The 72089-nt window shown below is 38.0% G+C and overlaps 1 protein-coding gene and 1 long non-coding RNA gene across 2 annotated transcripts; both read right to left on the bottom strand.

Annotated features, from left to right (window-relative positions):
* Positions 1-23146: 23146 nt before the first annotated feature.
* On the bottom strand, positions 23147-25582 carry LOC149169324 (uncharacterized). The gene is made up of 2 exons (XR_016259379.1): positions 25223-25582; positions 23147-23499 (listed from the first exon to the last, which is right to left on the bottom strand). It is a non-coding gene; the product is annotated as an uncharacterized LOC149169324 (long non-coding RNA).
* Positions 25583-25754: 172 nt separating this feature from the next.
* Positions 25755-28467, bottom strand: LOC149169323 (cell division cycle 20.2, cofactor of APC complex-like). The gene is made up of 5 exons (XM_089427064.1): positions 27889-28467; positions 27425-27721; positions 26700-26969; positions 26037-26615; positions 25755-25937 (listed from the first exon to the last, which is right to left on the bottom strand). The coding sequence occupies exons 1-5, from the start codon at positions 27988-27990 to the stop codon at positions 25791-25793; spliced, it is 1395 nt and encodes a 464-aa protein (XP_089283190.1). The 5' UTR covers positions 27991-28467; the 3' UTR covers positions 25755-25790.
* Positions 28468-72089: the final 43622 nt, after the last annotated feature.

Raw genomic sequence — 72089 nt, 5'->3', positions numbered from 1 at the left:
GTATAAACCTCTAGAGTCCATGAAGTAAGGTACATTTCTAAATATCAGATCTTTGTCCTCCTTTGTTTCAAAGTGAAAGGTGTAGTATCCCCTTCCACAAAATCGAATTGCTATCTTCCCCTGTGTGGTTGCTTTCCAATTTCTTTCCACCCATTTTTGCACTAATTTGGGTGAAGGCCATAGCCCTGTGAACTGTCCAACAAGTCTGCGTTCTACTAGAGAGATGGCTACTCTTCTTGGAAGCACCGGAGGGAGAGAAATATCTATGATACTTTTGAGTTTCTTTACAAATTTATTGATTGATGGCCTGTTTCTTGGATCTCCATTCTCTGCGATCAGAGAAGCGAAGGCTTCTGTGTTTTCTTCAATCCTTGGTTGCATGGAAAAGTGGGGATTCCCTCCTCAGAGGGTTGCATGGTCTGGTTGGCCTCAACAACAGGAGGTTGCCGAGGGAAGGATCTGCAGGGGCAACGGTGGCTAGGTCAGCAGAGGCTGCGGGCAGCTAAGGCAGCGCCAACGTTTTTCCCAATGTCACAACATTTGATTCAATGGTTGAATTGTTTTTGTTTGAGTTTCAGTGGTTTTAATTGTTGGTTCATTTACAATGAGATTTTTAGAAGGTCTACCAAGCCCTAGTCTTGTTCTTAAATCATATCTTCTATTTAATTCTACAATTAAGAATTCAGAAAAGGCATGATATTTTGAAACTTGTGAATTTTCTTTATTTTGTTCTGGGAATTGATTTTGAGGAAGAGGGACAATGGTATTTTGAATTGATGAATGATAAAAATTATTGATGTCATCTGTAATCAGAGGGCCAATGTCTTCATCTTCTTGATCATCAATCATTAGTGGAGGTTGAATTTGTTGTTCAGTATTAGGTCTTTACAAAATTTGGGGTTGGGGATGTCTCTTATATTGAGATTGAGGTCTATTTGTTGTTTTCTGAACTGTCATAGGTTGTGCATCCATTTTTGAAATCATATTTGAAATATTTCTAAGAGGTGAAGTGATTTCATCTATCTTTTGATCTTCCTTTTTATTATTTGATGAAGAACCTTCTTCCCTAGATTTCATCTTTCTTTCAGCGTTTTCTGCTTTAGCATTAAGTTTAGCTTATGCTAATCTATTGGCTTCAACTTCTATGGAATTTGTGTGCATGTCTTCAAGGGTGATAGATGTTCTTTCTCTAAGCATGACTATGAAATCATCTTCAAAATCTTTGGAAAATCTAACTTTAGCTGTTGTTACTGGAGGTTTACAGTGAGGTGGCATCTTACAATAAAATTTGTTAAACCTTTTTATAAAATCATCCACGGGTTCACCATGATTTTTCTTCATTATTTCAAACTCTGTAACTAAATAAACCAGATCCTTTTTAACCCCCGATTGATTTTTAAAGATGTTGGTTAACTCATTCCAAGACTAAATGGAATTTTCTCTTAGTTGTCTAAACCAAATTCTAACATTTCCTTCAAATGATTGAACAAACAATATCATGTACACATCTTCATGTTCAATATTCATGTTATCAACAAAGTCCAAGAAGGAAACTAAGTGATCTTCAGTAGACAAACAAGTTTCTCCATTAAATCTAGGTAGATGTTTTAAATACCCATCAAGAAAATTATTAAGTTGACCAGGGAGTTGTAAAGTAGCATACCTATCTTGAATGATATGATGAAAACCAACCATACTTGAAGATGAGGAGGAGTCTGTAGAAGATGTTGTAGATAAATATGATTTTGTGGGAGAAGATGGAGGTGGGGATGAAGGTGAAGGACCTCTTGAAATTTTTCTTAATGGTGATTGAATAACTAACTTCGGCACTTTTGGGTCAAATTTTCCTTCAGTTTCAAATAAAGGATTTGTATAGATAGAAAAAGTGTCCTTTGGTTTGGGAGAAGTAGATGCAAAATTATGAACAGTTGGTGAGATCAAATCACTAGGTTTTAACTCAAGTAGTTGTACATCTAACTCTTCTTCTGACTTAGGTGATTCTGAAAGGGTTTCATGGATTTGATATGATTCTAATTGATGGACTAGAAGGGTTGACTGTAGATCAACCCCTCTATAGAGAAGTTCTAATACCTTTGGTGGTAAGTCAGACAATTCAGAGGGAATTGGAACAGACCTAAAAGGATAAGTAGCTAAAACAGTTTCAGGTTGTATTGGTACAAAAGAATAGGTAGAAGCTTCTAATATTCTTCTTAAAGAATCTTCTCTTACCAATCTCTCTGGATCTGATAATGGATAATAAAGTTCAGGGTCAGAATGAGATCTGGTAAGTCTGGAAGAAGCCAGTTTGGCTTGTCACAAGTCGCCAAGTGAAAGATTTTAACATGCTAATAATTTATTCACCTTAAAGGGAAAGCTTAATCGTTGTCGTAGGGAAAATGATTCAAATTTCGTTCCCCGGAAAAGGTGCCAATCTAATGTTATCCTCTAAGATAATTCTAGGTTAGGAACCAATGGACGATTTTGGAACCAGACCAAGCTCGGTAAGAACATGACGTAACAAATGACTTCTTTATTTTCTTCTTTGTCTTCTCTATACTTTGCTTCACATAAAGATAAAGAAAGAGTCTTTATCTTCTTGTTGGACCAAGAGATCAGACCTGAACCAAGTTGACATATGTTACTAGCAGTTGATCATCGATCAAAATTGTCACCTACCCAATCATAATCTATATAATCAGAGAGTAAAATTGTAGCACTACTAAAATAAAATACACCATAATGCAATGTCCCTTATAAATATCACAAAATTCTCTTGGTTGCCTACCAATGACTTTCATGAGCTTGTTGCATGAATCGAGAAACCATACTGACCGCAAAAGAGAGATCTGGTCTGATATGAGTTAAATATATCAAACTTCCAATGAGCTAATGATAAAGAGTAGCATCAACCAAATGAGTGGTACACTCAATTGTTAACTTTACACCGGATTGAAATGGCCTAAGCGCAGGTTTACAATCACTCATATGGAAATGAGCCAATAAATCGGTCACATACTTAAGTTGAGAGAGAAAAATACCATCGGCCATATGCCAGATCTGAAGACCCAAGAAATAGTGCAATGTGACGAGATCTGTCATCTCAAATTGCTTCTGAAGGGAAATTTTCATATCTTGAATAAATACAAGTTGGATGTCAGTGATAATTAGATCATCCACATATAAAACAACAATGAGGACATTATCACCAAAGTTCTTAACATATAGATTTGGATCAGATATACAACGCTTTAATCCATTATTCAAGAAATATGCATCAATTTTATCATACCAAGCCCTAGATGCTTGTTTAAGACCATATAAAGATTTTGTGTAATTTGTATACTAAAATTTAGGATTCAGCAGAAATAAAACTAGGAGGCTATTGCATATAAATTTCTTCAATAATATCACCATTTAAAAAGGACCTTTTAACATCCATTTGATGAATTTCCCACTTATAAGATGCAACAAGTGATAAAATGGTTCTTATTGTGTACATTTTAGCAACATGAGGAAAAGTTTCATTATAATCAATACCTTCAAGTTCATTAAAACCTTTTGCAACTAATCTAGCTTTATGCTTTTCAATATGTCCTTCTACAATGAAATTAGTTTTATAAACCCATTTACATCCAACTAAATTATTTCCTAAAGGAAGAGGAACAAGAGACCAAGTCTTTTTTCTCAAAAGAGATTCATATTCACTAGACATAGATTGTTCCCAATGAGGCTTGCCCTTAGCTTGAGCATCAATAGTAGGATCATCTTTGGCCAAAACTTTGGTCATACGAGAAAAGTTAGATCTAGTTCGACCATTGTTGAAAAGCTTTCCAACCTCACTACCTACAGATTCAAGAGTTTTCTGAGCCCAAACAAGAAGAGTAGAAGGAACAGGAGTCACTTCATGAGTTTCAGGTGGAATACTTGAGGGAGAAGAAGAATCAAGATCAATAAGAGGCATAAAACTAGAAGAAGGAGTAACAGGTAGGATTGGTAAATTTAGGGTAACATGAGATTCTACAGAATCAGGTGGGGAAGAGACTTCATGAAATTGAAATCCCTTCTGATTATGACACTTTGATTAGAAGGATCAAAAAACTTGTAAGCCTTTGAATTCTCGTCATAACCAATGAAGATACACTTGTGAGATTTGGGTTCTAATTTTTTATGTTTTTCATGAAGAATATGAGCCCAACATTCACAACCAAACACCTTAAAATTACTAATATTCGGTTTGCGTCCATTCCATTTTTCCTCAGGGGTAACATGCTTAACAACTTTAGTAGGAACTTTATTTAAAATAAAATTAGCATAACATATGGCTTCAACGCAAAATTTCTTTTGCAATCCTTTATAATAAAGCATACATCTAGCCATTTCAACTAAAGTTTTGTTTTTCCTTTCAGCAACACCATTTTGTTGAGGTGTGTAAGGAACAGTCTTTTGATGTTGAATACCATGTTTAGATAAATATGCATCAAATTATTTCTTAACAAATTCCCCCCATTATCAGATCACAAGATTTTAATACTCTTACCAGATGCATTTTCAACCACGCATTTAAATTCTTGAAATTTTACAGATGTTTCACTGTTATTTTTCAAAACATAAACCCAAGATTTTCTATTAAAGTCATGAATAAAGGTAAGAAAATAAACTACATGAGATATTGAAGGAACTTCAAGAGGACCACAGATATCAGTATGAATTAATTTCAAAGGTGCTTTAGCACGCCAAGATTTACCTTTATCATACATTTCTCTATGATGTTTACCAAGAACACATCCTTCAAAAACACCAGTAGTAGAAGAAATATTAGGCAAACCATGAACCATTTTAGTTAGCATTTGCATTTTACCATAATTCAAGTGACCCAATCTTTTAGGCCATAATTGACTTAGTTTATCATCATGAGCAACATAGGAATAAAAGGGTTGTCTCTTAGTTGAATTAAAACTAGAAAATTTATATAAACCAGTTGTATGATCAACAAGACCAAAAGATACTACTTTGTAATTTCAGTTGATATCTTTAAGAATATATTTATCACACCAAGCTTCAAATTCAAAACCTTTCTGACATGCACAATAAATAAAAAGTAAGTTGATGGGCATGTTTTGAACATGAAAAAACATCTTCCAGTTGACCATTAGCAACATTAATACTACCAAAACCAATTATGGAAAGTTGTTTACCATCACCAATAGAAAGTTTCATAAGATGTAAATAAAGAAGCATTACGAGTCATATCTTTAGAAGCACCAGAATCCATTATCCATTCCACATTAGAAAATGAATTGCTAGACAAAACAATAGATGCACATAAAGCTACTTGAGATTCATTATAATTTTTCTTGTTAGCTTTAGCCATTAAACGTTTCACTTTAAATCAATTCTTTTTGGGATGGTTAGTTTTACCACAATGCTTACAAGGATCATACACTTTCTTCCTCTTACTAGTTTCATGATGTGCATGAGAAGCATGACCATTATTATTAGTGCGATTAGAAGTGTGTGAATAAGAACCTTTAGCATTATTAAAACTTTTCTTACGATTCTTATTGTGTGCCATAAGAGCTTTATTAGGTGAGACTTGTCCTGAAGCAATCAACCTTTGTTTCTCATTTATCAACCCTTTATAGAAATCATCAAAAGGAAGTTTCATGGTACTTTGAGACAATTCAAGAGCCATATTCCTAGTTTGGATGAACATGTCAAAACAAGATGGTAATTTTTGTTCTACAAGAATGATAAGAGCAGTGTCTGTCTTCTTGTAATCTTTACCACAATTATTTAACTTTTCATTTAAGGTTTTCAATTCAAAAATATATAATTCTACTTTATCAAAATTAGTAGGATCTAACTCATGAATCTTTTTTTCAAGGTAATAAACAGAAACATCATAAAATTTATCAAATAAAGAAGAAAGAATTATCCATACATCAACCAGGTTGTCTTCTACCTCAATACTCACCTAAAGACTATTTGAAATTGTTTGACCAATGAGCCCTCTTGCTTGATCATACTTTTCTTCCCATTTAATTAAGGCTTGAGCATCTGTAGGTTTCTTGTGTTCACCATTAACCAACCTCCATAAGCTCTTACTCCTAAGAACATCAATCATTTTCCTTTTCCATGCAAGATAGTTAGAACCAACCAGTTCAAGAATGAAAGCTACCTCTGAAGTCATAATGATAGAAATTTTGACAAGAAATATAAACCCAAATGCAAGAAATGACAAGAGAAAGAGTGGATAGAAAACTGTAAATTTTTGCAGTTCCTTTTGCCGTCACCAGAAAACTTTAAAAAAACTATCAATCTTATATCAACGATAATTTTTCTTCTAGCACTCCATTTGAGCTGATTTTTTTTTTAATTGGGTAGATTGGTGAGAGGAATCCAAATATCTACCATGTTCTGGGAAGTTCTACATATAAGGTAGCATAAATGACAAAAAATTTCGGTTTTCAAAATAAAAATAAAAACACTCAATAATGCTCATTATAACCAGTTTTCAGAAATGGCGCAGCCACTCTACATCCACTTATGCAGCCAAAATTCTGAATTGAACCCTCGGTCCACCAATCTTCTGCCCTACAAAAAAAGGACCAAAAGACTGGATGAAAACATAGATCTTACAACCGAAAGATAGGTCTCCTTGAGGAGAATCCAAAAACCATATAGATCTTACAGAAAAATAACCAAGAGCCCCTTGAAAAAAAAAATATGCAAAAAACTATATAAAAAATCAGGGTTATGAGAAAAAAACTCAAATATGTAGAATCGTGCCTAGATCTGAAGAGAAGGCTAATGGCGACCAGATAGAAATCAAATATAAAAAAAAATAAAAAAAATAATGAGTGCCCAAGTAACAAAAAATGAAGATACACGTTGATGGTTAAATTCAAAGAAGATGCTAGATCATAGTAGCCATGGCTCTGATACCATGTTAGAATATTAGATCTATTAAACTAGCTATCTATCTAAGAAACCAACAATATATCAACATATAAATAAGAACAGAAAGAGAACAAGGAAAAAGAATACAATAGATATACATGCTTCACCCAATTGGGCTATGTCCATGTGAAGGTTGTCTTCTATTATCTCCAGAGATCTCCTACAATTTTACAAAAAGAGCAACTACAAATGGCAGTATGTTGTGAGCACATGATAAGATGTGATGGTATCACAAAATGGTATATGTATTAAGAGGCTCCCTCGGCCCTATTATATACCCAAAGATGTGGAGGAATTTCTCTTACATATTAAATGTGGGATACTATAATTCTCCAAAATAACACCTATTTATATAATAAATGGATACAAGAGTATATTGTGCCATAATAAGTATGGGATATAATGTATTACTCTTTTACATAAGATTGTGGACAACATCCGACATTATACAAAAACATTATTATCTTCCAAAAAATATAATATATTCCAACATTATTATTATTATTATTATTATTATTATTATTATTATGTAAAATTGATAATATTTTATAGTTCTAACTTAAAAGCATAAATCTAAATTCACTCTAAAGATGACTTGTATATTCTTTACTATAAAGATGACTTGGATTTTTTAATTTTTCTAAATGGAGTATCTTTTTATTTTATTTTTAATATATAGTTATCTAACACTAACATGACAACATCCCCCCCATACTAGGTTGTAAAGTGCCTCTCAACATAATGATGCATCTTATTAATTGAAGTAATAGATAGATGTATGGATGGGAAAGTTTACCACTAAAGTTGTGTGTGCACATATAAGACCATAGAGTGTTGTGTAAGAAATTTCAAATAATAGAGTTATATATATGGATTTTGCATGGTTAAGTAGGAGTGTTATGTAGATGTAATTAAAGCATAGAATTTCAATTGAGAGTTTGGATCAGAGTAATTTTTCCCTCTACTATTGCATTAGATGTGTCATAAGTAGAAGATAAACTCAACTTCAAAACAAATATGGAGTGCTTATGTTAAATAGAGATATTTCTACTTAATTGGCATTACAAAAAAGCAGTTGAGCAATGAACCAAGTATGCAATAGAGACATCCTCTCATGCATGTTGGTGATTAGTAGTTGAGAAACTTTGCACTCATATTATATCAACAACAAAGAACAAATCATTCTTGATGATGGACATTAGTAATTGGTTCAAAATGACGATATAATATAAATGGATGTAGTAGCTCTAGAAATCTCCCCACCCAATGACATTTCATGCATAAGTCTCAAATATGAAATAAAGAACCAATTATCTTATCTACATAGAGATCCTTGTTGGTGGAAATGGGCAGGCATAGTGGATTATCTCTAAATGGGCACTCATTTGAACTTGCACATACCATTAGAAGTTTTTGGAACTAGCCTTCATTGAGAATGGAGACATTGTATCCATTCCAAGAACAAAGATCTTTGTACATGACAAAAAAATAAAAATCAGAAGTTAATTTCCATAGAGAATCCATGTTGGCAAAGCGGGTGGGCTATAAGACTCTCATTTATAAATTAGTTGAAAGAAAAAAAATCTACTTTTGAATTAATGAGACCCCTAAATCAAGAACAAAACAAGCATGATGAGCACTTTCCCATTGATGAAATTACCAAGGCAAGCAACCCTATTGTATATATCTAGTGAAAGAGTAGAAGGCAAATAGATGGGGAAAACAGGATCCAAATTTGTGCTTTTTAAGGATTTTGGTAACTATAATAAGTTGTATAATGAATTTAATGGTGGATTGACATAGATGCTCTTTTTATGTTTGAGAGAGGGTTATTTTCCTTTCTTTAAGGTTTTTCCCTCTATAAATATGCATGTTTCTTATTTAAGGCTAAATTTTTAGTTTACAATTATTTGATATGCATTTATTTAGATTAATTTATACTATTAGTAGAATATAACTACTTCTTTACAATCAATCTTTATTGTTGGCTACATGGGGCCTAACCCAGGTTCAGCAGTGAGTTTAGCCAAGCAAATCCCAGTACTACCGGCCCTTTCAACAACAGTCTGCGGTGCGCGGACTAAGGTCTCACCCGAGGTAGTATGGGAGGGTGCTAGAACCAGGTTTCCGCACCCTAGGGATGTCTTAATGAAGTCTGGGAAGTTCACGAACTGATCATGTGCGCTTATGCTGCTCCATGCAGCTGTCTGTCTTTCGCAGCTTGTGCGACTGCTTCCGCGCAGCTCTATAAAGAGCGTGAAGAGGTGTTGTCTAGATCATTTATCCTTACTGTGCTATTATTTTAGATCTTAACTTAATTGCATATACCCAATATTCTCATTTATCATTCAACATTCATAGAAAGTGCGCGCAATCATAAAACCGTAAAAAAATGCATAAACATACCAAGAGTATAGACACATAGTATTTTAGAATCAACTTATCTTTTATTAATCCTCTTTTCAGATACAATCCCAACTCCGCCCTGCACACTCGGCTACAGGGGTCCGCGCACAACTATGAACTCTACTAGGCCTTTGTGCACTCAGCTGCAGAGCCTCTTACTACTACTACGACCCAAGACTCGGACTTACAGACTCAGAGCAAATTCTTCATTCCAAACCCATATTATTTCTCAAAGCTGAGACTCCCTTTTACACTTAGAGCCTCGCTCTATTTATACAATCCCATGGTCCACGGACCATGGGTAGGCTGACACATTATATATTAGATTACATTATTTTAGGGTGGACAACCCTAAACTCTCACACTCCGCGCCCGCATTTTGTGGGGTCTTTACATCACATTGACCAAAACTCGGGCTTTAAGCCCCAGAACTTGCTATGGTGGGATCTGCTACCCAACATATATATATATATATATATATATATGAAAAGCAATATATATTTAATAATTTAATGTTTATAATTGTCTGTAAAACATTATATTTTAGAGAATTGATTACAAGATCCTATCATTATGCCTTTGGCTAAATATTTAATAAGTTTCAAATAAAGAAGTTTCATATTGAATTAACTATAAGGATTTCATCCAATATCTATTATGAAAGAAAATGCCAATGTAAATTGTGTATAAAATGCATGTGCAGGGAATTCAATGTATTAACAATTAAAAGGAAGGAGCATAAGTGTCTCATACCAAAAACCATATCTAACAAATCTTACATTACTAACATAATGTATAAAGAGAAGTGAAAAAATTACCAAGTAATTTTCAAGTTTGCAATTACTAGACATTCCATGAAACATGGATGAATTTGGCAATCCTAACTTGAAAGTCACCATATGTATTTATGTTAAGATAGATACCCATATTAGTGACTTGAATTTTTAGTGTTGTGTTATCATTATAATTTACTTGCAAATATTGAATTAATCTAAAACACTAAATGTTGCTACATTAAGTTAAGACACTTGCCAATATTTCCTTTGAATTACCTTAGAATTAAGAACAAAACAATAAGAGTTTCATCCAAGTATTTCTTATTCATCATTTGCAAAATTTATTACCAAAATTTAATGGGAAGTGAAAATAAAAGGATTAAACCATAATTCAAATTTGAGTGAATCTAATTTATCTCCTAATGAAAATCTCCACTATTTGACGTACCTAAAGGTATGACCCACTACTTTGGAAAACAAAAAATGTATAACATCCATGAAATAATGATGGGTATGTTAGATTTTAGAGGTATTAGCAAAAATTTCTAATCTATTGAACATAAAGTATGATAGAAAATATTTTAGGTTAGGTATGCCAAAATCCAACTCTACTTCATATAATGTGTAGCTAGTACCCATGAGAATGATGGAAGCAGGAAGGATGGCTCTACAACTACATGCCTCTACCCCTCGACTTCTCTCGGCTAGGGCTTCTTCCTCTTGTGAATTCGTTTAAGGGCCTCTCTCTCTGCCTTTGGTGACTGAAGTTACCTGTTGGTCACATGCTAGTCACCTCCCCAATTAATATCACCTCAGGAGCTCATCGACAGACACTTTTCTAAGCAACGGAATCTGTCGATTGGCCTGAATATCCTGAGGATCTCCCATTGTTATTTGTCAACTGCGATGGAGGAATATTTGGTGGACTACTCAGAAGATCCCTATGATTTCGTGTCCATGTGGACAGTCTCTCCACCTCATCTACCTGCCTTGACTTCTTCGATCTCTCTATAGCTCCCTACTACTCTAGCATGTGATCCTAGGATTTTCTCGGTGCCCGATTTTCATAACCCTAGCTTTCTAGCATAGAACATTTCGTCATTTGTCGGTCCTTCTACATCCTCCCTGTTGGGTTATAGCTCCATTGATGCCTCTTTCTTCTTGCTACTTTCTCACTACTCCCCTCCTTCTTCGGCATCCCTACAATTTCTTGTCTCCTATTAGAACCTGACTGTTTCCTCTAATCTATCGGATCATCCATGTATCCCTTCCTCTAAGGCTTCATTTCCTTCTAACCCTCTAGATCTGGGCCCTCACTGTACTCATCCTTTGGCACCGATTGATCCCTCTTTTCCTCATCATATGTCTATCCCCCTTTCATCTAGTTTCTTTGAGGGCTCCACCTTGTTGCCTCCTTGTTTGGGCGAAGAGACTAGGGTTTGTGATGATCAAAGGTTCATCAATAAGTAAATTATATGGGCCTTAATGCCACTCTCCAACTTATTCAAATCAACTTTTCTCACATTTATTTACATATTTTATTATATTTTGCTTAGTGAGAAGGGTAAAGCTGATATGTTATGTCATGTGGCCTAATGTGCATTAATTGCAGGATTTGGAGTAGTTTTGGGCTAATTTAAGTGTAGGAACTTGAAGTAAACAAGCAAGAGGTATTTAAGGAGACTGGATCTCCCTCTTTAACTCCTCAATCACTCAAAGGTTCCTCCACTAGATCTCATCAACTCAACATTAAAGGCAGACAATCCCAACGAGTTCATTAGCAACCAAGCCAGTGATAGTTGAAGACACGTCAATCTTGAGTTTGGGAGCCAAGCCTCCCTAATTTAAAGGAAGTTGTTGGTAGCTTCAGTCGTATAAATAATAAGGCTTAGGGCCTCATTAGGATTCAACTTTTTATTGTAGCCAAGAGGAAATTTCGAGCTAAGATATTGTGATTGTTATTCTCATGTTGCTTTTGACATTTTGGTGATAATGAAAAGGGTTTCTTTGATCCAGCGCTGAGTTGACTCAAAGAGTTCAACCTCTTGGGTTAAGGCCCAACCCTAGCAGTAGAGGTTCCTCTTTTTGTACATGTATCCTTACATTAGAATCATAGATTATTTGTTGAATTCATCTCTGTTTTGTTTAATTTACAAGTCTTTGAATGATTGCTTGGTTTTGCTTCCATTAGTTGGAGAAGTAGATCAGTGTTACAATAGTGAAAGAAAAGACTTCAGAAAAGATTGTAATAGTGGCCTCATCCTCATCTCCCTCATGGGATCATGGTTTGAGGGCCCCACTCTCACAGCCCCAAAAACAGATTTATTTTTTGGTTACTACATAGCTTAGGATTTCTTGTTGAGTAGATCATTGTTAATGATTTCTTAGAAGCACCCAAAATTGTCATTTTGGTTTCTTTAGTTTGTTATAGATTAGAAATCATTCCAGTCCATAGATTTAATCCATTATCCATCAATAAATCAGTTTCTCAAATTCAACTCACCTTTTCAACATTTACATAAAGTTGTGCATACATGAAGAAATGAATATGTGTTGTTGCAGAAGTTGTTGATTTGCAGGGAGGAACTCATTCCACCAGCCTCATCTACGTCTTCTCCACCTCTCGCCAAATCCTACCAATCACCAATTTAGATTTCTATTTTGTAGCCACCGTAGATAGCCACCTTGAGAAAATCAAACCATCCTAAAAGGTTGGGATGATCCTTGGGTAGTGTGCACCTTCCCCATACTTTATTCCACCATCATACACCATCCCAACACTTCCTTTCACCTTCCCTACCTTCCTACAGCTTTCAGCTAAGTTTCTTGTAGTAAACTAGGACATCAAGTAGTAACTACAAGAAATCCTGTAGCAACTATAGGAAACCCTATAGCAACCTGTTTTACACTATTTTGGGTAGAAATAATGATCAACGCCTTGGGTAGACCTTCAACTTGACCTCCATACCGCTCAATGTCATTTTTGACTAGTTTTCCCATACCTTCCTCCCCTGCAAAAGATCAGCGTATTTAGCTTAACATTTACATTTCTAAATTAAAAACCAAAAGACTGTTTTCTACAATATTTAGCTAGTGCATGCATACATGAGTCTTAGCAATGTTAGGATCATTTCCATGTTACTTAGTCTAGATAACTAGATGATAGAATGCAAGTTTAAATTAGGTCTCTTCTGCAAGTAATGTGTGTTAATTCTTAGCTAGGTAATTTCATGTCATTTCATAGCACTTTTTATTTAGAACTTTCATTTCCTTAACATAGGTAAGCATTTACTTTCTGCAGTAAATATAGCTTTACATTCATTGTCAGTAGTCAACTTCCTTCTAGTCAATAAAATACTGGCTTGAAAAACCCTAGTGGTCTATCACCCCAGTTGAGAAGTGACAAGAGTAGACTATTGCATCCACTGTACATATAGAATTGTCACCTCCAAGTTTGTACAAACCCCAGGTTCATAAAGTAAAGTTGGTCGCCCTAGAAGTTGCAGCATCCTTGTTGTAATATTGGGGCTCATCACTTTTTGGCGTCGTTGGCTGGGAGGTGTCTAGGTAGATGCAATTCTTGCTTTCCTTTCTATTTGATATTTAGTAAATAGATGAAATTCCTATTTTCCTTTTGTTTTGCATTCAATAGATAGTTGCAATTTCTGATTTCTTTCCATTCTACAGGTAGTTCTGAAAAAACCATTAAAAAAAAAAAAATACAAATACAAATTTCTTTCATGCCTCGAAGGAGTAGAGACAACTTAGGAAAAAAATTTCCAAAAACCCCCACATCATCAAACAACCAACCTTCCCTCTTCTTTGGTGGCTGTGAGCTAGAGGACCCATTAGGCGAACAACCAGGATCTTTGAAGAGCCTATTGGGGAAGAAGAAGAAGAAACAATTCCACCAACCTACACCATGGCTTAAAATAGAAATGGGATTGAAAACATAAATGGAGCTGAAAACAGAACTGGGGGTGATTTTCCCATTAGAGAAACTAATGGAGATGCTAGGATGAAAAACATAAGCCCCTCTACCCTTCCTCACTTCCATGGCTTAACCTCAGAGGACCCTGGTACCTTTTTGTTTAAGTTTGTTGTCATTTGCAAAACTTATGTTTATACCCTCTGACGACCAGAAGTTGAAGTTGTTTCCATCCACCCTTAAGGATGTAGTCTTTCACTAGTTCATGGGTTTACCTGGGGACAAAATCACTACCTGGGCTCAAATGCAACAAGCCTTCAACAACAAGTATATAGATTATTGTAGGTCCAAAGACACCAAAGAGGAAATCTTTAGAATGACCTTGGGACATGATGAATCTTTGGAAGATTATGAGAAAAGGTTCCAACATAGCTACAAAAGGGCCAAATGCGCCCTCGATTCTAAATCACTCAAGCTAGTCCTTCTTAGAGGGATCAGGGAAGATCTCCTAGAAACCCTAAACATGTTGTCGGGAGGGGACATCTACCAGTTATCTTATGATGATATTAAGACAGTTTTCAAAAATCATTATAGGGCAACCAAAAAGAAGGGTAGGGCTAGTCAAGCTTTGGCCAGTTCATCATCCTCCAACACATCCATCAAAAGTGAAATTGGGAACATGTTGGAAGACTTTAAGACTGAAATGTCACATACCCTTGCTCTACAAATGGACACCACACAAATCAAGATTAAGTAGGAGGAAACAGAAAGAGCCTTAGTTGTCTTTTACACCAAGAGGAAACCTAGAAATGAATGTCCATTGAATCTCATAGAGATCTACTGGATTTGTGAGGAGAACCACTCCACAGACAAGTGTCCCTCTCTGCCTAGATTGAAAGTTGTGTATCAAGGAACTGAAGGTGTGCTTGAACAACTCTGCTATATCAACCAAAGGAGGCCTCAAGGACCTCGACCATAGCAGCATGGCATGCAAGGGACGTCCTATTCATATTACAACCATAATCAGAATGCATCCATTCCCCCTTGTTGTCCTCCTGCTCATCCTTCGTGGCCCACACCTTATCCCTGGTATTTTTCACTTCAATACCATTTCCAACTTGCCAATCAATCAGTTCAGCCATATGGTCCCTCACAACCTCAATGGAATACACCATCACATGGGTGGAGGCCATCATACAACCAATCTCTAGCCTTACTACCTCTACCTCCATCTCAGCCACAACTCCTTCACCCTACTCCACCTAAGCAACCTCAGATGGTTGTTCAGCCAAATCCAAACCTGAACAACAAGCAGGCACAACAGGTCTATAGTGGAGAGACATCCTACCCTGCCTATGCTGTGGAAATTCAAGAAATCAACCTCGGGTCTGGAAGAGTGATTCCAAATAATCAACCTCCATCTCCACCTGAGGAGCTTGAAAAGGAAAAGGAAGAGAGTGCTCCTCAAGCCAGTCCACCTCCTTTTCCTAAAAGATTAATCCATCCTAGCCAGCACACCCCAAAAGAGACTGAACTTCTAGGTGAATTGAAAAACTTGTGTGTTAAAATCCCACTCCTCCAAGTTATCAAGGATTACTTTCCTTTTTGCCATAGTAATACAACTGATATTTTGTTTCTTATATCAATTGCATATGTTATTTGGTATCTTAAGACTCATTAGCCTCTTAAGTAGGTTGAATATATTGTATGCTATCATGTGTGCTTTGGTTTCTTGTCTATTTGTTTCAGGTGCTTGATTGACATTAAGGAGCTAATCGTTGGATCAAAGACACAAGGGCTTCATCAAACAAGAATTAGCGATAAAAGAGGTAGGATCTTATCCATTCTCAATCTAAGGGAACTTATGTCAGATTGTCTTGTTTGTGGCTAGACCCTCTCCCCTGGGCTAGAGGGATTGTCTCTGTCTGCAGAGAGAATCTTCCTACTCCACAAATTACAGTCCTACTCCATAGTCCCCATCTACAACAATTTGATCAAGGAGAAATGCTTCAAACATCTGGGGAGGATAAAGAAAGACACCCCTACCATTAATGTCATTGGACGACTATCTGGCTTAATGTTGGGGAGAGTGATATGCCCACAATATCTAGACCCTGGAAGTCCTGTGGTAGATGTGCACATCGATGGTACCAATTTCCCCCATACCTTGATTGATCTTGGGGTCGCCATCAATGTGATGACTAAGGAAACTATGCTTAAACAAAATCTCCAAGGATCATTAAGGAAGACCACAACAATCTTACAACCTGTAGATAGATCCATAGTAGCTCCTGAGGGAGTTTTTTAGGATGTGATGGTCTCCATTGATTCTTGGGAATACCCTTTTGACTTTTTAGTTCTCCAACCTAAGACCAAGTTCAATGGTTATCCTCTCATCCTTGGAAGGCCATGGCTAGCCACTGTTGATGCTTACATAAGTTGCAGGGCTGGGAATATGATCAATAAAAATGGGCATTTCTCCAAACAATTGGTGTTATACCCTTCTACTCAACCATCTCTAGAGCATGACTTACCTTTATGGTTGGAAGAGGAGAAGGAAGATGAAGTCTACTCTACCACATCTTACCCAATCTGTACCCTAGATGCTACTATAGGAGGGGGGTAGCCTTATGAAGCCGACCTCATTGATCAAATCCTCTAGAATCAGACCCCAACACCATGACTCTTAATGAGTTAGTAAAGAAAGTTGAAGATAACCCTTGGGAAGATTTGTGCCTAGCCAACTCAAGTCCTACTCATGTCAAGATGATAGAATTTGGTCCAGCTAAAACATTTAAAATCAACCCCTCTGCACATTAGGAAAAGGAGTTATGTGACATACTAAGGGAGCATCTAGATGCCTTTGCCTGGAGTTATGAGGAAATGAAGTGAGTACACCCTTTGGTGTGTACTCACCACATTTATATCAAGGAAGGCTGCAAGCCAGTGCGCCAACCTCATAGGAGAATGAACCCAGCCCTCAAAGACATAATTAAAGAAGAATTGCATAATTTGTTGGATGCAAGTTTCATTTACCCCATCTCGTATAGTGAGTGGGTGTCTCCTCTAGTTATGGGCACAGAGAAGAATGGAAAATGGAAGATTTGTGTGGACTACAGAGACTTAAACAAAGCCACCAAAAAATACCATTTTCCTCTACCTTTCATTGATCAAGTTTTGGATGGTCTTGCAGGAAAGAAGTTCTTCTCTTTCCCGGATGGATTCAGTGGATACAATTAGATTCAGATCATCCCAAGGGACCAGGATAAAACCACCTTCACTTGTCCTTGGGTTACCTTTTCTTATAGGGTCCTTCCTTTTGCATTATGTAATGCCCTTGCCACTTTTCAGAGGGCAATGCTGAGCATCTTTGCAAAGCTAGTCCATGACTCTATAGAAATTTATATGGATGGTTTCACTCCCTATGGGTGTGATTTCCTAGAGGTTGCCTCTAACTTGGGGAAAGTATTAAATAAATTAATTGAAATGAACCTTTCCCTTAGTCGTGAGAAGTGTGAGTTTTTGATGAATGCAGGAACTATTCTAGGTCACCCACTATCCCAGGAAGGACTGCAAGTGGACCCAAATAAAATTGCTATCATAAAGAGGGTCCCTACTCCTCAAAAGTAGAGGGATGTTAGAAGTTTCTTGAGCTTAGATGGATACTATTGGAGATACATAAAGGACTTCAGCAAAGTAGCCTCACCTTTTTTTGGACTATTGCCCAAGGACTCTGAATTTTTCTAGTCATAAAGTTGCCAAGAGGCCCTCGAAACCTTAAAGGACAAGTTGACTACTCACTATTGCACCCAAACTCCAAGGCCCAAATTGGGATCTTCCTTTCCACATCCATGTTGATGCTTATGACAAAGCTAGGAGTAGCTCTAGGCTAGATAGATGAGAAATTGCCTTATGCTATTTATTTCATAAGTAAAAATATGTCCAAGGATGAATTGGACTATACTGTGGCTAAAAAGAGCTCCTAGTTGTTATCTATTCCTTGAATAAATTTAGACATTACATCACTAGTTACCAGACCTTTGTACATACTGACCATGCTGCTATTAAATATTTAATGAACAAGCTTGATGTGAATGCCAGAATTATTAGATGGTTGCTTTTATTACAACAGTTTGATCTAACTATCATTGATAAGCCTGGTAGAGAAAATGTAGTTGCAGATTTTTTGTCTAGACTTGCTTTGCCTGCAGGTGAGGAAGGAATGGTTGATGATCAGCTGCTAGATGAGCATTTATTTTCTATTTTAGTTCTCTCTCCATGGTTTGCTGACATAGCCAACTACTTAGTGGCTGCACAGTTCCCTCCAAATCTGTCCTCCAAGGAAAATAACAAAATTATAAGAAAGAGCGCCCCATTCACTTGGATTGGGGTCAGTCTCTTCAAGATAGGCCCATATCAAATTTTGAGGAGATGTGTAAGGGAAGAGGAAGTATTTGACATCCTTTTGGCCTATCATGATGGTCCTTGTGGAGGTCACTTTGCAGCCAAGAGGACAACCTTCAAGGTACTGCAAGTTGGCTATTACTAGCCCACTCTCCACCAAGATGCAAAAAGATACACCAGTCGATGTGACCAGCACCAAAGAATGGGGAAACCTACTCCCAGGGATGAAATGCCTTTGCAACCTCAAGTGACACTTGAGCCATTTGACAAGTGGGGCATGGATTTCATTGGGTACATTGATCCACCATTAGGGCAGAAAAAACACATAATTGTGTGCTCTGATTATTTGGAAAAATGGTTTGAAACCAAGGCTGTCAAGGTAGCAACAGAAAAGAAGGTGGCTGAGTTCTTAAGGGAGAATTTATTTTACAATTTTGGGTACCCTAGAGAGCTATTCACTGATCAGGGAGCTCAATTCACCTCACACCTGATTGAAAATTTGTTGAGGTAGCATAAGATCAAACACATGAAGTCAACTGCGTGTCATCCTCTGGCCAATGGACAGGTAAAGGCTACCAATAGAGAATTGGAAGGCATTCTCACCAAGGTTGTGAGAAGCAGGAGAAAATATTGGGCTGACAAATTGGTGGAGGCCACTTGGGCCTATAATACAACCTAGAAGACAACCACTCTCTTCATCCCTAATGACATGGTCTATGGGAAGAAGGCTCTACTCTTCATTGAGTTTGAGTACAACACTTTGAGAATGGAAACGCAATTGGATTTGGATGTTACAAAGGCACAGCAAGAGAGGTTGCTCCAGCTCAATGGTTTAGATGAATTCAGGATGCAGGCCCTCTTACACACAGAAGTTACTCAAGTACAATGGAAGTTTTGGCATGAAAAAGACATCAAAGACAGTTTTTCAAGAAAGTGACGGGGCTCTCCTATATGACTCTAGGTTCAAGGACTTCAAAGGAAAATTAATGACCAGGAGGCAGGGCCCATATCTGATAGAAAAGTGCCATGATAATGGGTTGTGCAAATAAGGACCATTGATGAAGAAGGCATTCCCTTGCTTGTCAATGGAGACAGATTGAAAGCCTAAAAAAGTCCTCTGTCAAGGGATGAGTTCATCAGTACCATCAGTAAGGAAGTGAATGTCCTTGGAAGTGTCTTAAATTCCAGCTCAACAAATTCTTAAAGACTATTTTTATTTTTTAACAAAATGAAAAAAGGAAAAAGAAAAAAAAACAATAAGGGACCTACGTGAAAACTTCTATGAGGCACCTGAGGCCAAATTTTGGGTTGAAAACCTCCTTGAGGTAGCCCAAGAGTGAAAAAAAGGAAAATGAAAACATCACTGGGTGAAAACCTCCCTTAAGGAGCCTAGGGCAAGCAGACAATCTGAAAACCTCCTTTGAGGCGATCTGTGTGTATTTCAAAAAAAAAGGGAAGAAAAAGAGAAAAGAAAAAGAAAAATGCCATGGCAAGGACCTCAAACCTACCCACTAATAAAATTCTATGATTTTTGCAAGTTTTTAAAGGAAATAAAGAGCTTAGAGTTCAGGGGACAACAAGCCAAGCATCACCCCATTCTTCCTGCATTCACTTCATATCTCCCATGCCTACTATGTCTCCATCATCCATCCTCATTTCCAAGCATCAAAAACCAGTTTTTATGCAGTTTTCTGACTTCTACAGGGTTTCGTATAGTTATTACAGGAGTTTCCTGTATCAGTATAGGATGTCCTGAAACACTATAGGAATGAAATTCCAATTGGAAAATGATGATGCAGGCATGTTCTAGGTTGAAATAAGGGACCATACACCTCACCACCTCTCACCCAACACCATCTCATGACCATACCAACCTCTATGTCCATCAAAAACCACTAAGAAAAATAAAATAAAAATACAAAAAAAAATATAGAAAAAGAGAGTCCAAGGGTCATGCCATCATTGACCTCACTAACCTACCACTCCATCTCCTCCATTTCCATCTTTCCACTCCTACATCACCACCATCAGGCACCCTTCATGGAACAAATCTAACATATCAACTATCTGGCAAGCTATTTAAAACTCTATATCTTACATTTGTGATGGACTCACCTGGAGGATTGGAACTAGAAACTTGGTCCGCATTGGTATGGATCCTTGGTCTAGATGTGGGAATGCATTTCTCTCGAACTCAGGTATCTCTCACCTTTCCCACATTGTTGATCTAGACAACTCCATTATTTTCTCTCAGGCCTGGAAATCTGTTGATCAAATAGGAATTCCAGATAACTGGCGTGATGAACAGCACTCCTACACTAACACTCTCTCTGAATCACATGTTCGAATCACGGATTGTTCTTCATTGCTCCATCACCACATCTTTCTAAAATCATGTACTTTCAACATTACACTTATCCAACAAATGGAAAGGTACAAACATCTTAGAGGCTTGGCAATCATGGTGGTCTATCGCCGCGCTTCCCATCAAAATCAAGAACTTCCCCCTCCTGATTTTTTGGTGCATATGGTTGCACAGGAACGCACTCATATTCAAGGGCATCGCTCCTCAATGGATACAAGCTTCAACTCATCTTATCTCAATTTATAGCAGTATTCTGAAGGATGATCGCCCACATCCACCCCACACTATTATTGTAGAAACTATTGATAGAAAATTATCATGGGCATATCTTGATGGATCAGCTTAGCGAAATGGTTGTGGAGGGGGAGTGCTCCTTCATCTCACTGACAATCATTTTTTCAAAATATAGATGGGTCTGGGAGAAGGAACAAACAATTATGTTGAGCTTATTACCCTCCATCATTTGTTACACTTTGCACTTGAGAAGGGATGTAGACACATTCAGATTTTGGCAATTCCAAACTCATCATAAATTGGTTTAATCAACAATTTTTCTGTCACGCGCACAATCTCTGGAATATATTGGATGAGGCTTTGCTAATGAAATTACATTTTGACAATATCACTTGTCATCACATCTATGCAACTAGATTTTTAACAAACTATCCAAGGAGGTCGTGCTCCACCCTTGGGGGTATTGGATGATCCAGGAGTAGTCAGGGCAGGAATACTACCATTATTTTCACAGACCATATGCCAAAATCCAAGACTACTTTATATAATGTGTAGTTACTTAAACATATACAATTTCACTTATTTTTATTGATGAAAGTTCTAAATCAACAATCTTTGCTTACTTGTAGGCCCATCACCAAGTCTAGGTCACAATGGTCTTGTGACTTACCTTTAGTTTCAATATCCACATGTCACAATGGACCTATTCATGACATTTCAAATGATGATCCATCTCATTGCAAAGCTAACCTCTCCATCCCTTTAGTTGTCTTTCACAATTTGATATTGTTATCAATACATTGTAATTGCAAAAAATTTTAAACCTCCCCACCCCTAACTTGATATATAAGGCTTTAAGAATTGATAGATGATTACAATATAGATGTGATATAGTCCATGTATTTGTCACATTGAAAGTTTTGCAATACTATTCTAAACTAATAGAAATAATTACAATTTAGAGGTGATATATTTCATATATATGTCACATTGAAAATTTGGCAATGCAATTTTAAGATATACAAATGAAAATTCATAAAAGCCCTGCAATGTTCATATTTCAGGTCCATATAAAATAAAACATATAATTACACCTAAATATCAGAGTTATACATATTTCATACAATTGTTGTCCAATCTATCTTCAAATATTTTGCCTATTCAGAACATACATTTATTTATCCGATCTGATACCATTGTTTTTAATACCATTTTCAAATAAACCTTATATCTATTTTGTTAGATTTTCACAATATACACTGTACATATTCAAAAACTTTTGAGAGTTATGTTCATGTTACCATGTTAAAATAGCTATTTTTTAGGATAAATTAAGAAATAATACTAATGATGATGATTTAGAAATATTTGATATTCAATTTAAGAATTTGTAATAAATATCTAGTCTTAATAATAAATATATTCACGCATTACACCATTATGTATAAAAATAAAAAAATATCAAGCAATTCTCAAAAAATGTTCACTTATAGTTGTTTTCATAAGTTATTAAAAGTGTAATTAAAAAATGTGAGAACTAAATTAATTGTATTGGATAGATGGGATATGTAATGCCGGAACTTCATTCATATTATAATTTATGCCAGTGAAATGTATATATTGTAGATTCAGTAAAGGAAAATACAGGGCACGCTGAATTTTTAGTTATTTGATTCAATGCTAAATTGTAATTCAGAACCCTAAGCACCAAAATAACAATAGAATTTCAAAAGTTAAACTGTTTTCAGAAAACTTGTATCTAAACACTTGGATTTATATCTACAGACAGGCATTGCCCTTTCAAAAAAACTATCAAAAGCTTTGAAGTAATGGAGGCTGCTGATCAACATTTTGCCTGTATCTCAGTTATTCCCAATGCCTTGAACTATAATCCTAGAACGACTTCAAAGTTGATGTCAATTTAAGAAGTTGAAGGGTGGAAAATTTTCCTCTCGATTGGTGGCATTGAAAAATGTCGTTGGTGGCATTCAAAAATGCAGTTGGAAGATTGGTGGCATTGAAAAATGCCACTGTAAGATTATGGGGCAGACATCAATAGATATTGATTATCAATGCCCAAAGGGAAGGAGGAGCTACAATGAGGCAATTGTCAGTAAAGAAAGAAAAACAATAAAATGAAATTACAAGACAAATTCATGCATAAAAGATAATAAAGATGAAGCCTAGATAGTATGAAGCAGAGGCACTTACCAATTCAGTTGTGCTGGAAAATTGTAGTGCAACTAGCTAAGTACAGAACCAATAACAAAAGAGCGTACCTTAATATCTTGAGATTAAAAAAATGCAATTGAGGAACCATGCCGCTCTTCTCTGTATGATTCTTCTTCGGAGAGTTGAACCCATCCTCGAACATCTTAGAATGCTGGCAAGATCCCATGTTCGTTAAAGGCACCTCAAACGATCTTCTGTAACATGTGTAGTAAAGAGAAACAATTCAGTGTTAGACAAATGTTATGGAAGTGGTAAGCGTAGCAATGCATAACAAATTAAACAGTATCTTGCAAACTCAAAATGTCTCTCATTTAATAAATTCTGCTACATTAGATTGAAATACTTGACAATGTGTCATTTAGCCTTCAAAGCTAGAGGAAAACCTTGAATTTTATCTTAATTATTCCCACTGATTCTTCACCGACCTCATTTGCAGATTACATCTCATTGATCCAATTTTAATTGATGACTAAATGGATAAAAAATGCTAGACTGGTAAATGGTAATATTGAGTGTCAATCAGCGATATATAATAAATTATAAATCATCTGCAAATTCTAAATAAATTTGACCAACTGAATGCTGCCAGTATACATGTCAGTATTTCCTTTAAATTACCTTGTAAGGTAATTTAAGAACAGGCAAAGACAGTTTCATAAATGAAAAAATGAAACCATTACTGAAATTTCAACTTAATTTGATTTGATGGCATTGGTAACCTGTATTATCTGGTAAGAAAGGTATTGCAAAACACATTTGAAAAAAAAATGGCAACATCCATGAAATAGTAGAGATGGGTATGCTTAAATCAGAGGTACCTGCAAACATTCTAATTAGCTGAACGTAGAGTATGAAAAATAATTGTGTAATGCAATCCAAAATATGGCAAGAATCCAGCGGGAACCAGATGGAGGAGTCGCAACAACTCCAAAAACCATCAAAGTTTCATAGAAAAATACAGGCACAGGATGGCTATCGAACAAAGAAAAAATGCCAGAACTTGAACCGATTTGAAATGCAAAGGAATACAGGATAAGAATGACTGGTCTCTCCAACAGCCCAATAATAGATGTCAGTAATCATAGGCAAGATATAATGACCAGATAGAACCAATGAGCGTGAACAATTTCGACAAACATTCAAGATGTGTTTGGCGACATAGGGCAATCATGATTGATCAGGAAGACAGATTCATGAGAGCAGAGGAATACAGAATGTAATGGCTCATCAGTCAAACAGCCCAATAACAGATACCAGTAACTGGAGGCAAGAGATGATCACTGGATACAAGAAGCAGAAACAATTTCCACAAAAAATCAAAATTTGTTTGGAGACAGAGGACAAAGATTATTGCTGAGGCCAGCAGTTCCATGAGAGCGAAGGTTTAAAATCCATGGACATGACCTCGCAACAGGGATGCAACACAAGATGTCAGTATTGCCTATCCTGGCAGGACATGAGAAGCTCTCAATTTATTGCCTGCTTATTTAAGGATTTAGTCAGTTCAGTGCAGTCAACATTTTTTAATGTTAGAAGGCCAGCAGTTCCATGAGAGCGAAGGTTTAAAATGCATGGACATGACCTCGCAATAGGGATGCAACACAAGATGTCAGTATTGCCTATCCTGGCAGGACATGAGAAGCTCCCAATTTATTGCCTGGTTATTTAAGGATTTAGTCAGTTCAGTGCAGTCAATATTTTTTAATGTTAGAATTGTAGCCACATGAATCAGAGTAGTACTTATGTATGTGATTAGTTACTCTGATTAATATCAATATCCTATCAGAATTCACACATGTGACAAGAATTGCATGATGGGATAGTGTACCATATTACAAAAATAAAATATACAGGAGATAAAAATATAGATATAAGTTCCTTACAGCTAATGAACAAAATAAATAATTCAAGCATTACCTGCAACATTGAGCATCCCCTCATCATCATTCCATGTGTAGAAGCATGGAGGCCTTTTTATAGTTGTGAATCAGATCCTTGCTAACAGCCATAAAGTATCATTTTTGGAACCGTCTTTGAAGCTCCAAAGACTTGCTAAAACCACTTTAAAGCTTATCACGCAGCTGAAGAAATGGATCATTGTCTCACAAAGCTGTTGCAACATTGTTCCATCAGGGTCCACAATAGATAAAATACACAATTCATACTATGAGTACAGAACTATAGAGCGCCTGCAAAAGAGCTTTGCAAGCAGAAAATAAAACATCTAATTACTACCTTGAGTTGAACATCCATTCTGATTCCATGAATCTGGACAAATACTTGGCGGATGTGAGCATGAAACTTGAAAGCCCCTCTATACACAATTCATGCTATATTACAAAGAAGAAATTGGAATGTACTACATGAAAATCCAACAGAACTATAGAGTGCCTGCAAAAGAGCTTTGTAAACAGAAAAAAGAACATCTAATTACTACCTTCAGTTGAACATCCATCCTGATTCCATGAATTTGGACAGATACTTCTTAGCGGATGTGAGTATGAAACATGTTGAAAGCCCCTTTTGCATCTTTAGTCTTAGTCTTTGTTGAGGCATCAGGAGCCCCAAAAACTTGCCAAAACTTGAGTGTTTCATCTGCTGCAGCTGATGCAACTGTGTACCCATCAGGACTCTGAAGAAGTAAATCAATGGTAAGGGTCATTAGGACAAATTTAAAGGGAAAACATGGATTGCATGCATAAGTACACATAAAAAGCATGAATTTTCATACCTGTGCCATATGAAGAACTCTAGCAGTATGCCCTGTAAGTTCAGTAATTTTCACCATGGAAGGGTATTTCCATAAGGTTAACTGGTTCTGATTTAGCCCATGCAAACTCAATAACTCACGCTCATGTCTATTCCACAACAATGAACAGACCTGGGAATGGGTGTCGACGGTATTCAGGCAGGCACCTGTTTGAGTGTTCCAAAACTTTATAGAACCGTCTGAAGTCCCTCCACCAGATGCCAAAAGATTGTTCTGGAAGGGGCACCATGCCAAGGCCTTGACTGCTGCACAATGTTCATCTAATTGGTGGAAGTATTGAGAGGACGGATTATGGGATTTCATGCTGTTGTCCCAAATGTAGAGTAGATTGTCATTTCCCCCACTTGCAAGTTGTTGGCCGGAAGGAGACCATTTCAATCCACAAACCTCCTGGGTGTGTCCTTTGTATGTTTGAACAATGTGGTCACAGATGCGAACATCATGATTGATTATAATCCCATCCAGCCCTCCTGTGGTGAGAATAGGACCATTCCAAGCAAGTGCACCAACACGCTCATGATGACCTTTCAAGGCTCTTAGCTGCAATTGTATCATGTCAAATTTAGCGATTTCCATTATATTAGAATGAGAAAACCTTGGAAGAGATAAACAAGTTTTATTTACCCTTTTATTAGATTGCGAGTCCCATAACTGTACAACAGAATTATTCAACCCAACGGCAATTTGGCTCCCATCGGGTGCCCAACTAACGCTGGTAACGGGACCCTCTTCTTCATCTGCAATCAGAAGCTCAGATATAGAGCTATTAGAAGCATCCCACAAGTATACAGTGTTGTCCAGGGCTATGGACAAAACATTGGTGGAACTCCAATCCAATAGATTCAAGTAATAATCATCCAGAAGGTCGGGCGCATCCAGGGTTCTATCTGCAGACTGCAATCAACATGGATAAGTTAAATTACTAGGTGAAGGAAGAAAGACAAAGGACAATGGTCCTCAGATAGGCATATCCAGTGTACTAATAACAAAAACCCCAAATACAATGTAGTTTATCTGGTGTCAGAAGAGTATATCAATGCTTTTAAAAAACGAAATGGGATCATGGCTAGGTTTGTGAAGAAATACTATGTAGTTCTAACACCATTATGTTAATAACTTTTTTTTAAGAAACTGGAATGGGTGTGGTAGCGAATTCAGCGTAGCAAATGAAAAAGAAAAGGAAAAATCTGTGTAAAACACTCCTCGACATGGGATAATGTTGCAATGACAAATACGATCAAGGGCTTTGATTCAATAACGAGTAAACATCAATAGAATTCAGGATCTGATTATGGAATGTCTAGCGAAAATGACTGATTTTTTTTTATTTTATGAAATCCAGGCCTTACCTGAGCAATATATCTGCGTGCTCTTCTAGAAATAGGGAGATTAGCCAACACATTTTCTTGTGAAGCTTGGGAAACAGTCGATGATTTTCCATTGAAAGAAAGAATTCTGCAATTGTTGTCAGCAGCACCGGCATTCTTCAATAAAGCGGCTGCCATCTCCTTCTTGTATGCTTTTTTCGAAGGGGAGGGGGAAGGGGAGAGGGCATGGATATCGTTATTGTCCTTTTGCTTTTGCGTGACCATGAATCTAGCTACGTCTAAATCGATGGATCCTCTTGCCGGAATAAATCTATCGCTCTGTGATAGCAAAAACAATAAAACCAAATCCTGATTCAGACTTCCAACTGAATCAGGATAACCTGTTGCCCCACTAGCCACATTTCACTGTAATAAACCTAATTGGGGGAATGCCATGTTTGCAGCATAGAAATTATCTGTAAAGAAAAAGAGGAGAGAATGCATACGCTGTGTTTATTCATTGAAGCACCCTGTTTCTGCAGAGGACGGAGACATCGCTTCTCTGTGGAATGCCTGTTGGAATTCATTGAACTGCAAGACGATTCCATTACTCCTACTCAAGTAAAATAACCAGACAAAACACAATATATGACAAATAATCAATGTGCCTAAATTTAAAGTTGCAAAACAAAAAAAAATCAAAAGTTGCAAAGGAATTTTAATTCTAAAAGCTAGGGTTCCTTAAAGAATGAGGATGTTTGGTTCTGCAAAACCAAAAAAAAAACAGTAGTTCCAAATGAATTCCAATTCTAAAAGCTTCGGTTCCTCAAAGTATGAGGACGTCTGGTTCTCCAAAAAGTTAGCGAGCGAGCCCAGTATCAGAAGTCCCTGGTGTCCTCTTGGCGTTCTCCTTGCCCCAGAGCAAAGCTATCTGCACAATCAGACAAACCAGGTCAATTGATGATGGCAGGAGGATGTGAGAAACTGTGAAGACGCTAAATAGTAACTAGTTTTAGGCCAACGGCCATAAAGCCAAACCAGTTTCTTGTTCCGAGCATTATTTGGGTTTCACAAGCCTCGAAACATTCCGCAAATTTTACTACATTAATATTTAATAATAATTTGCTAGGGTAATTATCGTTGGAAACCTTAATGCGTGAGGGTAATATTCCTTTGGAAAACCTATTATTTGCGGGATTTCTTCGTCCAAATTTAGCTATGTCAATGTATGTATCCTTTTATTATTATTAATTAATTAATGTACGTCAATGTATTAATTTAGATTTTATATTGGCTTAATTTTAAATTTATTGAAAATAATTTTTATATTAAAAGATTGAATTAGGTTGGTATCATAGTAATATATAAAATTATTTTTTATTACAATTTTTTTAAATCCAAAGAAATAAATTAATAACGTAAAACCTAAAGACATTGGATAATACTTTAAATTTGGCCATTAAACCATTAACTTTTTTAAAATAACTCAAATTTTCTTAAATATAAATAATGAATTAATCAATATTTACAAATGATTATTCTCATTACATATAAAAATCTTAGCAAGATCAACCTCGCAAATCCCAACAGACTCCCATGGCGGATAAGAAGAAAGATGAGGGGGTGGGAGTTCATATCAAAATCTTGCTCAAAGAAGCCCTTGAGTGACAAAGGAATGCGATGATGGACAACTTTGTGCAGATCCTTCAGCGGCTACCCAGAGGCGATGCATTGGTTTCCAACAGATACTTAGGAAACGCCACGCCCTTTAAGGTACAAGTTAATTTTGAAATCCCCATCTTCGAGGGTCAAATAGACGCAGATGCCGTAGATAAATGGTTAAATCTACTAGATGAGTATTTTTCTGTTCATGAATTTTTGAGTCGGGAAAAGATTATTTTCTCTCTTCTCAAAGCAGACCCCCACGTTAAGGACTAGTAGGGAAACCTATTGCGAGCAGAAGGATGAAAGTATGGGCTCACTATTTTCAGCCGCACCTTGTTGGGCTTCATTCCGGGATGCCATCAAGGATCAGTACTACCCTGTCAAAAGCTACGAGGACAAATACATAAAGTGGACCACGCTGTGACAGGGAAGGGACCAAGATGTGCTGGAGTTCACAAACATTTTTCATACCCTTCGCACACAGCTGGGCATCAAAGATTCTGAGCTGCATTTGGTACTCAAATACCGTGGCTGCCTTCATAGATACATCCAAGAAGAAATGGAGTTCCTGAACATCTCATCGCTAAGCATGGCGTATCGATACGCTGTCAAAATCGAGCAAAAGTTCAAACAGAAAAAGCGAGATTTTGGATCGGCAAATCCAAATACCAAAGGACAAAGCCAAGGCGGGGTGACCCAAGACAACCCGTCGAAACTGCAAGAAAATAACAACGCCATGAAGTCGAATAAGGACATAGGAAAGTGGTGTGAGTTCCACAAGAGCTCCACTCACAACACGAGTGTCGAATGAAGCAGTCGTTGGTGACCAAGTTGAAGGCTTCAGAATCAGATGCATGTTCTGACCCTGAATTAGAGCCCAGCAAGGGGAATGGGAAAGGGAAGCAAATCATTGATGTGGAGCCCAACATCATTGTTGCCACCGCTAAGATCCAGAAGAATGAGCCTGAAGATCTAGAGGAGGGGGAGTGTCTTTTCCACTCATAGATGTGGGTGAATGGTTCGCCGCTGCAATTCATTGTTGGCAGTGGGAGAAAAAGAACCTCATTTCAGCAGAGGTCGTTAAGCGGTTGGGCCTACTGATTACACCACACCCGCAGCCATACACTATCGAGTGGCTTCACCAAGGATGAGATCTCCGAGTTCACCAGTAGTGTCGCCTTCCCTACAACATCGAACCCTTCACAAATGAGGTATTGTGTGATGTTACACCTCTGGATGTTTGTGATGTATTATTAGGCCAACCATACTTGTGGAGGCGACATGCTGTGTATGAGTCAAGGCCTCGCACTATCATTAGTTCTTTGTGTAATTCATTATACAGGATACCAAAGGTAGCCCCACCTACCGCCACCTCTTTGATCACTGCTAAGAAATGCAGCAAGCTCATCTCCCAGACTAGGAAATTCATTTTCTGTTTGGTTTTCTCCCAAAGTAAGGGGAATATCGTCACCACATCCATGACCCCCGTGAAGGATTCCCACACGCAGTAGCAGCAGCAAAGGGATACAGTCATGATAGAACACAGGAAAAACTTCTCCTCACCCACAAGGGTACCACACAAGCTTCAGGTGGGCAACAAAGTCTGGTTGCATATGCAGAAAGAACGCCTCACAAGAGCCCATCAGAATCTCCGACCACGCCGACATGGTCCTTACACCATTACTAAGGCTGTGGGAAATAATGCTTTGGAGCACAACATTCCTCCATTCCTTTGCCTGCACCAAGTGTTCAATGTGTACCACCCTCGACCATGCTTCCCACCATTACTGGACACATCCAAGATTACAGAACAACTCACTAGGGACCAAGTTCAGCAGATGGAGGAACTCAACACAATGGGGACCATTGCTTCCTAAGGGGGGAGGAATGATCTAGGTGGATGTTGGTGGCCACCCACCTATCCCACTTGGACCCCCACAACTATCTCTTTCAATTTTTCAGTTTCCGTAATTGTAGCACAATATACTATTTTTAGTAGTTTTCGGTTCCTGAACTTTCGGAACCGTTTTGAGACCCTAAACGACATTTTTTGGAAAATATAGGAGCAACATGGGTCCATGGACCAGTGTTTCTCTTCCCAAAGTTGTAGTGCTTGGATAGATCTTTCTAATGAGCTATTGTACACGTCAAACAAAGATCGGGTGCCAAAGTTACTTGATGTACCAACTTACCCAAAACGGGGCCCACAATTTGGCGTTTCATCTTCTAGGGTTAGGTTTTGGGATGTTAAGGGTTTTCCATTGTTTCTCAACAATAAATAGACCTTCGAGCCTCATTGTAACACAGTTCAGAGGGATGTAGCTGCCACATCTCTTCTCAGAGATAAGCTACAATCGCCCTAGCTGGTTTATTTCCATTTTTGTTTGTAAGCATATTTCAATATTTTACATTAATGAAGTGAAGTATTATTTCCATTGCCTCTCTGTGTTTATGGTTATCTCTGTAATTTGTTGTGTTCCTATTTAAATCCGGATCAAATACCCCCAAGATGACCCCGTGTAGATGTTTGTAGATACTTTTATTAGGTTGGTGGACTAGGTTGTCTTGACTATAAGTGCCCATGTATTTATATGTGCATATTTGTTTTTCGGGTGTTTATGCCTATGTTTATATGTCTTGAAGCTAGAATGCTTGTTTGGTTAAGGCCAAAGAGCTTTTATGTTAAAATGCTAGTGAGCCTAGCCATGAATATATGTAATCACACACATGTTATAATAAAATATAGCATGGATGCAAAATACCAGATGAAAAGAGTATGGGGGGATATGACTCGATAGTAAGAAAGGCGAGGGTGTGGAACTATGACATGGTTTGTAAGCCATGTCAATAATATTATATTCCAAAAGTGACTTTATGGACATAACCAAAAGTTTATAAAAAAGGGCATGTATAAGCCTATGTCATACCTTAGTTTTCTATCCTAAGTCCATAAGTGAATGGACAAATAAGGCTATGGCAGTTCCCATGTGGTGAGGGTGAGCTCCTTGGTGACATTTGGAAAAATGACTTCATTCATACATAAGACATGTTTTCCATGATTGTGGGGTTTCATTCCATAGTTTTGGTCATCATTCAAACATCATCCAAACAACCATTCTCCTTGGTACTTCCCTTGTTTTGTTGAGACTAGTTGAGTATGATCTTAGATATGCATTGAAGCTTATGACCTATGTAAACTATTGGGAGTTTCTCATTGGAATATGTGGGAAATTTTTCTTTCTCGTCTTGGGAAAGGATGAAGCTTGGAGGGGGAACTTGTTGGGTAAGATCTCCTAGTGTGAGGCTTGAGGGGTTCCTAGAAGATCCTTGAGGGTAGTTGGAACTCCTAGAGTTACCATTCTTTTAGACTTCCCAAATGGACTATGCTAGAAGCCGAAAAAGTGTATAGCCTAAAGGATTACAATTGTTTTCCTCTGAGATAATTCTAGGTTAGGTAACTATGCGAGAGCATCTTTAATGTTTTGTTGTTTTTAATTTATGGAGGACCACTGTTTTAAGCTTATGTAAACATGTACTACATCCTAAATTATCTTAATACAATGAAAGGCCTGATTCTTTACCTCTAAACAGTAATTTAGATTTAAGAAGTTTTGGAAGTAACAATTCTAAGAAACTACAACTTTTAAATATTCAAACAGAATATTTAAAATTATCATAAGAAAAAGATGCTAGCAAACTATGTTCACTGCCCAACAAAATGCATTTAAGTTTATGAAGAAGTGACAATTAATTAATGTAGAGGAGTTAATTTAGAGAGATAATCTAATAAACTAATCTCTGTAATATGTTATAACTTCACAAGGGATTTAAGATAGACTAATATTTAGTTATATCTTACCTAGATTTCTTCAATAGAAATAAATACATGCAGAAACAACAAAATGAAATGAATAACTTAAGAAGAACTCACAAATATGACAAGTTGTTTGAAGCAAATCTAGAATCGTTTTATTGATATCGGACAACTTTAGATACATGTAATTCTGCTCAACAAAACTTATCCCAAGGGTTCAACCCTTCATAATTTGATTTTGGAAATATTTATATAATTTTTTCCCAAAATATCTAGACTTAAATATTTAGATTTGTTTGAAAAATATTTAAAATTGTTTTTTATAAAAATAGTGCAAAAACACAGGGAAATAAAACTATTGAAGTTGTTGTTGCTACTTTCGAGGATTCTGGTGCTGGTTTGGGTTGATTACTCTGTTACTCTGCTGCTGATAATTGTTGATGACTACTGACTCATTTACTCTAGTAAATTACATAATTCTTCCCACCTTTCTTCATCTGGAATTGTATATTTGACTAATTTTTTGAACGTTTCATCCACCTTAGTGTATTTTTTGAAAGTTGGTTTAACAAAAAAAATGATTTATCTCATGCTTGATGAGTAAATCATAACTAAGGCCTTCCATAAAATCTTCACGTGTGATTGTACCTTTTGTTGAGATTGCAACAAGATGATGGAGCTTAGTGAAAAGAGTTGCCTTCACTAAGTGGGCCCGCATGCAAATTATGGCGCAAGTTCTATTTTTGGATCCCAGCAAGGATGATCACAACAGGAGTGACCACAGCAGGGATGATCACAGCAGGAGTGACCACAGTAGGAGTGACCACAGCAGGAGTGATCACAGCAGGAGTGATCAAAGTCTATTTTTAGACTGGCTGTCCAAAATAGAAAAGTCAAATATTATTGTCTCATAATAATATTTGGACTATAAACTTGATCTTATTCTCTTGGAGCACTTCAGTTTGAGCTACAGATGTGGCCCATGCAGCTGTCAGAAGGAAGTACGCTTTTGTTATGAGTCAGTTGAGTTGTTGCATGCATGACTTCAGTTAGAACTCAATCAGTTGAGTTTGGTGGAGTTGATTGTGGAGTTGATGGAGTTGTGTTCAGTTTGACTTGGTTAAACTAGTTGTAGTTAGTCTAACTGCAAATAGACTAATGATGAGTTGTTAAACTAATTATTAACTCATAATGAAACTATAGAATACATCAGTTAACTAAGTTGCATGTCAGTGCATGTTCAGTTCAGCAGGGACAGGTGTTAGAGAATCAGATTGCTATTAGTTGTGACTATAGTTGTGCATGAGGATTTTTACAATCAAGGGATTGAGTATGCCAATGAGTTTTCTCATGTATTTACCCAGTATTATAGCCTCTTCTCACGTCTAACACAGTGTGAGTGATTCTTTGGAGGTGAAATACGAGTTTGGTAAACCATTTTCATTCATTCTTGAGCAGGTATTGAGTTGTGGAGGCAGGCAAGCAGCGGGGGAGATTTGGAGATCAGATCTGAGCTGTATTGTGTGTAGCATGTGGAGATAGTACTGAGTACTTGTGAGGAGTATTGTACTATGTATTGTTACATGATTCAATCACTATAATATACAAATAGTTGGGGTTTTTATCGAGATGCTTTCCCCGGGAAAATACTGTGTTGATATGTGTGATTGATGCTTCTATGTGCACCTGTGAATGTTTCTGCTTCTTTAAATTGATGATCAACTTAGAGGAGGTTATGTATTATGCATGTTCCGCTTATAAGTGTATAATCAGGATAATCTCTGTGAATATGTGTCATATTATTCAAAATTTCTACACCTTTAATATTTGAAAATATGGATTTATCCTTGGCAATTGAATATAATTTCTTTTAATATTCTTCTAAATTAATCAATTTATCTCCAATTCCCTGTAATCTATGTAGTCCTTTTCTATGTAACGTAGATAATTTTCAGTGAAACCTCTGGATACTTGATTCGAGGTCATGGCACTTGTTTTCTAGTTGCAACATCAAATTTTTCTTAGTTAGAATCCTTCTCACTTCCAAAATAGTTTATGTCCTATCCACTATGTTGTATTCTTCCAGTTCATATTTGGTTTTGGAATTCATATCCCTTATTAATACATTTTCTTTTCTTGGTTTTAAACCCAAGTCCTTCTTCAAATCTGCTATTACTTCTTGGGCTCTGTGCACTAGTTCATCTTGCTCAAAGATGATCTCAATTGAAGGCCATATATCAATGATGGCCTCATTTATTTCTATCCAGATACGTTTCTTAGCCTATGTAATGGTGTCAGCTATGATAGATTAGCTTTCTAAGAATTCAATTATTTGCGTAATCTTATGTGTCTTCCGCAACTCAACTAAATATACATTATCAACCTTTGTTTTTTTCTCTTGCAAATTATGAAGATGACTTCTCAGTTTCTCAATTTCTTGTCCCTTAATTGATAAATCTTCTATTGCTTTTGCAAGGTCTGTTGTTGAATCAATAGATTGAGTTTCCACTCCTGAATTCGTTTTTGATGTAGATGTTGTTATTTTTGTAGTTGTAACTGGCATTGTTGTCACTAGAACTGCTGAAAGAACAACATTTTATTCGCAGGTTCCATGTTGTTCCTTTTCCTCTAAAAGACTTTCAATTTTAGTTTCCATTTTTTCTATTTGTGCATTGTGTTCAATTATGATTTTGAAAATGTTATCCTTCTCTTTTTCTAGATGTCCTATTTCTTTAGTATGTGGCTCTTCTGTAGAAGGAAGCTTAAGTTGTTTTCTCAAAGTAGTTATGTTTGCATTCTTTCTCTTGATTACCTCTTATGTTGCTTTCACATTGGTGGGATCATATCCCAGCTTTATCACTAAATCCTTTAAAGATTCGATCCTTGTATCTTTAGCTAAGGAAGATATTTTTTCTAACTTCAACTGAGATTGAATATTTTCTAATGATTCTTGAAGCTTTGATGTTGTCATAGCTGAACTTGTGAGAGGAATATATCATCTTACCAGATTGTTCATGTACATCAATCTCGTCAATAGGATAAATTAAGTTTGCATCAAAAGAAAACATTGATTTAGTGTAATCATTTGCATTTCTAGGATGAGTGCTTTTGGGTTTCAGGAAGGCCATTTGAATCTTTACCTTCTCAGTGTCGAAGGCAGAAAGTAGCCTATGTTGTAACTTTGATGTTTTCTTCCAAAACTATAAATAAGGGAAGCTTTCAAAGCCTCATTCCTCTTCTTAATTTCCTTGTAAAATTTAAATATGCTTTGTTCTCTCTGAGTCTGATGTGATTCTCATGTTTGAGATGATAATACATCTAGACTAGCTGAATACATATGGGATCCTACAGTCAATTCTTCTCTTCTAGAAGATGATGGCACAAATGGGTCTGTCATGAAAATTGGGCACTGTTGTGTAGTATCTTCTTGTTGTGTTTCACTTGTATTATTTGTCTTCTGCCTCTTACTGTATATTTTGAATTCCTTGGCTGAAATTTCTATCACCATAGGGGAAGCACTGTCCCTTGCCCTTTTGTCTTGCTTTTCTTCTGGTACGGGAGTCTGTGATGTTGTAGATGATATAACTTGCTCTTTCACCTCCTAAAGTGTATTCCCCCACCATTCATCTTGGTTCATGTATTGTTCTATCTCAGGCCTAGGAGTGTGAGCATATGGGGTAGTGTTTTTCTCTACCCTTAATTTTGAAATCACTCCTAGGGGATCATATGACCAGGTGAAACTAAGTTTGAAATTCATATGTTTCAAAAGAGTTTATGCTTCCTTCCTTGCTGATATAGCATTGCAAATAAATTGCCCTACTTGAGTTTTGATTTTAAATTGAGCCTTCTTATTCGCTGCTACAAAATGAAGCTGATCCATGTTAATCATCTACCTGATATATTTCAATGCAAAAATCCGGATAAGGACAAACTTAGGCAATCTATATGGAGGAAGTTCAAATCCATATATCCTAATCTTTGTATAATTTTGGTATAGATACCAATCTCTTATTTTGCTTTGTTCACTAAGATGTGGAATTTTTCTGATCTTTGGCCCAATCCTTGGTTCTACATCAATGTTTAATAAACAAGAAACAACATATAGAAACTTATCCACAAAGTCATTAAATGTGAATTCAATGGTGTTCTTCCTCACCAAGGAAGTCCAATGGATTACTGATTGTGGATCTCCTTGGTTGTCCATCTTCTGTAAGGGAAAATAAAACCTCTCTAGCTGATAAAACATGGACAAATATACTAAGACAGAATCATATTTGAACACACCTTCTATAGAGAACTTCATGAACTGATCATAAATTGATTCTGCTAAGAATTCACTATAAATGAAGATAAGAGATGACTTTTCATTAACTAAGAAATCTAATAAGAAACCTATAAGGACCTCATCGACCCACTGATTGGAATAATAACCTAACAAACATCAGACAATGGATATTATCTGCTTGGTCATTTATGGAAACATAGATGATTGATATTGTGGATTGGTTTTATGCAATTGGACATTTTCTAGTAGAAAGGTTTCAAAAATCTTGGCTCTTTGGGGAAAATCAAGATGTTTATAGATATCCATGAGGGATTCTTGAGAAAATGGATGGAAGGGTTTAGGGTTTTGAGTCTGTAACATTTTTCAATTAATTGATTCAGCAGTAATTGTAAAAATAGCTTCATTGTTTTGGGAAACCATTGCTCTTTGACTGGGAACATACTTAACATGACACCATGAAATGAATTCTGGGAAATGATGGGTTTGTGGAATGATATACTGAGGTAAAGATGAGTGTTAAAGGTTTAATTCATCACTTAAGTCTAAAAATTTATGTTTTAACCAATTGTGGAGTTCATAAAGATCAAACTCGCAGTTGGTTTCAAAAACTTTATAGAGTTGGTCCACTAATGGCTAATGGTCTAAGTTGATAGTGGGAGGAAGCATGGGGTTTTTTGAAGTTTTCGATTTCTTCTTTGAAGACATGACTGAAAGAAAAGGAGTGAGAAGCATATGCAATTACCCGGAGATGAACGATTCCCTTGTTGACTGATAGGTGGAATGGTCTCTTGAGTTTCACTGGTTACTTTGGCGTTTGTTCGGCTTGGTAACTCGTAGCAATTGTTCAATTTATGACTTAGCAGAGGAGAGAGAGAAAATACAAGCAACCAATAATATTCAACAAAACATAAAAAAATGTTTTTAATGAGTTTAAATGGTTCTATCACAAATTATACGTCAAATGGGCATGCGGGACATTAATGTGTAATGAGAAATTTTAAAATGGGAGTATGGTTGGTGAATAAGGAGTTGATAGATGGCAGAATGGGGATTTTTATTTAAAACTGTCGGGAGCGGGTGTAACGGCTTTATGGATGGGAGAGAGTGGATTTCGGAGGCGGTAGGAGGCGGTTTATGGTTTTGGAGCAAGGGGGTGTAGAGTGAACGTGAGAGGGGCATGTGGCGGAGGCGGTATGAGGGATGACCGCTTTTCGCAACCCCCTCATTGATTAAACTTCATATGGGCTAAGGGGATGCGGAGTAGTCTAAGAGCCATTGATCTCTTAGCATTGCAAATCATATCCGTCAAAATTTTATTACATTTAACAAAAACAACAAACATTCTTATCATTTGTCTAGTTACAAAATAAACTCTTTTTTTGTTTAATTTAATCACATTTAAGATTTAATCAAACCTGACTAATGATTGAAAAACAACATTTTAAATAGTGTGTTGCATTTTGGGATATATATATATATATATATATATCCCTTTTTCACAATATCTATATATATATTTTTTATAAAAACATCTAACTTATCAAAACAATCAATGTTACAACATCGACTCCAACTAGGGACTGCTTCCTCCTATATGATGTAGAGAACATGCAGATCCAAGTGCCTTCTTCTCGGGCTAATGGAGTCTTTGCTGAAAAACAACCATACTTTCAGGAAAATGGAACAAACCGGTAATGTACAAATGATGAATGACCGAAGAAATTTCAGTACTGGATATAGTGTTTCAAATATTTTCCATTCACAGACAATGAAGAATATTTCCCTTCTAAGTTTTGCAAGACAAAAGTATTGTTGCCTTTAACCTCTACAATGGTAAAAGGTCCAAACCATAGATTATCAAACTTTCCATGCTTTCCTTTGTATTCTCTTCTAGCATCCCATTTTAGTACTAAATATCCTTCTTTGAAATCTCTTTCTCTAGCCTTTCTGTCAAACAAGCTTTTCATTTTGTTATGATATTTTAGAAACTTATATTAGACTTCATATTTGTGTTCATTAAGTTCTATAATCTGATTGATTCTCCTAGAAAATTCATCGTATTCTTCATTTTCTTCTTGTAAGAATTTCATGACAGGAAAATCTAGTTGTGAAGGAAAAATGGCCTCGATGCCATAAACAAGCTGAAAAGGTGATTTTCCTGTTGATCTCTTTGGTGAAATTATATTTGCCCAAACTGCATACTTAAGATGGTTGTCCCAATTTCTCTTATGATCTGCAAGTACCTTTTTAATGACTTTGACTAGACTTTTGTTTGAAGACTCTGCCAATCCATTTCCTTGAGGATAATAAGGGTTAGAATGATGTAGTAGAATTTGATATTTTTGGAAAAACTCAATCATTTTAATACTACTGAATGCTAGTGAATTGTCTGTAACTATCTGTTGGGGACATCCAAATCTAGATAGTATGTTTTCTTCAATGAATTTAATGGCAACAGTATCAGTAGCATTCCTGACTCGTATAGCTTCTACCCATTTTGTAAAATAATCTGTGGCAGTTAAAATCCATTTCTGACGATTGTTGGATGTTGGATGAATATCTCCAATAAAATATAATCTCCACTATAGGAAATGTGCTTCAAATAGGACTGGAACCAGAGGGAGTGCTGCTAATCTTTGCTTTCCAGAAAGAATTTGACATGGTATGCAGCTTCAAACCTTTACTCCTACTTGTGCAAATAATTTTGGGCAATAAAACCCAACTCTTAAAATCTTGTATGGTGTTTCTCTTCAAACATAATGACCACCATAGATACTTGTATGAAACTGATTTATAACTCCTTTTGTCTCACTTTTTGTTAAGCATAACAAAAGGATGTTTAGTGGATCCTTTCAATATGGATTTGCATTGATGATGCAATATTTTATGGCCTTTAACTTGAGTGTTTTGCATTGATTCTTTGTGAATCCAGGTGGATACTCAAAATCACAAAGAAAATGCACAATATCAGTGTATCATTCTAAAAGAATAAATTTCTCATCAATGTGGAGTGGAAGAGGAATTGATTCAGCTAAAGATGAAGGTTCTTGTGGATTCTTCTTTGTTGATATTTGAGAAGGTTCTCATGGATTCTTCTGTGATAATATTTAAGAAGGTTCTTATGGATTCTTCTCTGTTGATATTTGAGAAGGTTCTTGTGGATTCTTATCTGTTGCTATTTGAGAAGGTTCTTGTGGATTCTTCTTTGCTAATATTTGCATCACAGAATTTATCCCTAAAACTTTACAATTGGATTCAGCTAAAAGTTTGGCTAAACCCTGACCCTTTATCAACTTTGTAGATTTGATAATAAGATCAAATTATAATATCTTAGTGATCCATATTCCCCTTGAACAATCTGTATTAGGCTATGATAATACAATTTTAACAACATTGTTTGGAACATATGAAATAATTGAAGAATGAAGGATATAGAATCTAAAAGCTTTCAAGGCTTCAACTAAGGCATAAGCTTGTTTTTCAATAATGTCATATTTCAACTCAACATCTCTCATGACTTTACTGAAAAAGGCAATAGGCTGATCATCTCCATTTTCATTCTTTTGCAAAAGGACAATAGCTAGGGTGTTTTCAGAAGCAAAATAGAAAATACTAAAAAGTTTAGAATAGTTTAGACAAGCTAATACTGGGGCTTCAGAAATAGATTTCTTGATTTGGGTAAAAGAAAATCTTTCTTGAACTTCCCACTTGACTTCATGGTCTTTTCTCAACATATCAATAATATCCTTAACTATTTCATCATCATTCAAAAGTCATCAATTTGCAAGGAGAAATTTTCCATCATCAAAGCTTGAACTCCTCCTCCTTAAGAAGTTGATTTTTCCTTGAACTTCCTTTTTATTCCTTGGTGGTGAAAGTGCTTGTATGGTTGAAACTCACTTTGGGTCAATGACTTCTCCTTCCTTTGAAATAATATGACCAAGTAATTTTACTTCTTTTATTGCAATCAAGGACTTCTTCAGATTTAGTGATATCTCGAACTTCCTGCACCTGTCAAAAACCTTTCTCAAGTGATTTAAATGTTTTTTATCAGAACTTGAAAATACAGTTAGATCATCTAGATAAATGACAACAAATTTATTAATCTTACCAACAAATTCTAAATCCATAGCTCTTTGGAAAGTAGCTCCAACATTTGTTAGTCCAAAAGGCATCCTTGCATACATGAATGTACCCCAAGGAGTTGTGAATGTTGTCTTCTTTCTATCTTCTGGGCTCACCATTATATGATTGTATCCAGAAAAACCATCTAACATAGAAATTCTATTAGAACTTGAAACTTTTTGAAGTAATTGATCCATCTTGGGTAATGGACAATTGTCCTTTAAGGATGATTTGTTTAAGTTCCTGAAATCCACACACAATCTGATTTCACCATTTTTCTTTCTTACTGAAACCAAATTTGCTATCCAATCAGAATATCTTAAGGGAACTATGATTTTGGCATCTAGTAGATTTTTAAGTTCTTTTTCAATTGTGGGGAGCAAGAATGGATTTATTTTCCTTAACTTTTTCTTAAAAGGTTTAGCTTCTGGTTTTAGAGGAATTTTATGTTCAATGAGTGTTGTATCATATGTTTTTAGCTCATCATAAGACCAAGCAAAAACATCTTTGTAATTTTTAAGGAGACTTAGATATTTATCTTTTGTTTCCTTTGGTAATGATGCAAGGTTTTTAATATTTCTGATTTCTTCTTAAGTTCCAATATTGTATTCTTCTATATCTTCTTGAGGTGAATCTGATAATAAGCTTTTAGGAACATCATTGTGGTCAAATAATTTTTCAAGAGGAACTAAGCCCTTTGGGATGAAATTGTTGGGTAGCTAAATGATGTTATGATCAACCATTTTTTATTTTAATTGTGAAGTTTCATTTTCCTTATTCAACTCTTTATCTTCAAGTTGTTGTTCTTCAATTTGTAAGGCTGAAAATTCATCAATTACTTGCAAAAACAAGTTTAAATGTTCACCATCTTCAAATATTTGCCAATATTTAATATTATGAGGAATTGAGGGTTTGTATTTTACCTGAATATGATATTGTAGCTCCATTTGATAGGGAATTTTAAAAGAACTAGCTGAAACAGCTAAAGAGTCTGCACGAATATTCTCATTTCTTGGAATAGCAGTGATGTTAAATGCCTGAAAGAAATTATCCACTGAATCCCATACCTCATTTATGTAAGATCTAAGTTTGGGGTGTTTTGTTTGACAAATATTCCTTACTTGTTTAACAATGAGTTCTGAGTCACTCAATACACTTAGATTTTGCACTTTAAGACTTTTGGCTAATTCCAATCCTAGAAGTAAAGCTTCATATTCTGCTACGTTGTTTGTAACATCAAATTCTAACTTATAGGATTGAGTTATGTTCTCTTTATCTTGTGAAATAAGTACAATACCAACTCCAACTACTTCTTTTGAAAAAGCTCCATCAAACTATAGTTTCCAAATATCAGTTTTTACAGCCTTAGGTTTATCCACAATTTGTTGAATGCTAAGCTGAGTGTTTTATAAGTTATTTGATGATAGTGTGAAACATCCAAAATCTTGATCAACTGCATAAATTGAATGATTTCTTGCTTGACCATCTCTACAAATAGTATTAATGAATCTAACCTCCCTGTATAATATAAGTTGTTCACCTGCATATGTAGGAATAGTAGCATAAAACATGCCCATTTGTAGACTTCCTCCTAATTTGGCACAACATGATCTAGATAATAACATACCAAATTTAGGAGGAATATCTGTAACTACAATATCTAACACTACACTCTTAACAGGGATTTGTGCTAGAGTGACAACTAGGTCTTTAATAAGTCCAAGACAGGGTACCTTCGTTGAGTCGAAAGTATATAGATCATGATAAGGTCTAGTGATTTGTAATTGAAGTTGATCCATGATCACTTTAGGCATCAGATTATTGGAAGCCCCATAATCTAACATATAGTTGTATAACAGAAAATCATGAACTTTTAAAGTGACATAAAAAGGTGGTACATTTTCGTCAATCATATTAGAGCAGGGATCAAAGATCACTAAAGGTTTTTCATCTTGCAAGCTTATTACATCTCCTTCAACATCAACACTTGAAGATTGAATCCATTTAGAAACTTGGTTTTTATAACCTGGATTTTTGGAAAGTTCAGACAAAGGAATAGGTATTTTGACCCTTTCTAATTCTCTTTCCACATTGAAAGTAGTTAGAACAATTTTATCAATTGAACCCAGTTCATTTGATTGATTCAATGGTTGAATTGTTGTTGTTTGAGTTTAAATAGTTTTAATTGGTGGTTCATTTACAATGAAATTTTTAGAAGGTCTATGAGACCCTAGTCTTGGTCTTAAATCATTGCTTCTATTTAATTCTATGATTAAGAATTCAGAAAAGGCATGATATTTTGAAACTTGTGAATTTTCTTGATTTTGTTGTGGGAATTTATTTTGAGGAAGAGGGACAATGGCATTTTGAATTGATGAATGATCAAAATTGTTGATGTCATCTGTAATGAGAGGGCCAATGTCTACATCTTCCTGATCATAAATCATTAGTGGAGGTTGAATTTGCTGATCATTATTAGGTCTTTACAAAATTTAGGGTTAGGGAGGTCTCCTATATTGAGCTTGATGTCTATTTGTTGTTTTTTGAATTGTCCTAGGTTGTGCCTCCATTTTTGAAATTATATTTGAAATATTTCTAAGCAGTGAAGTGATTTCATCTATTTTTTGATCTTCATTTTACTATTTGATGAAGAACCTTGTTCCCTGGCTTTCATTTTTCTTTCAGCCTTTTCTTTTTTAGCATTAAGTTTAGCTGATGCTAATCTATTGGCTTCAACTTCTATGGAATTTGTGTGCATGTCTTCAAGGGTGATAGATGTTATTTCTCTAAGCATGACTGTGAAATCATACTCAAAAGATTTAGAAAGTCTAACTTTACCTATTGTTACTAGTGGTTTACAGTGAGGTGGCATCTTACGATAAAATTTGTTAAACCTTTTTATAAAATCATCCATGGGTTCACCATGATTTTTCTTCATTTCTGCAAACTCTGTAACTAAATATACAAGATCCTTTTTAACCCCCCATTGATTTTTAAATATGGTGGTTAACTCATTCTAAGACCGAATGGAATTTTCTCTTAGTTGTCTAAACCAAATTTTAATGTTTCCTTCAAGTGATTGAACAAACAATCTCATGTACACATCTTCATGTTATCAAAAAATTCCAAGAAGGAAACTAAGTGATATTCAGTAGACAAACAAGTTTCTCCATTAAATCTGGGTAGATGTTTTAAATACCCATCAAGAAAATTATTAAGTTGACCAGGGAGTTGTAAAGTAGCATACCTATCTTGAACGATATGTTGAAAACCAACCATACTAGAAGATGAGGATGAGTCTATAGAAGATGTTGTAGATAAATATAAATTTGTGGGAGAATATGGAGGTGGAGATGAAGGTGGAGGACCTCTTGAAATTTTTATTAATGGCGATTGAATAACTAACTTCTGCACTTTTGGTTCAAATTTTCCTTCAATTTCAAATAAAGGATTTGTATAGACAGAAAAAGTGTCCTCGGGTTTGGGAGAAGTAGATGCAAAAGTATGAATAGTTGGTGAGATAAAATCACTAGGTTTTAACTCAAGTAGTTGTACATCTAACTCTTCTTCTGACTTAGGTGATTTTGAAAGGGTTTCATGGATTTTATATGATTCTAATTGATGGACTAGAAGGGTTGACTGTAGATCAACTCCTCTGGACAAAAGTTATAATACCTTTGGTGGTAAGTCAGACAATTCAGAGGGAATTAGAACAGACCTAAAAGAATAAGTAGCTGAAACAATTTCAGGTTTTATTGGTACAAAAGAATAGGTACAAGCTTCTAATCTTCTTCCTAAAGAAGCTTCTCTTACCAGTTTCTCTGGATCTGATAACGGAGAATAAAGTTCATGGTTAGAATGAGATCTGGTATGTTTGGAAGAAGCCCGTTTGGCTTGTCACAAGTCGCCAGGTGAAAGATTTTAACATACTTATCCTTTATTCACCTTAAAGGAAAAGCTTAATCGTTGTCGCAGGGAAAATGATTCAAATTTCGTTCCCCGGCAAAGGTGCCAATCTAATGTTATCCTCTAAGATAATTCTAGGTTAGGTAATTATGCCAGAGCATCTAAAATGTTTTGTTGTTTTTAATTTATGGAGGACCAATGTTTTAAGCTTATGTAACTAGGTACTGCATCCTAAATTATCTTAATACAATGAAATGGTTGATTCTTTACCTCTAAACAATAATTTAGATTTAAGAAGATTTGGAAGGAAGAATTTTAAGAAACTATAAGTTTTAAATATTCAAAGAGAATATTTAAAATTATAATAAGAAAAAGATGCTAGTAAACTATGTTCACTACCCAACAAAATGCATTTAAGTTGATGAAGAAGTGACAATTAATTAATGTAGAGGAGTTAATTTAGACGGATAGTCTAATAAACTAATCTTTGGAATATGTTATAACTTCACAGGGGATTTAAGATAGACTGATATTTAGTTATATCTTACCCAAATTTCTTCAATAAAAATAAATACATGCAGAAACAACAAAATGAAATGAATAACTTAAGAAGAACTCACAAAGATGACAAGTTGTTTAAAGAAAATCCAGAATCCTTTTATTGATATCAGACAACTTCATATACATGTAATTCTACTCAAGAAAATTTATCCGAAGGGTTCAACCCTTCATAATTTGATTTTGGAGATATTTATACAATTTTTTCCCAAAATATCTAGACTTAAATATCTAGATTTGTTTGAAAAATATCCAAAATTGTTTTTTTATAAAAATAGTGCAAAAACATAAGGAAATAAAACTGTTGAAGTTGTTGTCACTACTTTCAAGGATTCTGGTGTTGATGTGGGCTTATTAATCTACTACTATGCTATAGATAACTGCTCATGACTATTGACTCATTTACTCCATTAACTTACATAATTCTTCCCACCTTTCTTCATCTGGAATTGTATATTTAACCAATTTTCTGAACGCTTCATCCACCTCAGTGTATTTTTTGAAAGTTAGTTTAACCAAAAATAAATTATTTATCTCGTGCTTGATGAGTAAATCATAACTGAGGCATTCCATAAAATATTTACCTGTGATTGTGCCTTTAATATTTGAAAATATGGATATATCCTTGGCAATTGAATATAATTTATTTTTGATATTCTTCTAAATTAGTCATTTTATCTCCAGTTCCCTTTAATCCAGGCAGTCATTTTTTATGTAACATAGAGAATTTTATGTGAAACCTCTAGATACTTGATTCGAGGTTGTGGAACTTGTTTTCTAGTTGCAGCATCAAATTTTTCTTAGTGAGAATCCTTCTCACTTCCAAAATAGTTTATGTTCTATCCTCTATGTTATGTTCTTCCAGTTCATCTTTGGTTTTGGAATTCAAAACCCTTATTAGTGCATTTTCTTTTCCTAGTTTTAAACACAAGTCCTTCACATCTTCTATTAATTCTTTGACTCTTTTCACTAGTTCATCTTGCTCAAAGATGATCTCAATTGAAGGCCATATATCAGTGATGGCCTCATTTATTTATATCCAGATGCTTTCCTTAGCCAGTGTCATGGTGTTAGCTATGACAAATTGGCTTTCTAAGAATTAAATTCTTTGTGTAAGATTTTGTGTCTTCTACAACTTAGCTAAATATACATTATCAACCTTCAATTTTTTCTCTTGTAAATTATTAAGTTGAGTTCTCAACTTCTCAATTTCCTAACCCTTAATTGATAAATCTTCCACTTCTTTTGCAAGGTATGTTGTTGAATCAGTTGATTGAGTTTCCACCATTGAAGTCGTTGTTGATGTAAATGTTATTATTGTTGTAGCTGTAATTGGAATTTCTGCCACTGGCACTGCTAAAGGAACAACATTTTGTTCTCGGGTTCCCTGTTGCTCCTTTTCCTTTAAAAGCCTTTCAATTTCAGTTTCCATTTTATATGTCTGTGCATTCTGTTCAATTATGATTTTGAACATGTTCTCCTTCTCTTTTTCTTGTCCTATTTCTTTAGTCTGTGGATCTTCTGTAGAAGGAATCTTAAGTTATTTTCTCAAAGCAGCTATGTCTGCATTCTTGCTCTTGATTACCTCTTATGTTGCTTTCACATTGGTGGGATCATATCCCAAATTTATCACTAAATCCTCTAAAGATTTGATCCTTGTATCTTTAGCTAAGGAAGATATTTTTTCTAACTTCAACTAAGAATGAATATTTTCTAATGATGCTTGAAGCTTAGATGTTGTCATAGCTAAATTTGTGAGAGAATAATATATCATCTTACCAAATTGTTCATGTAAATCAATCTCGTCAATAGGATGAATTAAGTTTGCATCAAAAGAAAACATTGATTTAGTATAATCATCTGCATTTCTAGGATGAGTGATTTTGGGTTCGAGGAAGGCTATTTGCATCTTTCCATTCTCAATATCAAAGGCAAAAGGTAGCCTATGTTTTAAAGTTGATGTTTGCTTCCAGAATTGTAAATAAGTGGAATGTTTCAAAGCTTCATTCCTCTGCTTAATTTCCTTGTAAACTATAAATATGCTTTGTTCTTTTTGAGTTTACTACAATTCTCCTGTCTGAGATGATGATACATCCAGACTGTCTGAAGACATTGGAGATCCTATAGTCATTTCTTCTCTTCTAGAAGATGATGGCATAGATGGTTTTATCATGAAAATTGGGCATTGTAGTGTAGTATCATCTTGCTATGTTTCACTTCTATTATTTGTCTTCTACCTCTTACTGTGTATTTTGAATTCCTTGGTTGAACTTGTTGTCACCATAGGGGAAGCACTATCCCTTGGCCTTTTGTCCTACTTTTCTCTTGGTACAGGAGTCTGTGATGTTGTAGATGATATAACATATTCTTTAGCCTCCTGAAGTGTATTCTCTTGCCATTCATCCTGGTTCATGTACTGTTATATCTCAGGCCTAGGAGTATGAGCATATGGGGTAGTTTTTTGCTCTACCCTTAATTTTGAAATCAGTCCTAGGGGATCATATGACCAGGTGAAGCTAAGTTCGAAATTCATATGTTTCAAAAGATTTTATGCTTCCTTCCTTGCTTATCTAGCATTACAAATAAAAGGCCCTACTTGAGTTTTGATTTTAAATTGAGCCTTGTTCTTTGCTTCTACAAAATGAAGCTGGTCCATGTTAATCATATGTCTGATATATTCCAATGCAAAAATCTAGATAGGGACAAGCTTAGGTAATTTATATGGAGGTAGTTCACATCCATAGATCCTAATATATGTATAATTTTGGTATAGATACCAATCTCCTATTATTGTTTGTTCACTAAGATGTAGAATTTTTCTAATCTCTAGCCAAATACTTGGTTCTACATCACTATTTAATAAACAAGAAACAACATATAGAAGCTGATCCACAAAGTCACTAAATGCGAATTCACTGGTATTCTTCCTCAACAAGGAAGTCCAATGGATCACTGATTGTGGATTTCCTTGGATGGCCATCTTATGTAAGGAAAATGAAACCTCTCTGACTAATAAAAGAGGAACAAATATACTAAGACAAAAGCATATTTGAACACTCCTTCTGTAGAGAACTTCATGAACTGATCATGAATTGATTCTGCTAAGAATTCACTCTAATTGAAGATAAGAGATGGATTTTCATTAACTGAGAAAACTGATAAGAAACTTATAAGGACCTCATTGACCCACTGATCGAAATAATAATGTAATAGACATGAGACAATGGATATCATCTGTGTGGTCATTTATGGAAACATAGATGATTGATATGGTGAATTGGTTTTAGGAGATTGGACATTTTCTGGTAGAAAGGTTTCAAAAATCTTGGCTCTTTGGGGAAAGTCAAGATTTTTATAGATATCCATGAGGGATTTTGGAGAAAATGGATGCAAGGGTTTAGGGTTTTGAATCTATAACAATTGATTAATTGATTCAGCAGTAATTGTAAAAAGAGCTTCATTGTTTTGGGAAACCACTGCTCTTTGACTGGGAACATACTTAACATGATACCATGAAATGAATCCTAGGAAATGATGGGTTTGTGGAATGATAAACTGAGGTAAAGTTGAGTGCTAGATGTTTAATTCATCGCTTGAGTAAAAAAAAAATTGTTTTAACCGACTGTGGAGTTCATAAAGATCGAACTCACAGTTGGTTTCAAAAACTTTATAGAGCTAGTCGAGTAATGGTTGATTGTCTAAGTTGATAGTGGGAGGAAGCCTGGGGTTTTCTAAATTTTTTGATTTCTTCTTTGAAGACATGACTGAAAGAAAATTACTAAGAAACAACTATAATTACCTAGAGATGAATGATTCCCTCATTGACTAATAGATGGAATGGTCTCTTGAGTTTCACTGGTTACTTTGGAGGTCGTTCGGCTTGGTAATTGGTAGCAATGGTTCAGTTTATGACTTGGCAGAGCAGAGAGAGAAAACACAAGCAACCGATAATCTTCAACAAAACATAAAAAATGTTTTTATGTAGGTTAAATGGTTCTATCGCAAATTATTTGTTAAATGGGCGCAAGGGACATTAATGTGTAATGGGAAATTTTAAAACGGGAATATGGTTGGCGAATAAGGAGTTGATAGTTGGTGGAATGGGGATTTTTATTTAAAATTGGCAGGAGTGGGTGTAAAGACTTTATGGATGAGAGAGAGTGGATTTCGGAGGGGGTAGGAGGTTGTTTATGGTTTTGGAGTGAGGGGTGCGGAGTGAATGTGAGAGGGACACATGGTAGAGGCAGTATGAGGGATGACCACTTTTCTCAACCCTCTTGTTGATTAAACTCTAAATGGGCTTAGGGGTGCGGAGCGGTCTAAGAGTCGTTGATCTCTCAGTGCTGCAAATCGTATCCGTCAAACTTTTATTACATTTAACGAAAATGACAAAGAGTCTTGTCATTTGTCTATTTACAAAATAAACTATTTTTTTTGTTTAATTTAATCACATTTAAAATTTAATCAAACATGATTAATTATTGAAAGGCGGAATAGTAAGGGGTGCCTTACTATTACACAATATTTTTTCATGCCTCCTGCACTTCCCTGTGACATACCCCGAAGTGCCTGAAACATGACCATTATATAGTATACTCACCCATGTATATAGCTCAGATCCCTCCTTTAACTTTTCTTGGAAAATGTCTTGAGATTTACGTGAAGAAATAGCTCTTAAAACCCTAAAATGAGGGTCATCGCTCTGATGAAGCTCAAAACCACAATGATCGCCTGTTGCACCGTGTTTGACCCACGATGGCATCGCTCTATTCCCTGTCATACCTGTGATGATCCCAAAAAGATAATTTTCCCAAAGAGGATGAGAAGCTTCGTGATCTAGAAGCTTCTAGAGCGGCAAGTTGGAGGTGGTTTCAAATAGATGAGGTGAAATCCTCCTAACTTAACCTCTTTGTCTTATCCCTATGAGCTACCTCCTTGAGATGTGGTCCTAATCCTATCTTTGGAGGAGTCCTAACCCCCTCTCCTAGCCTATAAATTCCTCTTCTCCCATTCCCAAATGGTTGAACTATGTCCATTTGCACCCCTATGCTGAGCTTGTGCTTAGAGACTATTCATTAGACTTGGAGAAGGAGTGTTTGGAGAGTTTCTTGGCTTGGACTTGGATTACCACTCAAGGAGAGCCTTTCAACATCAAGGCTATGGTTGTAAGCTTCCCTTTATTCTTTAAATAATATACAATCGTTAGTTCATCTTCCAAAAATATATATGTGCATGTATATATTAGCTTGGCATTCCTTAATCAGTTAAGTAGGTTGTTATTGAATTTGCTATTGGTTTTGGTATGCTTTGTTGTCTCTTGATCACTTGTGCAGGTACATAAGTGTTGAAAGAAGTAGGAACAAGTCCGTGACATAAGTGGTTCAAGGTTCTCAACAAAGGAAATCAGATTAGCATAAGAATGAGGTAGGTCATCTCTTTTGTTCTACTTTTCAATTATAACCTAGGAAGATGTCTAGTTGATTGTCACTTCAGTTGCTAGACCCACTCATTGGGCTAGAAGGATCATCTCTGTTTGTAGAAAGGATTAACCTTTCCAATAAAATGGTGACTCATGGGGAACCTATGACCCTTTCCTTCCCTTTCTTCACCTTGTCTTTTGACGAGTTTTATCAATCATTAACTTTTAGACTTCATTGATTGTCTGTAGTCAATGTCACTTTCTGGTAGATGTCTGAAGGCTGTTAATTTGAGTTGTTCTTGAAGATTTTGAGTTTCTTTTTTGTTTTCCTCAACCATCACAGTTTTGACCCTAACAGTCACAACGATATCATGGTTTTGTGGTTTATAGCGGCGATAATCGCTACTTTCCTCTTAATAAGTGTGATGATTGCAAAGGATTAAGAAATTTAGGGGTTTTATTCTTATTTTTAGTTATGTTTTCCTTCTCCTAGTGATTTACCAGTGTGATATTCATTGACTCTGTTATTTTCTGATTGCAATCACCTTTTAACTTGGTTTGAGTGTGCTTGAAGTTTGATTAGCCTTTTAGGGTTTCTAGGTCTTCTAGGTCAACCTTCGTCCACTCGTTGGTCTTTTCATCAGTTATCAGAGATCAATTACCTGTGTTAAAGAGTCTTTGTGTGTTCAGACATCCTTTGCAGATCACTTTTGGTTCTTGTGTCTTAAGTTGTTTTCATTAGTAGATATTGTGGAAGTTGCTTAAGTTCTCTTTGACAAACGATAGATTACAAATCGATTGTCTCATTGGAATCAAAAGGAAGTGTTTTCTTTTAATTTTGTGTTTCGAAAAGTGAAAGTGAAAGTGTTTATTCTTTTCATAGTTTTCGAAGCATTTTGAGTTGCATTCAAATCATTGATGTGAAAGAGATTTTCATATTTGTTGGCTTGCTTGCATTCTCTTTTACTTTTTCACTAGATTACGTTAGTTGCATTTTGAAAAAGAGAAAAAATCATCATTATATCTTACCGAAAATTTTCTTTAAGGTTTGTTTTAGCATTGCGTTTTCTTATCATATGAAAGATTAGATTTCATATTTTTCATTTAGCGTTTGAAGATTGTCATGGATGCACTTTTGTATTTGGTTTGATGGATGATTCGAGTGATCTTCTTCCCTATATAGATAGCTTTCATCGAATTGAAGGATTTCATTTCATCATCTAGTTTGCATTTTAGGAATAGGTAACATCGTTAAGGCGTTGAAATTGAAACATAATTCCAAGATCAACTTTAAAATCTATCAATTAATCTAAGGAGCATTTGAAACATTAACATTCATATTTAGTGGTCTAGGCTAGAGATGTGTTTCGATGTATTTAAAACTTAGCAGCTTCCATTTGCTTTAGCGTTAGACAATGCTAGCATAGACTAGTGCTCCCCATACTGTCGTGTATATAAAGGGAGACCCCCATAGGTTTCAAACCTTTATCCATAGAAAGTCGAGTTTGCCGCCTTATAAACGTGATACACCGAACACAACAACTAGGGAGATTGCCTACACATATGTCAAGTTCTTGGTAAATTTATTTGCTAAGGTGTATATTGCAATTCACGGTTACTTGGTACTCATTTTACCTAGATTCACCTGAGAAGTCATTTCGATCTTTTCTAACTCTTTGAATTTGAAAAGATCATCGAGAAACTTGTCCTTTCAAGCTCACTAAACCATAAAAAGCGACTGGAGTCACCTTTTCGCCCTTTTATCGACTCTTAGAAGATGAAAAGGAAAAGTTTTTGTTTCTAAAAATAGCTACCCATGATAAACATGTCGAACCCAAGCAGTTGCTTCTTGGACCAATTGATGAGCCCCAAATTTTGGTAACAATTTGGGCTCATTTGGCCTACTTACCTTGCTCAACCCTTCATATTTTTATCACTTATGCATCATTTCTTAGTATATTCGTGTTATTTGTAGGGAGAAGGGCAGTCATTATGCCTACGTAGCTAATACATGATGATTTCAGGTTTTTTGGCATTAAATGGAGCAAAGACCACGCAAATGGAGACAAGGAGACAGCCAAGGTGGCATTGCAGGTTTATAGGGAGGTTTTCCATAGCCTTGAATGACCTCCCTCGTGATCTCCACCCCAAATCTGAGCTCCAATAGCTATCACCACCGAGCTAGAAGGCAGCCAACGGATTCTACAGGAACAATAGTTCACTTTCAGTTGGACAGCCAAGCTCCACTAATTGAGGAGGCCAGCTTGGCCCTCATCATGTATAAATGTTAAGGCTATTGCCTTCGATGAGACTCTTGAACTTTTGTTATAGATTTTGGATTACAAGCTGTAGCTCTGTTTTTGCTCTTTGTAAGCCAATTTTGGCATGTTGTTAGACTCATGATTATTTAATAAAAGGCAGTCAGATTTGGATTCGATTCTGAGTTCTTAGGGGAGCTATAACTCTCAGGTTAGGGCCCAACTTGAGAGCAATAGACCTCCTTTCCTTTGTATTGTTACTTGTTTTTTCATCATTGCATTTCTTTCCTTTACTTGCACTTGAAAAATATAGTTTGCTGAGTTGACTGTTTCGGTTTGGTTATGTAGGTTAGTTTCATGAATGCAGTTGTTTCATTAGTTCAGAATTAGCATAGGGAGATTGAAGTTGAGTTGAGTTCAAAAAGGTTGAATGCATGCTCACTTTCACCTCTGTTTGGGGACCGGAAGTGTAGACCCTGCCAACTGCCAAAAAAAACATTGTTTTAACATATGCATGCGAGTATTGTTGTAATGTTTTCGATTGAAGAGTTGTCCATGCGATTTTATCTTGAGTAATGACTCTTTGGTTCAGTATCACGCACGAATTCCTTTCAACTTACGTTGTTGTTCTTTGATTCCTAATAAAACAGTTAGAATAGGTTGGTGAACTTTCGTTTACATGCAAGATAAGGGTGATTTGTTTCATTTACACTGCGCAGCACCACTTCATCATGTTCTTATCTTTCTGAACCGTGCCTAATTCACCTACTCATCCTCTGTTCAGCTCATTTTCCTTCCAACCCTTCTTCTGTCCACGTTTCTCAAATCTTTTTGACCTTCCACTACTCTATCCTTCTATCAACCAACCAGCTCTATCCACTCTCTCTCTCTCCACCTCATCTCTCTGTCCATAGGCCATCTCAAGCTCCTCTTTCATCATAACCATCCATCCATACAGCTCCTTCACTCCACCATCACCCAAAACTCCGATTATAGGACATCCTGTAGAAGTTAGTAGACATCCTGTAGAAATCCCGAGTTTCCTGTAGGATCCCCTGCAGACATCCTGTAGAAGCCTGCAAACACGGTTGCCGAGCACCTGAACGTTGTGGACTTCTATGGAATCATGTGAGGGATCCCCTGGAACCTCTTAGAGTCCTCCTAACCTTTCCCAAGCCTTCCTCCCTTTGAACTACCCCTGCACAGTCAAGACCTAGTAAGAAGCACAATCACAATAACTCCACCCACTTGAGCAAAAATACAAAAATGTGTTCTCTTCAATGAAAGTAGTTTAAATTCATGCATCTCATCTCATTAGAAGTAATGGCATCATTTCTAGAAGTTTGCACTCCCACCATTGCATCATAGAGATTAAACTAGTCAGATTAGGGTTTACTAGGGTTTCCATGTTTGGTTGGCTTTCAGTTCATTCTTGCAAAGTAGGTTAATTTCCTTTGAGATAGCCTTCGTCCATCATTTAGAAAGCTTCTTTTGAGAACATATAGAATTTGGCTTGAGCCCTAGCGTACTTGTGCCAGCTGACCAAGTGACAGCTGCGACAAGAGCTAGTACTTGTGCATACAGCACCGTTGCTTCCAAGTTTGTTACGAACTACCGGGTTGATAAAATTAGAGATAGGAAGCTCCAGGAGTTGTAGCATTATTGCTACAATACTGGAGCCCGCCATCTTTTTGGCGCCGTTGCCGGGGAAGCATCAGAGTATTAGTAATTGTTGCTTTTCTTCTATTTTCTTACTCTCGCCTTTTGCCAAGTAGTTTATTTCATTTCCATTCTGCAAAAGTAGCATAGACATTTCCTGCTTTCATAGATTAGAATTTCAATTCTGCAATTTCATTTCTGCAAGCATAGATTAGCCTTTCAATTCTACAAGCGTAGACTAGCATTTCCATTCTTGCAATTTCATTTGAGCAAAGTAGATTAGTCCTTTCTTGCTTTCATTTCAATTCTGCATTTTTATTCCAGCAAGATAGTTAGTTGTAGATCAATCTGTTTCAGTTTTGCAGGTACCAAAGAGAAAAAAAAGAAGCAAAAGCAATCAAAAAGTCTTTCCATTTCATGCCTCGTAGGAACCGAGATAAAACAGACAAATTCCTACCCAACACCCCCACCACATCACTGAGTCACCCTTCTCTCTTCTTAGGTGACAGTGATCCAGAAGAACCTATAGGTGAACCTCCTGAGATATACGAAGATCCTATAGCAGAAGAAGAATTAGAGACCATCCCATCTGAAGCCATGGCTGACAATAGAAGAGAATATGAGAGAATAGAAGGTGCCTTCCCCATCCGAGAGACCAATGGAGACATGAAAATGAAAAACATTAGTCCCTCCGCTCTACCTCACTTCCATGGACTGACTACTGAAGATCCTGATACCTTCCTGTTTGAGTTTGCTGTCCTTTGTAGAACCTATGACTATACTGAAGATGAGCAGAAGCTGAAACTCTTCCCTTCAACTCTTAAGGATGCAGCATTACGCTGGTTCATGGGCTTACCTGGGAATAGTATCACCACTTGGGCTCAGATGCAGCAAGCTTTGAATACCAAGTACCGGGACTACTGTAGGTCCAAGGAAACCAAGGGAGAAATCTTTCGGATGACCATGGGAAATGATGAGTCCTTAGAGGATTATGAGGAGAGGTTCCAACTTAGCTACAAGCAGGCCAGGTGCACACTTGACCCTGAATCCCTCAAGTTGGTCCTGCTCCGAGGAGTCCCTGAAGACCTTTTAGATACCCTTCACATGTTAGATGGGGGAGATATTTACCAGTTGCCTTATGAGGACATCAAGACTGTGTTCAGAAACCACTCTAGGGCAGCCCGGAAACGAGGTAGAGGAAACCCTCTCTCAGCTGGTATTCCTTTCTCCAAGCATGAGTTTGCAAATCAATTAGAAGATCTTAAGAGTGAGGTGAGACAGACCATCGCCATGCAACTGGACACATTCAGGATCCAGCAAAAGAAGGAAGAAGCTGAGAGGGCCTTGGCTATCTTCTGCCCTAGATGTACAAGGAGACACCCTAAGAATGAATGCCCATTGCATTCGGTTGAAGTGTGCTTTGTTTGTGAAGAGGACCATCCCACAAATCAATGTCCAACCTTACCTGGGTTTAAAGCTATGTATCAAGGGACAGAAGCTCCCACTGAACCTCTCTATTACCTCAACCAAAGGAGGCCACAAAGACCTAGACCTTACCAGCAGGGGATGCAAGGGGCACCTCAAGCTTATTACAACCCCAACCAATCGACTCCTATGCCTTCCTGGGGTCCCCCTGCTCATCCTTCCTGGTCTATGCCTCCTCCATGGTCTTATCCACCTCAGTACCCTACTCAGCCCACTACTCATTCATATCATTCACATGCCTAGCCACAGCCTCAGTGGAATGCACCTCAGTCGGGGTGGAGGCCCCAGTACAACACTCCTCCCGCCATTTTGCCTCCACCACCAGTTCAACCTCAGCCATTACCTCCTGCTCCTCCAAGGCAACCTCAAATGCCTGCTCAACCGAACCCGAACCCCAACAATAGACAGGCCCAGCAGGTATACACTGGGGAAACATCATGTCCTACCTATGTTGTGGAGATCCAGGAGATCAATCTTCGATCTGGAAAGACTCTTCCAGATCGCCAACCTCCTCCCCCAGAGGACGAGGAGGATAAACAGGAAAATGAACCAAAGGCTATTCCACCCTTTCCTGAGAGACTAACAGCCACCACACAACCCAACCCAGAGGAGGATGAGCTTCTGGGAGAGCTCAAGCAGTTGTGTGTGAAAATACCACTTCTCCAAGCCATCAAGGATGTGCCAATATACAACAAACTGGTTAAGGAAAAGTGTTTTAAACACCCAGGCAGGCGAAAGAGAGATGCTTCAACCATCAATGTCTTAGGACAACTGTCTGACCTTATGTTAGGGCAAGTCATCTGCCCAAAGTACCTAGATCCTGAGAGTCCTGTAGTAGATGTCCACATCAATGGCACCATCATACCTCACACCTTGATTGATCTGGGGGCTGCCATTAATGTGATGACCAGGGATACCATGCTCAAACTCAATCTTCAGGGTTCCTTGAGGAAGACCTCGACAGTACTGCAACTAGCAGATCGCTCCACTGTGACTCCCGAAGGGATTGTGGAGGATGTCTTGGTCTCTGTCGACTCTTGGGAATACCCTGCAGATTTATTGGTTCTGCAACCCAAGGCAAAGCTTACTGGATATCCTCTCATTTTGGGAAGGCCTTGGTTAGCCACTGCAGATGCTTACATCAGTTGCCGTGCAGGAAACATGACCATCAAAAACGGTCCTATGTCCAATCAACTAGTCCTATATCCTCCTGCCCAACCCTCCTTAGAGCATGACTTACCACTGTGGTTGGAGGAAGGAGAAGAGGATGAGGTGTACTCAGCACCTTTGTGCACCCTAGATACCACTAGAAGAGACCCCCCAACCGAGGATGACTTGATTGAGACTTTGATCCAGAATCCACCTTCCAGTGCACTATCCTTAGAGAAATTGGTGGAGGACGCCCAAGCCAGCACCTTAGTGGACCTTTGTACCACCAACCCTGTTACTCCCAGAGTCAAGAATGTGGAGTTTGGCCCTGAGAGAACGTTAAAGATCAGCTCCTCCCTATCTCCTTCCCAGGAAAAGGAGCTGTGTAGCCTGTTGGCCAGTCACCTAGATGCTTTTGCTTGGAGCTATAAGGAGATGAAAGGAGTCCATCCCTCAGTTTGTACCCATCACATATACATCAAAGAGGGTTGTAAACCGGTTAGGCAACCTCAGAGGAGAATGAATCCAGCCCTTAAGGACATTGTCAAGGAAGAATTGCAAAAACTGTTGGATGCCGAATTCATTTACCCCATCTCAGATAGTGAATGGGTGTCCCCTCTGGTGTTGGTTCCCAAGAAAAATGGGAAGTGGAGAATCTGTGTGGACTACCGAGAACTGAACAAAGCTACCAAGAAAGACCATTTCCCTCTACCTTTCATAGATCAAGTGTTGGATGGACTGGAAGGAAAGAAGTTCTTCTCTTTCCTCGATGGGTTTAGCGGGTACAACCAAATCCAAATCAGCCTGGAAGACCAAGATAAGACCACCTTCACTTGTCCTTGGGATACCTTTGCCTACCGAGTTCTTCCCTTTGGGCTATGCAATGCTCCTGCTACCTTCCAGAGAGCTGTCTTGAGCATCTTCTCGGAGTTGGTCCATGATGCGGTGGAAATCTATATGGATGACTTCACTCCTTATGGGTCCAACTTCCAGGAAGCATTGTCCAATCTAGGAAAGGTCCTAACCAAATGCATTGAGATGAACCCGTCCCTTAGTCCTGAAAAATGTGAATTCCTGATGACTGAAGGGACTGTGCTAGGCCATACCATTTCTTGCCAAGGGTTACAAGTGGATCCTAACAAAATTGCTCTCATCAATAAGGTTCTACCTCCCCAAAAGGTAAGGGATGTCCGGAGTTTCTTAGGATTAGTAGGGTATTACCGGAGATTCATTAAAGACTTCAACAAGCTAGCCTCGCCATTGTTTGTTCTGTTGGAAAAAGATGTGGAGTTTAAATGGACTGACGATTGTCAGAGGGCTTTGAATGAATTAAAGGACAAGTTGGTGTCGGCCCCAATCTTGAGAGGCCCAAACTGGGCCCTACCTTTCCACATCCACACTGATGCCTCAAACAAAGCCATAGGGGCAGCTTTAGGACAAGTTGAACAGAAACTTCCATATGCCATTTACTTTGTTAGCAAAAACTTGTCCAAAGCTGAGCTGAATAACACTGTAACCGAGAAAGAGTTCTTGGCTGTGGTCCATGCACTGAACAAGTTCCGACATTATATTACTAGCTATCAAACCTTTGTACATATGGATCATGCTGCAATTAGATATTTAATGAATAAACCAGATGTGAATGCTCGTATTATTAGATGGTTACTTTTGTTGTAGCAGTTTGATTTGACCATTGTTGACAAACCAGGTAAAGAAAATGTTGTTGCTGACTTTTTATCTAGATTGGATTTGTCTGCAGATGAGGATGGAACAGTGGATGACCAGATGCCCGATGAACATCTGTTTGCTATCTCAGTACTCTCTCCATGGTTTGCTGATATAGTAAACTACCTTGTTTCAACACAGTTCCCTCCGCACCTATCTTCAAGAGAGAAGAGCAGAATCATCAGAAAAAGTGCCTCATTTACTTAGATCGGGGGCAATCTGTTCAAGCTTGGCCCTGATCAGATCTTAAGGCGTTGTGTAAGGGAGGAGGAAGTCTTTGATATCCTCCTCACCTGTCATGATGGGCCTTGTGGAGGACATTTTGCAGCAAAGAGGACTGCCTTCAAAATCCTGCAGGCAGGCTACTACTGGCCCACACTTCATCAAGATGTCAGAAGATATACCAGCCAATGTGACCGATGCCAAAGAATGGGGAAACCGACTCCAAGGGATGAGATGCCTCTCCAACCTCAAGTGACTCTTGAGCCATTTGAGAACTGGGGTATGGATTTTGTGGGTCCAATCAACCCTCCTTCGAGGCAAAGGTCTTACATCATTGTGTGCACTGACTACCTGACAAAGTGGGCAGAGACTAAAGCAATCAAGGCAGCAACAGAAGAGAAGGTGGCCGAGTTCTTAAGAGAAAACATCTTCTACAAATTTGGCTACCCAAGAGAGCTGGTCACCGATCAAGGGAGCCAGTTCACATCCAACTTGATTGAAGACCTGTTAGCTCACCACAAGATCAAGCATAGGACTTCCACCCCCTATCATACACAGGCAAATGGGCAAGTGGAAGTCACCAACAGAGCATTGGAAGGGATTTTGACTAAGGTGGTGAGCAGCAGTAGGAAATATTGGGCAGATCGCCTGGTTGAAGCCACATGGGCTTACAACACCACCTGGAAGACCACCACCGGCTTCACACCTTATGAGCTGGTCTATGGGAAGAAAGCTTTGCTGTCCATTGAGTTCGAGTACAACACTTTGAGGATGGCGGCTCAGCTAGATCTAGATCTCAGCCATGCACAACAAGAAAGGTTATTGCAGCTGAATGGAATGGACGAGCACTGGATGCAGGCCCTCCTTCACTCAGAAGTGGTTCAACTTCAGAGAAAGGTGTGGCATGACCAACACCTTCATGACAAGCAATTCCAGCCAGGAGATTGGGCCTTGTTGTATGACTCTAGATACAAAGATTTCAACGGGAAGCTGAGAACCAGATGGCTAGGACCATATGCAGTGGAAAAATGCCATGACAATGGATCTGTTCTTATTCGAACCATTGATGAGGAGGCCATCCCCATGCTTGTCAATGCATCGCTTGAAGATCTACATGAAGCCTCTCTCAAGACAAGAATTCATCACAACTATGGAGAAATCAGTGTTGGTCATAGAGAAGGGTTCTGCCTCTGCTTTGGGCATACCTTGAAAGATTTAAATAATAATAATAATAATAATAATAATAAAGATCCTTGGGTGAAAACCTTTCTGAGGCTCCCAAGGCAGGTGGTAGGGGTGAAAACCTCATTGAGGCGCCCCTATTGTCTTTGAAAAAAAAAAAAAAAAAGAGATTTGAAAAGATCCTTGAGTGAAAACCTCTTTGAGGCACTTAAGGCAGATGGCAAGGGTGAAAACCTCATTGAGGGTCCCCTGTTATCTTTCAAAAAAAAAAGAGAAAAAAAAAAGAAAAAAAACAATAAGCAAAAAGATAGGGACAACAAGTTTATAATGCATGCAGGTCGCAGGTGTTCTATGAAGAAGAGGAGGTCTTAATGCAAAGCCAAAGATCCTTATCATGCTGCCAGAAGACCTCACCAGCACCTCCTCCAAGAATACTCATTTTCTCCAAGGTATGTGCATAATTTCATCATGGCTTGAGTCTTCTACAGGAAGATGCAGCCTCTCTACATGAAGATGCAGACTTTCTACAGGAAGGTGCAGACTTTTCTACAGGAAACGCAACTTTTCTACAGGAAAGTTCTGTATTTCTACAGGAAGCCTCCTGTAGAAGTTCGGGAAGGGCCAGAATTCATTTTATGAGGAGATCTAACGACCAAGGGTCGGTTTGGACGCATGCAAGCTACTGTTGTCACCCTTATACATTGTTGTCACCTCTTTCTACCGTCCCTGTCGACATGCAACCAAGTTACTTGCACCATCAAAGCAGATCAGTGAGTTATCAAGAGAAAAGCAATTTTTGCAATAAAAAAACGCTGAGATGTCATACCATATCCATCCCAGCCATCCATGAGCTCTGTGAGCATGATCATGGGGCCATTGCCTTCGTCGTGCAGCATGCACCCGAGGAGGAAGAAACTGTTATAGGACATCCTGTAGGAGTCCCGTAACAGTTACGCCCGCTAGAGTGCACACCATATACGATGAAAACACGGGTGCATGCAGCTGAAGCATCCGATCCAGTGTCAGCGACCTGTGAATACGAACCTCCAGGCCTGCGCAAATCCACCAGCAGCAAATAAATCCACTCATCGTCGTCCAAAAGCCTGAACAATCGTGTTGCGGCCGCACATGTAAGTGTCTCGACCCTTTCTTCTGACGAATTGCATGAATTTTACTTTGAAAATTTTTGCAAAGTGTGAAATGGATGGGTTGAGCGGTTGTATGGTCAATCGATTGGCCACGTCGACCAGTCATCTGGTCGAGCTGGATGTGTGAATGGTGGCCGTGGAAAAAACGGGCAGTGGGCACGTGAGAACCGTCCACTCGGGGAGAAATGAGTTCTAACGAGAATGGCGGCGGCGGATCTGCGGTAATGATGCGGCAGTAAGTAAACTTGCAGAAGAATGATGGTGTGACGTCGCCCAACGGTCCGGCAGGGACAGCTCACCCCCGCGCCACGGATTCCACCGATTCAAATCTAATCGGCTAGATTATCAACCTCATGCATTTATCAGTCATCGTTTGCGACTCGAGTGATCATCCGGATCCCTCTGCAGCCCGATACTTCGAGTCTTTGGCCATCAGAACGCCTGTGAAGCTACAGCAAGAGCGCAGACCCACTGCAGTATCCCCCGGAAATCGCGCGCTGCTCCTACAGGAAAGCTGCTCCTACAGGAAAGCTGTTTCTACAGGAAGTCGGGTTCCTCACGTCAAAAGGTGGCGGATTAAAAAGGTAAGCCTGAACTCTCCATGCAATTGGTTTTTGAAGGTGGCAGAATCATTGTCTACAGTCTGGTCGAAGAAAATTGTTGCAATTGTTGTCTGCCATGCATGAACTTTCGTCCTACAGGATGTCAGTATAATTAGCTGTGTTAAAGGTTTGCAGGGGGGTAAGCTTTGTGAATTATGTGCATGACAGAGGCGTAATCCTACGCTCTGTCCCAGTAGACCGAATTTCTTTTCCAATTGCCACCTCCAGCTAACACAGCAGTTTTTCACCATGCCGGGTGGGTTCATCAAAAGGGAGCCCACTGATTCAGCGAAGCTAAGAGAAAATCCTGAGGTGGTGGAGCTCTTCACACGAGCACAATGGATATCCTTCTGTGACAAATTGCAGGGATATGATGACGAAGTGGCAGAAGAGTTTTTGCAAGCTCTGAGGCCGAAATCTAGAACATTGGCCACCGTTACCTTCAGGGGTCTAAGCCTCAAACTCACCCCACAATTCATCAGCCGAGTTACGGAGCTCCCAATGGGATTACCATGGGATAAAGAAGAAAGGAAACTGCGCCAACAAGCTAAGAAATAATTCTTTCCACCAGAGGAGGAATTCTCAGAAGACAAAAATGGGGTTCGTAGAACCAGTTTACTGCCACCATGGAATGAAGTGAGCCTGCAAATCATGAAGTACATCACCTGCGAAGGCTGTTTTAGCATTGTCTACGGGTACCACTTTCGGTTACTCAATGAATTACGGCACCAGATGGAGCTACATGTAGAAAACAAGCTCAGTCTTCCTTACTTTCTACTTCAGTCTCTGATTGAGTGTGCAACCAAGCTGAAAGAAGGCATACCAGACCAGGTAGCCCACCATGGACTGATCAAACTCCTTGTGGAGGATGCGCTCCACACGTACAAGGTTCCTCTCTCATGGGAAGACTTCAGAAATTTGACAAAGGACGGGGACATAAAGATGCTAACCGAAGAGCTCGGTTCTTCTAGCAGTGAGGAGAAAGAGTCAGTGGCCACAGTAAAGAAAGGAAAAAGCCAAAAGACCCCGACCACAGAGCAGAAGAAAAAGCAAGAGAAGAAACCAGAGAAAAAGGATGACAAGGAGAAAGATGACACACCCATCTTGTTAGCAAGAGAGCAAAGGTTAAAAGGCAGAGTGGACAAGGCTGAGAAGGTCCACATCAGCAAGAGTACCTCGACAGCGACCGCAACTAAGTCAAAAAGCAAAACTCATGCAGCAAAGCAACCCAAGGCGGCAACACATGTTTCTACAAGAAAGCCGAAACCGACTTCTACAGGAAGCCCGAAAATTATTGAAAAAGGGTCTTCTACAGGAAGCCCGAAAATTACTAAAACAGGGTCTTCTACAGGAAGCCCGAAATTGACTAAAACAGGGTCTTCTACAAGAGGCCCTGAAAAAGTGAAACCCAAGGAGAAGAAAGCTGATATTCGTGAAAGGGAGGCAGCAGCTGTGCTGGCCGGCCTCAGCACACCTCCTAAGCCAAAGGAGAAGAGAAAGAGGGAGACCCCTCTATACTTTAAAGCTCGAAGAAGTGTGAGGATAAAGACGGGCAAGCCACAGCCTCCGTCCAGCAGCCCGATCATCATTGAAGATGCCCCTACTTCACCCAAGGAAAGGTCCCCCTCGAGGATATCAGTCACTTATGAGAGGGGAAGCCCGAAGAAAACTACGTGGCAAGAAAGAGTAGACCAATTGACTGAAAAAGCTCGGCTACAAGATGCTGAAAATGCTCTACATGATACCTTAGCCAGGCTTAAAGAAACTGAGAGAATGGAAGAAGAGCCCTTATCACCACCAAGGGAGGGTGAAGTAGAGCCACCAAAGGAAGTGGAGAAAGAGCATATACCAGAGCCCAGCCCTCAGCCAAGTCTGAGTTCCTATTACAACTTTTTAGAGGCTGGCAAAATCATACCTCAAAAATTTACTGTGCCACTGTTTTTTGCATTAGAGGAAGAAAGAGTCCGTACACACACGTGGATGAAAATAGCAAAGTCAAAGGGTGTGGCGGACATAGGTCCCTTACAGGAGCAGCTCAAGGAGGCCAGAAGTGAATTTTCCATGGCCAAACACGTGGCAAATTGCCAACGTGTGTTTCTATAGGAAGAAAACCAGAAACTGAGATTGCAGCTACAGGAGCTGAGGGCAGGGACAGGTACATCCTCCAAGGACACCACAGAGGAATAGCAAGGCAAAGAGGAACTGAACACCGGTCTTGGAGAGCCAACCACACTTCTACAGGAAGCAGAACAACAAGCACAAATTGAGGTGCAAGCTCTCAGAGAACAGCTGCAACAGAAAGATGCACAATTGGCCTGCATGGCCAGCTGGGCCATGGATGCTATCCAATGCAGACAGCCAGCCAAATCCTATGGCTTGTACTTGAAAGACCAATGGCTACAATTCCAGATCAATACCTTGGCGCAAAGAGGTATCTCTCAGCTCCAAGACCCGCAACAATTCACTGAAGTTTGCAGTACTAGCTCATCAGAGGATAGGGCCAAATTAGCGGAGTTCTACCTCCATAATCTGGCCCTGCCTAATGAAGTTTCATGGGATCCCAATACGGCCCTGGGAGATATGAGATTATTGGCATTTTCCTCATGGCTGAACCATGAGGACAAAAGAGCAGCAGAAGCCAAGGCAATTATGAACCGGGAGCTGAACGAACCATTGCTCATCAGACCAGAACCAGGGGATCCAGTTGCACTAATCTCGGCACACAAACATTTGTCATCTAACCCTCAAGCTTCATTAAGTTATATGGATAAACAAGCCCAAGCCATAGCTCATTTTGAGGACATGGAGAGACTGTTAGGAGACAACGCTGTCCAAACATGCACACGCAGAGAAGAAAACATCTTTTTGTATTTTTGATTAAGTTATTAGAATTATCATGCATGTGCTTTTAACTGGCTTTTCACTGTGCAGAGGTGGATCAAGGAGGAGAAATGCATGGAAGAGGTCAGGAAGGTACAGAGAGGGTCTAAGGGATCCCTAACATTCTTTCCGAGAGTTTCACAAAGTCTGGATGCCATGCAACCGTGTTTATGAACTTCTACAGGAAGTTTGCAGGGGTTTCTACAGGATGTTCTATAATTCTTCTACAGGATGTTTCGAAATGGGATTTTGGAGCATGGATGGAGGGAAAAAGATAATGGAATGAGTATGGAGGTGAAATAGGGGTGTGAAGAGGTCCAGGACTTGGGGAATGGAGTTGAGGAGAAGGTGTAGATGGTGAGATTTGTTCAAGGAGGGATGAGATGATGTTGCACAAGAAGATGAGAATCATGGCAAAGTAAGCGAATGAGGTAAATGTAAGGTAAGGGTTCTGAGTGAAGGATGAAATAGGTAGGTTGGATGGGGTATGTGCAGGTAAGGAAGGGTAATAGGTACTCTGCAAGTGGTTTTTCAAATTGAACAAACAAAGACATGCAAGAAAACAAAGATCTAGTTATGCTACCCTAATATGATCTAGCTAACAGTAGCAAGAATGGACAACAACTTTATTTGCAAGGAAACCATGTACACCACGTGAGCAAGAACAGTCCAAAAGATCTAAATGTATGACTAAATCCTACCACTCTATTCCAAACATAAAAAGCTACTTTAACCATCAAAAGAAATCTAGATAACAAAGAAAGATCTAAATCTAGATAACAGATTTTATTTTAAGAACGCAACAAAACACATAAAGATAAACAAAGGAGGTACTGGGCGCTTGAGATGGGCCCAACCCCAAGAGCTACAGCCTCCTAAGAGAGATTTAGAGCTGGTGAAAAGCTGGATTCATCTTTATTGATCAAGAAATGAAGAGTTACATCAAAAATGTCCACAAGAAGGACTTGAAAATGAGCTGAAAGTAAAGTTAATCCATGCAAAACCTCCAGGCTAGCTGGATTGGCCTTAAACTCAGCCCACCACTGCTGCTAGGATTGATGGAAGGCAGCACAGAGACAGATGATAATGAACAATGGGAAGAGGTAGACAGAAGGGCCGGGTTTCATATCAGCAAGGAGGACACTACTACAGAGGCTTGGGATGTAAGGGTAGCAGTAAAGGCAATGAATGATGAAGAGTTGGACTAGTTGCTCAAGGATGAGCAAATATTTTAGCTGGGGGGTGATGATGAGCCCCAAATTTTGGTAACAATTTGGGCTCATTTGGCCTACTTACCTTGCTCAACCCTTCATATTTTTATCACTTATGCATCATTTCTTAGTATATTCGTGTTATTTGTAGGGAGAAGGGCAGTCATTATGCCTACGTAGCTAATACATGATGATTTCAGGTTTTTTGGCATTAAATGGAGCAAAGACCACGCAAATGGAGACAAGGAGACAACCTAGGTGGCATTGCGGGTTTATAGGGAGGTTGTCCATAGCCTTGAATGACCTCCCTCGTGATCTCCACCCCAACTCCGAGCTCCAACAGCTATCACCACCGAGCTAGAAGGCAGCCAACGGATTCTACAGGAACAACAGTTCACTTTCAGTTGGACAGCCAAGCTCCACTAATTGAGGAGTCCAGCTTGGCCCTCATCATGTATAAATGTTAAGGTTGTTGCCTTCGATGAGACTCTTGAACTTTTGTTATAGATTTTGGATTACGAGCTGTAGCTCTTTTTTTGCTCTTTGTAAGCCAATTTTGGCATGTTGTTAGACTCATGATTATTTAATAAAAGGCAGCCAGATTTGGATTCGATTCTAAGTTCTTAGGGGAGCTATAGCTCTCAGGTTAGGGCCCAACTTGAGAGCAATAGACCTCCTTTCCTTTGTATTGTTACTTGTTTTTTCATCGTTGCATTTCTTTCCTTTACTTGCACTTGAAAAATATAGTTTGACGAGTTCACTGTTTCGGTTTGGTTATGTAGGTTAGTTTCATGAATGCAGTTGTTTCATTAGTTCAGAATTAGCGTAGGGAGATTGAAGTTGAGTTGAGTTCAAAAAGGTTGAATGCATGCTCACTTTCACCTCTGTTTGGGGACCGGAAGTGTAGACCGTGCCAACTGCCAAAAAAAACATTGTTTTAACATATGCATGCGAGTATTGTTGTAATGTTTTCGATTGAAGAGTTGTCCATGCGATTTTATCTTGAGTAATGACTCTTTGGTTCAGTATCACACACGAATTCCTTTCAACTTACGTTGCTGTTCTTTGATTCCTAATAAAACAGTTAGAATAGGTTGGTGAACTTTCGTTTACATGCAAGATAAGGGTGATTTGTTTCATTTACACTGCGCAGCACCACTTCATCATGTTCTTATCTTTCTGAACCGTGCCTAAGTCACCTACTCATCCTCTGTTCAGCTCATTTTCCTTCCAACCCTTCTTTGTCCACGTTGCTCAAATCTTTTTGACCTTCCACTACTCTATCCTTCTATCAACCAACCAGCTCTATCCACTCTCTCTCTCTCCACCTCATCTCTCTGTCCATAGGCCATCTCAAGCTCCTCTTTCATCATACCCATCCATCCATACAACTCCTTCACTCGTCCATCACCCAAAACTCCGACTGTAGGACATCCTGTAGAAGTTAGCAGACATCCTGTAGAAATCCCGAGTTTCCTGTAGGATCCCCTGTAGACATCTGTAGAAGCCTGCAAACACGGTTTCCGAGCACCTGAACGTTGTGGACTTCTGTGGAATCATGTGAGGGATCCCCTGGAACCTCTTAGAGTCCTCCTGACCTTTCCCAAGCCTTCCTCCCTTTGAACTACCCCTGCACAGTCAAGACCTAGTAAGAAGCACAATCACAATAACTCCACCCACTTGAGCAAAAATACAAAAATGTGTTCTCTTCAATGAAAGTAGTTTAAATTCATGCATCTCATCTCACTAAAAGTAATGGCATCATTTCTAGAAGTTTTCACTCCCACCATTGCATCATAGAGATTAAACTAGTCAGATTAGGGCTACTAGGGTTTCCATGTTTGGTTGGCTTTCAGTTCATTCTTGCAAAGTAGGTTAATTTCCTTTGAGATAGCCTTCGTCCATCATTTAGAAAGCTTCTTCTGAGAACATATAGAAGTTGGCTTGAGCCCTAGAGGACTTGTGCCAGCTGACCAAGTAACAGCTGCGACAAGAGCTAGTACTTGTGCATACAGCACCGTCGCTTCCAAGTTTGTTACGAACTACCGGGTTGATAAAATTAGAGATAGGAAGCTCCAGGAGTTGTAGCATTATTGCTACAATACTGGAGCCCACCACCAATATTGAGTAATTCCCTATTAATTTCAAGATTGTTAAAATCCTTAAACGAATCTCCTTTCCTTTTTTGTTGTTGAGAGGAAGTCATTGTGGCTGAACCATTGAGTTCATCTCATAGTTCCCCTTCATTGTCTGATACTGAAGGGTCCTCCCAAGGAGTTCATCCGAAACTTCCTCAGTCACATGAGGATCAAAGTTTTGAACTTTGAATTATTCCAAGCATCCAACCTTTGCCTTTTCGTCTACTTCCATCAGGTTCCTAGTCACCTCAAGAATCTGATCCAGATTCCTCTGATAATCTTATTCAGACCCCTAAGAGTCCATAGAGGCTTGTTGTCTGTTTGTCGAATCCATTGTTCAATCATGTTGTGACATCTCCTCAGCGCCCTTACATTCTGAATGATTGGCCTATTATTCCTTTGGAATTATCTCCTCATACATCTCAGCTTCCTTGTCACCAATTGTTTCCATCTATCGAGTCACAAGGTGAAATTCCAGTCTCCTCTCTGGGTCATTCAGAATTTTCTGCTACCCATACTCCTCACATGGATGATGAGAAAGGATATGAATTCCTTCCAGAAGGATTTCCTTATACAGGAAGAGTCTTGTCTCTCATCTATCCTAAAACTAGTGGACCCATGTTGCCACATGGCTATACTACTCTAGCTCAGTTAGTTTCGGGTACTTCTAGTGCCTTGTCATTATATCAAAACCCCATTTGGTCTTCCAATGCTATGCCTACATCAGGTTTGTTCTTTCTAAACACAACCTATCAAACTTATATACAAACTGCAGTCACCTCAGTTCCTATTCAACCTACCATTCTGTCACAACCTGTCTCATCGCTTCAACTGACCCTTTCGTTTCAACCAATTATCTCCAGTCAGGTCTCGGTCAGTTCTTCTACCCCTCCATCAAGTGGACAGAATGTGCCACCGCTTGTGGGGAAATATTTGAATATTCCTCTTGTGTTAGGTGAAACCAATGTGAGTGGATTACAAATTCACATGGTTGGAGTTAATCAACCTTATTATGGTGCTATTCCTAACCCTACTGGTCCATCTAGGTCAGGTAACATCCAATATCAGTAGCCGTATATGGATCAGGTTCCATTCCAACAGGCTTATGTCCCATATGGTTCGCAAGCCTTGGTTAATCTGCCTTACATTCCTCAAGCTGGAGCTTATGTCGAGCCTGGTCAATCCACTATTCCTGGTGGATATGGCCAGATTCAATTTGGGAACTATCAATACCCTTAGGGTATAACCCAAGGAACTATCTAGCTACCCTTGCAGCAACAAGGACAATCTTTGCAGCAGCAAGGGCAAGCATTGCAGTAGCAAGGGAAATTGTCACAACTACAGGGGAAACCTTTGCCATAGTCACAACAACCTTTGCAGCTGCAAACTCAGTTTGTTCAGTAGTCTTCTCAACCTTTGTCCTCGCAAGGCCAACTGTTGTAGTAGCAAGGTCAACCTTTACAGCAACAAAGTCAGCCTTTGCAGCAACAAGGTCAACCTTGGCAACAACAATATTTATATGTGTATCAATAAGGTCAGCCTTTGCAAGGCCAAGGTCAACCCCTGCAGCAGCAGGGTCAATCTCCTTACGTCCAGGGTCAACAGGTTCAACAACCTTATAACTCGCATGCCACATACAATACTTATTAGCAGCTTATGGTAGGACAATATCAAGCCTACCCTGAACCAAATCCACCTTATGGTCAAGGGAACCCTTAGTGGGGACAAAATCAGGTTCCATATGGACAAAATCCTCCAATGTGGGGATAAAATCCTTACCAGCAAGGATGGACTCTGCAGTTTGGGTCTCCTCAAAGACCCTATATGTCCTTTAACATGCAATTGCCTTTCCTGGCTATGTTGGAGTTTCCTAATGTCTCAAGGCTCACGAATGATCCCATTCTTCATTCACCTTACTAGACTCTAGTTCCAACGAAAATTCTGAGCAATTTCCCCAAATTCGAGGGAAAATCTAAGGAGGATCCGCAAGCCCACGTGATGACATATCACTTATGGTGCTCCTCCAATTTGTATGTCAATGATTCTATCCATCTTTGACTCTTTTAAAGAAATCTCATAGGTGTTTCCATTAAATGGTACATCGAATTACCTCGAGGTACCTACAGTGACTTCAACTCTCTCGCTATGGCTTTCCTCACTCATTTCCAATTGTCAATTCGATATGAAACTGGCACTCATTTGCTTACGTCCCTTAAGCAAGACACCACGACCCACATTTCTGATCATATCCATGAATGGAGACGTCAGCATCACCTCATCAAGTTTGATATTGTTGATGATTTGTTGATAGAATGGTTCACAAAATCATTCGTTAGCAATATTTCTAAGGACATAGCTATGGGTGGATGTGTTACTGAAGAGCAAGTTATCGCCCATGCCCAGTATTTAGACTTGGTCTATTCGTAATCTGGCACATTGTATGAGATGTTACATGATGCTTCGAGACCATCATTAGATATAACAACATCAAAGTCTCTGATACACCACCTGTCGACGATGTGATTGTTTCCATGTCTTAGACTTCCTCGAAAGCTTCTTCGAAGCATAAATCTGTCTCAAACACTAGTTCCAATAATCCCTTAAAAAATTCATCCAATCATTGTAAAACCTCTAAGGTACATGTTGTTCAGTCTACCACAAAAAATAATGCCTCTAAAGGTAAAAATAAGGGCAAAGGTAAGGCCAAAGCTAACGCCTCAAAACAAGAACCTCCTAAATCATCTATTAATGATTCTTCTAGAAGAAAGATGAAATATCCTTGCCTCATCTGTGAGGAGGATCATTACACTAAGGATTGTCCCCAATGTTCTGAAATTAATCACTTGTTGAAAGGGACTCTGACTGTCTTAAAAGAACCCTTTCCATCCCAAAAGATGAAGTTGGTAGACCAACCACAATCCTCTGCTTCCTCAGGTTCTCAAGTGTTCATGATGCAAGTTTCATCACCTATCTCGATTGCTACTCGAACTAAGGACTATCAAACCACGTCTAAGCAGATGATGGAGAAATAAGCTACCGATCAAACCACATCTAGTCCACTCCATATCTAGTGCCCTAACAATGAGTTCGTCATCTGACCACCTCCCAAAGGTGTTCTTCAGAAGTCATCTCTTAATCTGAATGTTAGAGCTACACAAAATTACAATATTGTTGAGGATTTAGCTCAAGCACCTTCGGAAATGTGTTGGCTTTGTGGGGCCTGACCCAGGTTCAACGTTAGTTAGCCAAACAAATCCCTACACTACTGGCCCTTTC

Source organism: Pinus tabuliformis, chromosome 4_2 (genome assembly GCF_031772625.1).
Source record: "Pinus tabuliformis cultivar Carrire ecotype Pingquan chromosome 4_2, CPIR1, whole genome shotgun sequence".
In the NCBI taxonomy this organism is placed as follows: Eukaryota; Viridiplantae; Streptophyta; class Pinopsida; order Pinales; family Pinaceae; genus Pinus; species Pinus tabuliformis.
Note: the sequence above shows the minus strand (reverse complement) of the source record. Positions and strands in the feature narration are given on the sequence as shown.

What these genes read in the sequence shown, in the direction of transcription:
- LOC149169323 (XM_089427064.1), bottom strand. Translation starts at nt 27,990, where the DNA reads ATGGAATCGTCTTGCAGTTCAATGAATTCCAACAGGCATTCCACAGAG. An exon ending in CTTCAATGAATAAACACAGC is followed by an intron (nt 27,722 to 27,888) that starts GTATGCATTCTC and finishes TTGCTATCACAG; the next exon opens with AGCGATAGATTTATTCCGGC. An exon ending in CACGCAGATATATTGCTCAG is followed by an intron (nt 26,970 to 27,424) that starts GTAAGGCCTGGA and finishes TGTTGATTGCAG; the next exon opens with TCTGCAGATAGAACCCTGGA.